The sequence below is a fragment of the Eleutherodactylus coqui genome, chromosome 1 (assembly GCF_035609145.1).
Source record: "Eleutherodactylus coqui strain aEleCoq1 chromosome 1, aEleCoq1.hap1, whole genome shotgun sequence".
Lineage (NCBI taxonomy): Eukaryota > Metazoa > Chordata > Amphibia > Anura > Eleutherodactylidae > Eleutherodactylus > Eleutherodactylus coqui.
Window position 1 is genome coordinate 43,845,688 of NC_089837.1, and position 72,089 is coordinate 43,917,776.

The 72,089-nt window shown below is 43.7% G+C and overlaps 1 protein-coding gene across 1 annotated transcript; it reads left to right on the forward strand.

Moving 5' to 3' along the window:
* Positions 1 to 4,853: 4,853 nt before the first annotated feature.
* Positions 4,854 to 40,580, forward strand: LOC136620292 (tyrosine-protein kinase Blk-like). The gene is made up of 12 exons (XM_066594993.1): positions 4,854 to 4,957; positions 6,727 to 6,772; positions 9,948 to 10,041; positions 11,265 to 11,369; positions 12,975 to 13,078; positions 18,377 to 18,526; positions 19,323 to 19,472; positions 20,976 to 21,155; positions 24,028 to 24,104; positions 34,554 to 34,704; positions 39,419 to 39,550; positions 40,223 to 40,580. Exons 1-12 carry the CDS (start codon positions 4,856 to 4,858, stop codon positions 40,423 to 40,425), a joined length of 1,494 nt encoding a protein of 497 aa, XP_066451090.1. The 5' UTR covers positions 4,854 to 4,855; the 3' UTR covers positions 40,426 to 40,580.
* Positions 40,581 to 72,089: the final 31,509 nt, after the last annotated feature.

Below are 72,089 nucleotides of genomic sequence, written 5' to 3' on the forward strand. Positions count from 1 at the left end.
CAGGGGTTTTCTTCTGGGGGATCTGGTGTGGTCGGCTTCTGTTCTTCTTATCTTCCTTGGTTTATTCAGGGTGACTTCAGTCAAGGAATCTGCTTTGGGGAGAGAGGGCAGGCTAAGTGATTCCTCTGATGATGTCCAGTCTGGGCTGTGGGAATGGTCTAATTTGTTTAAGGGAGGTCCTCCATTTTTTTTGATAATCCAAGTTCTGTTTGCACTCGGGATGGCAAGGCCAAAAGGAAAGAGCCGTTTATAGGGTATTTCTTTTTATCTCAGTGCTCTTGTGAAGGGTTGAAGTTGCCTTCTAAGATCCAATGTAAATTTAGAGAGGTCTTGGAAGATCTGGATTTCTTTGTCTTCATATTCTATTCTTTTGGCTACCCTGGCTTTATGTAAGATTTCTTCTTTGGTTTTGAAGCTTTGGAGGCAACAGTGAACATCACGTAGCCTGTCAGATTTCACAAATCTAGGCCTAGAAACCCTATAAGCGCTTTCCAGGCCAAAATCCGAGCCTTTGTTTCTCTCCAATATGCTTTTCAAAATCTGGGAGAGGCTATTAGAGATTTCTTTGTCAGGTACACTTTCTGGGATCCCCCATATACGTATGTTGTTCCGTCTGGTGCGGTTCTCCAGATCATCCATGTGGATATTTGGAGGTAAAGTTCTTTATGCTTGTCGATCAGGATCTCCGTAACTTTTTCTGCCTGTGTGATTATTGTGGCACTTGAGTCCTCGAGGGTGTTGATTCTAGTATATACTTCTCTTACTTCTTTTTTTTAGATCTAATATCTCTTCCTTAACTGTCTGTGTGAATTCTTTAAATAGATCTTTGATGCAATCTAGGTAGGCCGGGCTTTGATGTATTTTTTTAACTCTGCATCTGAAGCTATCTGCGAGTCGTCTTCACATTCGCTTTCTGAGCCTGGAGGGGAGGCGGTGTAGGTTTTATTATCATCTTTAGGTGGCATCTGTTTTGGCTGGTTTGTATGTGGGGTATCATAAGGGGATTTTCTGGAGTTTTTCACAGGATCCTGGGGTCTTTTTGGTGTCTTAAATTCTCTAGCGTTTTCAGTATTTGCTATTTTTGTAAGCTTTCCCATCTTGCCTGTCTGAATAACATTACGCTGGGAGAAAAGGGAATGGACGGTGTTCACATACTGCGTTTTAATATAGCGGATTCTTCAGATCTAGTGCCTATATAGGTAATTGTGGATTGTTATACTGCTTTTTCACCACTGGATGGCACTGGATGGGTTGTCTGGGAGCATTAGTCCCTCTCTGGGGCTGCTGGTATCCTCTCCAGGATGTGGGGTCTGGGCTGCTGTGTTTTTTTCACAGATGGCTCTGGCACTCTGCAGATGATCTCCTCCTTCCCTGCAGAATGACAAGATGGCTGCTGCTGTCTCACGGTTCTCGTGGTTCTTGCGCTCTCACTCCCATGTGTTCTCAGCATATTCTGGGTTCCAAAACCCTGAAAGGGCAAACTTCTATAAGGAGGGGCTCCACCATGGCCGAGCTACGGCAGGAGCAGCAGCCCATCTCTCCTCAATCTCCATTGCTCGACCACCAACCACACACTCTACACAACCTTCCTCCTTGACACTTCACTCCAGACTCATCAGGTGCACACAGACCAATACACAACTAGACAAACTGATACATTTTCCAGACATTACCAAACCTTAACCCTTTCATGCTTGGAAGTGCTAATACAAATATTACTGACTCATACCACATTCATGACCATGACATAAGGCATGCATGCATTCTACAGTGCTGGAGGGCCCCAAAACTCTTGGCCACTACACATGCACCATGCAGGTAATAGGTTCCTGCTGCCCCCTCTTCTTTGGCAGCAGACATTTTCTAAAGATAGATAGTTACAGTCAGTCTGGAAAGTGTTCAGATCCTTTCACTTGTTTTTACATTTTGTTATGTTGTGGCAAGTTTTCCCATCATTCTGCTCTCAATACCCCATAATGACAAACAGAATGTTAAAAATCTATGCATATTTTTAAAAAATGAAAAACTATGGTAAGTATTGTTTTTTTTTTTAATATAGTGTAGCTAGGGCTTATTTTCAGAGTAGAGCTTATATTTCAAGCCCCCCCCCCCTCCTGGAAATCAGGTTAGGGATTATTTTAGGGATAGGTCTTACTTTTGGTTAAACACAGTAGTTGACGCACCTGTGGCAGTGATTCCAGCCTCCAGTCTTCTTGGGTATGACGCCACAAGGTTTGCACACCTCGATGTAGGGATTTTATGCCGTTCTTCTCTGCAGATCCTCTCAAGCTCTGTTAGGCTGGATAGGAGTTGCCTGTGGACGGCCATTTCCAGGTCTCTCCAGAGATGTTTGATTGGGTTCATGTCAGGGCCCTGGCAGGACACAATTCTAATTGCCAAAGGCAAAAAATACACATAAGTAATATCCCCTAAAATATAATCTAAATACTTTATTATTCAAAAAAGATAAAGACAACATCGAATGATATTTAAAATAAAGGGGCAAATGATGATAGTAGTGAAATGTGACCAAGAGTCATCAGTTAGTATCTAAAACATAGATAAAACATTACACTAAAACATAGGCCTGGATGGCCAACTTCCAAAAGCCTATGTGGAAATTAATAAGTCAGCCCCACGAAAGCCATATTAAAATCCAACCTACAGCCCCCCCCCTCCCCTCCCCCTCCCCCCCCCCCCCCCCCCAGGATGTTTTGCCTTGCAGCATCCTCAGGGGGCACAAAAAAACAGGGCTACTCAAGAAAATTCACAGAGTTGTCCCTAAGTGGCTCTCGTGTAGTCTTACCTGTGACCTTAGGATCATTGCCTTGCTGGAAGGTGAACCTTCTGCCCAGTCTCAGGTCCCTTGTGCTCCGGATCAGATTTTCATTAAGAATATTTTGTACTTTGCTCCATTCAGCTTTCCATCAACCCAGACCGGTCTCCCTATCCCAGCCGCTGAAAGACAAAAACATAGCATGATGCTACCATCACCAGGCTTCACTGTAGGCATGGTATTTGTCAGGTGATGAGCGGCGCCTGGTTTCCTCCAGACATAACGCCTAAAATTGAGGTCAAAATCTTCAATCTTGGTTTCAACAGACCAGAGAATCTTGTTTCTCACAATCTGAGAGCCCTTTAGGTGCTTTTTGATAAACTCCAGGTGGCTTTCATGTGTCTTTTATTGAGAAGGCTTCTTTCTGGCCCCCATGCCATAAAGCCCAGATTGGTGGAAGGCTGCAGTTATGGTTGACCTTCTGGAAGTTTCTCCCATCTGCACGTAGAATCTATGGACCTCAATCAGAGTGGCCATTGGGTTCTTGGTCATGTCTCTAACCAAAGCCCTTCTAATTAGCTTGGTGGGTCGGTCACCTCTAGGAAGGGTCATGATTGTTCCAAACTTCCTCCATTTAAGGTTAATGAAGGCCACTGTGCTCTTGGGAACTTTCAGTGCAGCAGAAACATTTTTGTAGCCTTCTCCAGATCTGTGCCTCCACACAATCCTATCTCTGAGCTCTACAGGCAGTTCTTTCCTCGTCATGGCTTGGTTTTGGCTCTGATATGCATTGTGAGCCTTATAGACAGGGTGAGTGACTGCTGCCTCTGATTGGCTCAGCGGGACCAATCAGATGAGAGGCAGCAGTCACTCACCCATTCATAAATTCACGAATAGTTGTGCGAGTGGAATCTGCCTCTGATTGGTCAGGCTGTGACCAATTAGAGGCAGCTTATTCAGCAGGCGGGGATTTTAAATCCCCGACTGCTGAATACTACTCACAGCTGTTCAGAGCAGTTCAGGAGGACTGCCACTGGCCGCGCTGAACTCCGTCTGCCGGCACCAGGTGAGTATATATATATTTTTTATTTTTACACATTTCTGGATGAATTGCAGGGAAGGGCTTATATATTTAACCCCTTCCCGACAATTCATCCCGCGATCGCCGGCAGCCCATTGCATTCAATGGAGCCAGCTGTATTGCCGGCTCCATTGAATTCAATGGGCTAACATCGTTCTTCTCTGCCACAGCTGTTACAGCTGTGGCAGAGGAGAACGATCTTTATGCTGACAGTGTGTGTGTGTGTGTGTGTGGGGGGGTCTCACTCTTGCCACTATTGTGGCTTAATAGTGGGACCTGGGAACTTGAGATGCAGCCCAACATGTAGCCCCTCGCCTGCCCTATCCGTTTCTGTGTCGTTCCCATCACTTTCTTGAATTTCCCAGGCTTTCACAAATGAAAGCCTTAGCGAGCATCGGCCATATACAAAAATGCTCGAGTCGCCCATTGACTTCAATGGGGTTCGTTACTCGAAACGAACTCTCGAGCATCACTGAAAGTTCGACTCGAGTAACGAGCACCCGAGCAGTTTGGTGCTTGCTCATCTCTAGTGTGAATACTTATGCAAATGCAAAAAGTTAGTTCTTCATTTTTAAAAAATGTGCAAACATTTCAAACATTCTATGGTGTATTGAGTGCGGAATAATGGGGAGGTGGGGTTCATATTTTTTTAATTTACACAAGGCCATGACATTAGAAAGTGTGAAAAAACTGAAAGGGTGTGAAGACTTTCTAAGCCAACTGTAGATAGATAGATACATTAAAAGTAATAACAGTCATAACAGTCATAACTACGCATGAAAACTTTTTGCAAGTTTAGAGGAAATAGTAGAAATAAAGTGATGATGGTAAAAATCCTGTCCTGTAAGAAGAGCGCTGTGGGCAGACCATCGTCAGCCTGAAGTGGCCGATCATATAGATTCAGTAACATCGAACATGCGACCACAATGTAGTATCATCATCATCATGTGACTGGTTTGGGGCACTCACACAACGTTCTCTTTTCTTTTGCATTAAGGATGGGGGTGATTGGCAGTAAGAAGCTCTCATTAAAGAAAGACAACCATTATAATGTGAATTCTCCTGTTGGTCAGTTCTACAAACCCAGTCATCCGCCAATAGTAAGTCATGTATATTGCTTAATCTTGGTATTTATGTGTCATGTTATAGTAATATAGCTAGAATTCCATTACCAGTGCTAGTAGGGCAAAGTTGGTGCCTGGACAAGGGGTAAATATGCCTCTATCAAAGAGCAGGTTCTCAGTGGTATAGTCAATCTCTCCTATGACCCCTTGTGTAGAATCTCCAGTGCCGTGAAGCTGTGTAGCACAATCTTAGGCATTATTGAGCTTGATGAGTAACTGATGTCATCGTGATTAGGTGGCTGACTCTTCTTTGGGGTTTCTTCAGGGGTGTCCCAAGCCTTTATGCTTCCTAAGGGAAAGTGTGAAATGCCCCCCCCCCCACACACACACACACACAAAACACTCTTTTTACAGGCATTGAAAGTGCCTATACACCTGTAACCCGATGCATATTTGAACCACTGAGACTTGCATGAGCTAACAGAGTAATGGTGCCCCTATAGTGGCCCCAATACTAAGTGCACCCCTTTGTGGCCCAATAATAATAATAACCCCTTTTAAGGTCTCAGTAGTTATACTCACCCCAATAATGGCCCAGTAGTAATCATGACCCCATTAGTGGGCCCAGTAGTAATAGTGACCCTTATAGTGGTCCAAAAGTAATAGTGCAACCGTTAGTAGTGACAGTAGGGATAGTAACTCTGTTAATCGTCCCAGTAGTGGTAGTGACCTTGTTAATGGCCCCAATAGTAATTGTGGCACCAGTAGTATTAGCACCTCTGTTAGCATCCCCAGTAGTAATAGTAACCTCCTTAATGGCCTCAGTAGCAATAGTGACCCCCACAGTGGTCCCTGTAGTAATAGTGATCCAGTTAGTGTCTCCAGTAGTAATACTGACTCCCATAATAGCCCAAGTAATAATAGCGCCCCCTCTTAGGGACATTCATAGTGACCCTTATACTGGCCGCAGTAGTAATAGTGTCCCCTATCGTGGGCTCAGCACTAATAGTGACCCTCCCAGTGGCCCCAGTAGTAATAGTAACCCCTATAGTGGCCATGATAGCAATAGTAACCCCTATAGTGACCATGATAGCAATAGTGACCCCCATAGTGACCCCAATAGTAATAGTAAACCCCATAATGGCTCCAAAGGATAGGGGAAAACTTGTTGATTGCGGGGGTCTCACAGCTGAGACCCCTGCCATTCTCGAGAACGGGACTCCAGTCTTCCCCCACAGTGATGTCACTCTGAATAGAGCGCTGGTTGAGCATTCGCAGTCAGCATTCCATTCAATTAAAGGGGACTGACAGAAATAGACAAGATGCACCCGATCAGTTATCTCGGCACACCGTTAAGAGTAAATGGCGCATCATTGTGTTTGCATGATCAGTTCTTTATTCAGTTTCCTCCTTACTTGGGGCCGGGAGGGATTGCAGTAAAGTGGAACCCCTATTCTCAAGATCAGCAGGGATCTTAGCGTTGAGACTCCCATTGATCAACAAGTCTTCCCCTGTGAATAGGGACTAACTTCAAATTTTGGTACAAACCCTTTAAGCTGTCTGGTGCCTGCAAGATGGAGAATGGCAAAGTTGGGAGCCTACCACCATAGGTTTCAGCTGTATTTATGTCCTGAAGATGGGGCATGTGTATGGTTGCCTGGTGCTACTGACTCTGCTGATGGACCTTATTGTAAGTTATGGGGTTCCATTGGTCATCAATTGGATCCATTGTCGTGACTTCTGTTATAAATGGTACAGTTTTACACATGAGGCCAAGATTCTCTTACTCCTCATTCTCATTCCAGATTCCGGCTACACGACCACAGACTTTAGCCAGAATATTAGAAAAAGGTGAGAGATCCTTCATAAACTCACCAATGGTTTCAAAAACTTTCATCTTTAGTTGTATGTCTACAAATCCCTTGTTACATAGTACGTTATATGTGCTAAATGTGTTACGTTTTATGCCTAACTCAACAGTTTTGTAAAGTCTTGATAAAACTCCACTCATCCGTGGTGACCACAAGGGTCTATTCTGGGTCCCACTCTTTGTAATATCTTGTTAAGGGACATAGCAGGCACTTTGAGACCCTGGAGCAGCACATACGCAGATCATTTGGCCCTATTCTGGGCACATTCAACTCACACTTCTGCACATGCTCTGGTCTACAGTCTTGTGGCGCATGCACATCAGGTGGATCATCCCTTGGATGATGTAGGAAATATCATCCGTGTCACTCAGACACAGAAAGTCAGGAAATACTATTTTAGTGAAAGAGTAGTAGATGTTTGGAATAAACTTCCAGCAAACGTGGTTGGAATATCAATAGTAAGTGATTGTAAACCTGGGTTAAAGATATATCTATCCTAAGAGAGAAGTAATATAAGGGTGGACTAGATGGGCCATGTGTTCTTCTCCTGCTGTCAGTCTTCTATGTTACCCTTGTGCTGTGTCTATTATGAATTGTCCGCCTCGCATTGTTGCACACGCCAGACATGTGTCATCTCTATAGTGACCTTTTTTGGACTATTTGAGAGTTTACAGTCCTGTGCAAAAGTTTTAGGCAGGTGTGGTAAAAGCACTGTAAAGTAAAAATGCTTTCAAAAAATAGAAGTGTTAGTAGTTTTTTTGTCAACCACCAAAATGCAAAGTGAAAAAAAGAGAAATGTAAATCCCATCAATATTTGGTGTGACCACCTTCTGCCTTCAAAGCAGCATCAATTCTTCTAGGTACACTTACACTTTGAAAAAACTCAGCAGGAAGGTTGTTCCCAACATCGTGGAGACTGGAGAGCTAACCATAGATCTTCCGTGAAAGTAGGCTTGCTCAAATCCTTCTGTCTGTTCATCATGGCCATATTTGCCCCTATTTACACCTGACAGCATGTGCCTATGGTGGCCATGTTTAGAGGGCTGCAGATAGTTTTTAAGAACCTTGACTATATGTTTGGGGTTGTTGTCCTGGTCCAGAATAAATGTGGAGGCAATCAGACGCCTCCCTGATGGTATTACATTATGGATACATATCTGTCTGTATTTCTTAGCATTGTGAACACCATTAATTCTGACCAAATCCCCAACTCCATTTAGTGAAATAAAGCTCCAAACTTGTATTTTACCACTCTCCACCAAGCTTCACTGCTGTCTGCAGACACTCATTATTGTACCGCTCTCCACTGAGCTTCACTGCTGTCTGCAGACACTCATTATTGTACCGCTCTCCAGTTAGCTTCACTGCTGCCTGCAGACACTCATTATTCTACCGCTCTCCACCAAGCTTCACTGCTGCCTGCAGACACCCATTATTGTACCGCTCTCCACCGAGTTTCACTGCTGCCTGCAGACATTCATTATTGTACTGCTCTACACCATGCTTCACTGCTGCCTACAGACACACATTATTGTACCGCTCTCCAACAAACTACACTGATGCCTGCAGACACACATTATTGTACTACTCTCCACCATGTTTCACTGCTGCCTGCAGACACTCATTATTGTACCGCTCTCCACCATGCTTCACTGCTGCCTACAGACACTCATTATTGTACCGCTCTACACCATGCTTCACTGCTGCCTGCAGACACCTTATAATACCGCTCTCCACCATGCTTCACTTCTTCCTGCAGGTACTCATTATTGTACCGCTCTCCACCATGCTTCACTTCTTCCTGCGATTACTCATTATTGTACCACTCTCCACCATGCATCACTGCTGCCTGCAGACACTCATTATTGTGCCGCTCTCCACCATGCATCACTGCTGCCTGCAGACACATTATTATACCGCTCTCCACCATGCTTCACTTCTTCCTGCAGACACTCATTATTGTACCGCTCTCCACCATGCTTCACTTCTTCCTGCAGACACTCATTATTGTACCGCTCTCCACCATGCTTCACTTCTTCCTGCGATTACTCATTATTGTACCACTCTCCGCCATGCATCACTGCTGCCTGCAGACACTCATTATTGTGCCACTTACCACCATGCTTCACAGCTGCCTGCAGATACTCATTATTGTCCAACTCTCCAGCCCTTTAGTAAACAAATTGCCTTCTATTACAGCCAAATATTTCATATTTTGTCTCATCAGTCCATTTTCTCCACCCCAGTTTGTATGTTTTCATGCATAGTTGAGCCTCTTGAGCTTGTTTCTATGTTGATGGTATGGCTTTTTAGCCACAATTCTTCCATGAAGACAACGTCTGGCCAGATTTCTCTGAACAGTATTTGGGTGCACCTGGGTCCGACTGGTTTCTGCCAGTTCTGAGCTGATGGCACTGCTGGATATCTTCCAATTTCAAAGGGAAGTAAGCATGATCTGTCTTTCATCTACTGCACTAAATTTCCCTGGCTGACCTCTGCGGTCCTCAACACTGGAAGGTTCTTTGGGCTTTTTCAACAGTTTAAACAGCACATTTTGAAACCCCAGTCTGCATCAAAATCTTTGCCTTAGAGAGACCTTGCTGATGCAGCATAACTACCTTGTACCTTGTTGTTGTGCTCAGTCTTGCGATGGTGTATGACCTGTGACATGAAACTGTCTTCCACAACTTCACCTTTGTAGCAGTCTGGCGTTTCTCACCCACTTTTAAGCCTCTTACACAGCTATTTCTGTTTCAGTTAATGACTGTATTAACCTACATATGAAAATGATCACCTGTTTGATATCATTGGTTAACCATACACCTGACCATAATGCTACAAAATCCCTGACTGTGCAAGAACAACTAGAAGAATGGATGTTGTATTGAAGACATTAGGGCGATCACACCAAATACAGATGTGATTTAGGTTGTCCTCTTGTTCAGTCATTTTGTTAATTGACAAAAATAAACTATTAACACTTCTATTTTTGAAAACATTCTTACTTTGCAGCATTTTCCACACCTGCCTAAAACTTTTGCACAGTACTGTATATACTTCACACATCATGAAGACAGAACGCTTCTCCCTTCTCACAAAATACTCGTCTGCTTGGTTGGCTTTATAATCTCTGGACATCTTTCTTTTGTGCACAGAAAAGAAATATGTTGCTGCGTTATATGATTACACTCCTCTAAATAATGGAGATCTGGACCTACAGAAGGGGGAGAAGCTCGAGCTCCTGTCAGAGTAAGTGTGAAACCTTTACTGATAGAATCAGAAGCTGGCGCTCCATATGAACAGTCTGGTCCTCAGGGCTGTCCTGCCATATTGCCTGTTTTTGCAGCACACTAGTCAGTTTGGCGCTGTTCAGTGCGTCATAAGATGGACCATTTCAGCCAGGTGATTCCTCTTTTTCGAACAGAGCAGGAAGACGGAACCCCCGCCGCAGACATGAAAGCAGCCTAACTGTTATGCCTTTACTGTATGGCACTACTGTGTGAGCTCTATATGGCAGTGTAATGGGGGCCATTTATAGTACTGCCTTTAAGCAATTTATGGTGGTATTTCTGAACTATATTGTCTATTGGACAACATGATGGTAGAATTACTCTCCTGCTTCCAGACAATTGACAGTCTAGGCTCTCTCCTCCATCTCGTCGACCTCATAGGTCTTAAATAGGTTGTTCAGGAATTCAACTAAATGGTGGCAGCCTGTGGAAATCCCTACTAGGACAGGAAAATGCATCTGTAGACCGGAAGAAGAAGCAGATGGAGCCACTGGCATGGGTAGAGGCCATACTGTTTCTTCATCTGACTGCTGTTTCCACTGTCTCTCCCATACACAGAAATATTTGGCTTGGCCGAACATTCATCTGTGTAACCGTACAGCTTTGGTGGTGGCTTATCTCTTGGGGAACAAAATGATTGGGTGTTGAAATTCAATGTCCTAAATCCTTCGTTCTCCCAACAAAAGTTGAGCCCCCCTTCCCATACACATTAGATAGTCGTCTAGCTCAGCTGTTATTGGCGGGTAGGGACAACTAAAGTCTATGTGTATGGGGCTTTTGCCATTCAGCTACAGAGGTTCGAACATGAGTCCCAGCACATGAAGCAAATGAATACTTGTTCGTCGTTCAGTCGGGGCCCATATAAAACGACCCTAAGACATAAGATACTTGGCTAGTTAATGATCCATTCTATCGTGGATATTCATTCATCTATTGCCATGAATCCCACAATTAGAAGGCTGACCTTCATTCCCGGATTCTCTATCTTATCTTCTTGGCTGCTTTTCTTGCAGGTATTTGAGGCAGTTAAAAATTATTCACGTTGTTCGAACCAATTAGTTTCTTAAAATTCAGAATTTTTTAAACCTTTTCTCTCCCAGAGGTTTATCACTAATGATTTTTAGGATGTAATTAGATTTTAGTTAGAAACTTATATGTTATCTTTACATGTATTTTCGGCAGATGTTCTAGTGGGGATTGGTGGTTGGCAAAGTCTGAACGTACTGGCAAGGAAGGTTACATCCCCAGTAACTTTGTGACGCCTGTGAATACCCTGGAATTGGAAAAGTGAGTATACAGTAAATGGTGGAAATCTGCAATTAATCTGTTAAAGTAAAATTATAAAATATGTCATTGTTTCTTTTTTTTAATTGTAACTGTTCTGTGTTCCTCTATAAATGCTAATTATATCTGTCTGTGTCTGTGTGTGTCTGTTTGTGTGTGTGTCTCTGTCTGTGTGTCTGTGTGTGTGTCTGTCTGTGTGTCAGTCTGTGTGTGTGTGTGTCTGTCTGTGTGTCTGTGTGTGTATGTCTGTCTGTGTGTCTGTCTGTGTGTGTGTGTGTCTGTCTGTGTCTGTCTATGTGTGTCTGTCTGTGTGTGCGTCTGTCTGTCTATCTATTTATCTATCCAAAAATGGTACCAATAAAAAATAATTTTGCCCCACAAAAAAATAAGCCCTTATACGGCCATGTCGACGGAAAAATCAAAAAGTTATGGCTTTTGAAACCTGGAGATAAAAATCTTCAAAAAATCTTTGCATCCTTATGGCCAAAATAGGCTATATCCTTAAAGGGGTTGTCCCGCGGGAAAAGCAAAAATTTTTTTTCTGCCCAGTCGACCGAGCGAGCAAAGGGCATAAAATATACATTAAAACCTTTTTCAAACGTGCTGCACACTAACCTAGAGCAGCTTTTCTTCAGTTGGAGAATTTTCATTTTAAAGATGGCGCCGCGGGTCTTCTCCCATGGTGCACCGCGGGTGTTCTTCTGCTACGTGCGCTCACTTACCCCCCCCCCCACCCTCACTTATCTGGTGCCTGCTCCGGGTAAGGCACCTGGGTCTGGTGGTCTGGTCGCCCGCTCCCGCTCCTGCTGCTTCTCTTCGCCGTGTCCAGTAGACGAATGGGCACTCGGCGTGCTCACGCGACATATCAGGTCGTCTGCACATGCGCAGATGACCTGAACCGTGTGAGCACGCTACAGAGGCTCGTCCACGAGGAAGAAGACTCCTTCTGCGCAGGTGCGACTGTTGAAGCAGCCAGAAGAGGATCGTTGGTCGGCGCCAGGACAACGGAGTCATCAACACGGGGGGGGGGGGGGGATTACACTTTTTTCTGCATGGGATTTTCTGTTGTTTAAAGCCCAGGACCGGGGCAGGTAAACCGCCTGAGCAAGCAGTGGATCGTGAAACATATATGAAGTGAGCAAGCTGACAGCACAATACACCATATTCAAGGGTTAAGAAGTGTCGTAGCAGAAAGGACCTAAATTATGGGATCAACGATTAGGTCAGACTAATGGCTGTGAAGGTGCGAAGGGGTAAATGCTATATAGCACATACTATTAGTAATCATCTCCCTCCTCTGAGTGGCAAAATTAACTGCCATCGTTCAATAAAGTTCACTTTCTATATGTGCCGCCTCCAACAGCCGCCGCCGTGCAGTACACAACACCCCCACCTGCTTCAGGGGCGCTGCAGAGAAACTGAACCTTTACCACCAAGTTTCCCCACAGATTACAGATAGGGTTTTCTTTAGAGGGAGACACTTTGTGATAAGTTTACTATTACAGGACTCTTCTAACAAGTAGTGTTGTCCAAGTCAGCGGACCCCCTAAATGTCTAGTGGTCTGCGACGTGAATCCCGAGGTGACGAATCCTGTTTTTTTTGCTCAGGTTCTTTTTCACTAACATCAGTCGGAAAGATGCGGAAAGACAACTTCTGGCTCCAGACAACATCCCGGGAACGTACCTCATCCGTGAGAGTGAAACCAGTCTAGGTACGGTCACATGACTTCCGCAAAGTCTGAAAAAACTCTTTCTTTTGGGTGTTTTCAGCAAATGTTTTATCATATTACAGCTCACATTTACTGTCATCTCAGAACAGATATTGTTCAGTCGGCTCGTATTAATTGATTGGTCGGTTCGACACCAACGCTCAGTAAAGCGCACAATCAACCAATTATGTGCAACTTGCAATGTAACATCGCTCTATGATGGCATAGTCGCGGGCAACTTGAGACCAAAAATCCAACAATTTCAGATATTTTGCAACTGTTGTATCATATTCGATTGCGTGTTGCAACGTGACTTCATTGACAGTCATTAGATTGTCAATGGGGTCTCGTCAAGGTCAATGGGGTCACGTTGCGACATGCAATCTCACATAAGAGCAGTGAGACTGTGGAACTTTCTGCCTGAGGACGTGGTGATGGCAAAATCAATAGAGGAAAAAGGGAATACTTATCTTTTTAGAGCGCTATTATATTACAGGATATAGACATTAGGTGACCAGCAGGTTGTTGATCCGGGTCTTGGAGTCAGGTGGAAACTTTTCAAATCTGATCCAGGGATTATTCTGACTGCCATTATGGAGTCAGGAAGGAATTTCCCCCCCAGAATGGGGTAAATTGCCTTCTTCTGGATCAACAACTGAATGGACATTGTCTTTTTTTCTGCCTAGCATACTATGTTGCTATGTACTATGATAAAATATCCAAAATTGTTGGATTTTTGGTCTCTAGTTGCATGTGACTGTGCCATCATAGACTACAATGCAGATTGCAAGCGACTGCGACCTGCCTGCAATTTGGCTGCTTTTCAGCAAGCAACCAATGTAACAGAAGCTCATGTGCTGCTATGCCAAACCAACGTAGTGACTTCTGCTCACGTCCTGCAGTGTCACTCAAGGACCTTTACATGCAAAGGCATGTACTAACCTTCAGCAATGTCCACGTGGCTTCGGCGTAACTTCCCTCGCATTCGCCATTTTTCCATAGCGTATACACGTGATGTATTTATCAAAGTGATGGTGTAATTCTGCATACAGTAATCACGGCTGGAAGTGATGTACAGCATTATTTCCTGAGGAAAGGCATGTTCCAAGCTCTTATCATTATTAGCAATCTGTGGCTGATACCACACCGGGTGCAGAGCTACAGAAGAGAAGGTGGTTACCCACCCTTGCCCCACACACCCCACCCCTATGTGCTGCTCCATTTCCGTTTAGAAATGTCTTAAGCAAAAGACAAAACCTCATGAGTTTAAAGTGATTGCCTTGTTTTGAAACCCTCAATTTCAAATACCCCGTTAGGACATTCTGAAGGGATTTTCCAGGCAGCGCCCGCTGTTGGTGGCCGGCGCTTGTAATTGCAGGCGCAGCTCCATTTGATTTTATCGAGAGCTGCACCTGCAATTACGAGTGACGGCCCCTAAACAGGGGTCGGACCAGCGGTTTCCGCTCCGACCCCTGTGCGCCCCGACTCTAACAGAGAATGCTGCCTGGAAAACCCCTTAAATAAAGGGGAGAACCCTATTTGAAACCCCATCTGTTAGTTAGAGCAGATAGAGGCTGTATACATTTTTTTCTCGCTCTGAAGGACCTGTCATGTCCCTAAATTCAATGAGTCACCCCATGAGTTTAATTGGGAAATGTGCAATGCTTCAATGATCCTGTGGAGGCAGCGCAGGCAAATGTTCAAACTTCATTTTCAAACAAAGTTTGGTGAAGATCTACCCAATGGGTGGACAATGGGTAATAGATACTTCAGTCTTAAGAAAAAGGTTGCATCTGTAAGTGAAAATCATCCGTCCGTCTACCGGTAAGCGTGGAAACAGCAGAGTGTGTCCGTGCAAGTTTCACACAAAGTCCTTAGAAATCCACTTTCAGAGCAAGTAGAGAACGGGACATCCCGCATCCGACTGTATGGAAGATTCTACACAAATGTTTGTAATGTTATCCCTGCGCATAAAATTGGACGGCAAATTCTCTCGTGAAAATATGCAAACTGATGGAAAGGGAAAGTTTCATGGAGTCCTTAGTGTTTAGGGATGAAGCCGCCCTCCACCCTTCCGGCAACAAACATAATGTTAGTATCAGCGGGGAGTGGGGGGAGGCGCATCTCCCTACATGAATGTGTTTTGCGCTATAACCTATAGGAAGGTGTGCGGACCCTTCCTTTTCGATGAGGAAACAATCCTGGTGATTCCGTACCTGCACAGTACAGATATGGCTTCTGCCGCAGCTGAAATAGGAAATCCTCGGTTTCATCTTCCAACACGATGAGGTCCCCACCGCCACCCCCTCAACCCTCATTACTACAATGAAGTCGGCAGTGAGTGGCGACTACCAACCAATGGATTAGCCATGCAGGTGGTGATGATAGTGAACTTCTTCTTTGACCTCCACATTTCCCGGACCTTACGCCTTGTTATTTCTTCCTTTTTCTGGGGGAGTGTTAAAGTCTACATGCCCCCCTTGCCAACCACCATGATCTGCAGCATCACAGAAGCCATTGTATCAGTCAGTCTTGATACGTACATCAGGAAAGGTCAATCCCAGCAGCCATTAACTATAATATATAGGCCGTTGGGTTTCCACTCAGCTCCCCAGCTATTTTGAGCTGGATCTCTGGCTGAACCTCCGATTGGGGGTTCCAGCGCAAATGTGAAACCAGCCTCTCTGTTCCCCCCGTGAAAAACTTGTGTGGTAGAGTCCATGTTATATCATCACACAGAAATTATGCTGACTTTTTGAGAGAACATAAAGCCAAGTAAATCTTTGGTGGTCAGAATATGATCACATGACCACCTGAAGAGAAGGACTCAAGGAAATTTCAGATAGAAATTAATAACCTACCAAGGTAATACTAGTAGATTGATATATACCCTGGGAAAGAGTTACATGATGAATGAAAAATAAAATCACCGGAGTGGTCCTTTAAAGGAGTTTTCGAGATTAAAAAAAATTGTAGAGACAGATAAAAGTGATAAATAAAGAAAAAAAGAGCCATACTCATCTTCTTGATGGCCTCCTGGTCCGGTCCCTATGTGTCCAATCTCGGAAGCAACTACAACGGTCATGTGCTTTTCATCATTCACCAATTATTGGCCTCAGTGGACATCTGTGCACGAATGGCACGTGTCCTTGCAGTTGCCTCCAGGATTGGATTGATGAGTACAGGAGTGATGGTGGTGGACCACAAGCAGGCATGGGTAAGGGGAGTATGGCGTTTTTATTTACTTTACACCTTTATTTGTCCACTATCATTTTTTTTACATCTCAGAAATCCCTTTTAGAAAAGTTAAGAGTAGTTCAAGTGGATTGTCTAACAGACATGTGATGGTGAGGGCTAAACTACATGGAAAATAGCTTGTGACGACGCCAGTGGAAATAGTTGCTGTTCCACTGAAGAAACTGAACTTTTCAATGACTTTGAGAAGAAATTTCAGGTCTGCTGAGCGGCTTGCATTGACTTGTGCCCTCTACGACTCAAAATGGGATGCGTTGTCATCCAGGTTTTAATCCATCCAACTCATTTCAGAGAGGGAAAAGAAACATTTGTTCTGGCTACTCATAGTCACAGACTTTTACCTCTAGATTGTATGAATGGAGGTCAGGGATTTAGAGCTCTATGTACATGTCATCAGTAATAGATCAGCAGAAGATCTGTCATCCGGGACCCCACAAATAAATTGCTCAGTGGGCCAATGCACTTGTGCAGTCAGCTGATTTTTACAGGGAGCAGACAGCTCAGTTCCCACTGCAGTGTCCAGACTTGGTATTAAAGGCAAAGTTGGCATTGAAGTGAATTGGAAGTCGACCTGCAATACCAAGTTTGGCCATTGCAGTAAGAACAGCGGTGTCTGCTTCCTGCAGAAATCAGCAGAGTGCACTGGTGCACCAGCTCAGTGAACAACTGATCAGCAAGGTCTGCTGATCTATCAGTCTTCTGCTAATCTACTATTCATGACTTGTCCTGAGGATAGGCCATCAATAGTTTATAATGAGACAACCCCTTTAAATGCTCACTAAACTTTTAACAAACTTGTGCTTATGTAATAGCTATTGTGATAACTACCAAAAGTGCAAATTACTTTATTTACCTAAAATCATGCTTTTGTGTTGCTAAATTCCTCTAAAATACTGGCCATTATGGGTTTCCCTTCCTTCTAATTTGTTGTCCTTGCCTATTGTCATGTCAAATCTATCTCTAGTAGCAAAGACACCAAGACAGATAACAGAAAGTGTGTGTCTGTGGGGTTAAGGGGGAGGGAGGGGTAGCTTGCTGCTGTCTCATGCTGCCCATATATATCTATGTAGAGAACAGAGAGAGGAAGAGTAAGCTGCAGAGGAAGAGAGAAGCAGAGAGACTAAGACCCCATTTACACTAACAGATAATTGCTCAAAAGTCGCTCAAACGACAATTTGAGTGATGTTTTGAGCGATTATCTTTACATAGTCTATAGTAGCTAACTAGTTACTAAAGAGCTATGCAGGCGGAGCGGGACACTGCCGCTTTTGCTCGGCAAACAATACAGCTGTTCTGCATAAACAAACAGCTGTGTAGTTCTCTGTGATTACAGCCGGCGTCCCGCTGTGAACTACCAGTGAGACACAGGCTGTAAGAATCTTATAAGTGCTGCCGACTGTGATAACAGCCCGCACCACTGATAAGAGTTCATTGCTCAATTCAGAAAAACTAGAATTGAACGATGAACGACACGTGCACAAAAAATGCAAGATGTCTGTGCATTTAGAACCAACGATTCTCGCTCAAAAGACGGCTTTGAGCAATTTTTGAGCGAGAATCATTGGGTCTAAATGGGCCTTAAAACAGAGACTTGGCTGCTGCTAATAATAAGTGTTTTACTGTCTACAGCTACTGGAATCACAGTATTCAGTACTGCTGTATAATGTCGTTCATGGTATTCTTACTTATGGGGATGTACCATAGAGACACAGGATCTCTGTGTGTGCAGTGCATATTTAATTCCATTCCTCTCTATTTGGGTGCATTTCTTTCTTGTGGCTCAGCAAGAGAAATCAAGTAATCTTGAAGATATGATAGCTTTTAATGGCTAACAAAAATACATGATGTTAGCGCGAGTTTTCCAACCTACAAGATTCAACTTACGAATCTACAAGATTGCTGAGAACAGTCACATTTTGCTCTACTGGCGACACCGTACCAAACTTCTTTCTCTTTTCTTGTGGCTCAACCATTGGGGCGTGTATATTTTATCAATAAAGGTGTATAATAAAATAATGCGCTAATATTGCATTATTCCTCCTCTAGGTACATATTCACTTTCTGTTCGTGACAAAGATGAGTCAAGAGGAGATATAATCAAACATTATAAGATCCGGATGCTGGACAATGGCGGATATTACATCTCCCCAACCTACACATTCCCCTCACTACAGGAATTGGTCAACCATTACTCCAGTAAGTATATAGAATATTTATATTACATGGCATGCATTATGTAGGACAATTATAAGACACTTTAGTGACAAGTTATAAAAATACAAGCAAAACCTTTAAGGATAGCAAAGCAGACATCCTTCTAACCTTGTGGGGTTTTCTCGGCAGCCGTGTGGAGAGTATACTGAGAATGGTGTGTTTAAGGAAAAACATCCAATGAAAGGGGTCAAAGGAGGATGTCAAGAATCACTCTGACAAACAGGTGCTGCACAGTCAAGCAAATTGCAACCAAATATAATGTTGGTGCTCCAACTAATGTGTTCAAATGGAAAACTCACTGTTCCTTGGGATAGATGGGCTATAACAGCAGACAACCGGTTCCAGCACCAGAAAGGCGAGACTCTAGTGAGCAAAAGAGCTCAAACATTGCAGAAAACTATCTCCTGGTCTGATGAATCCAGATTACTGTTGCACCACACAGGGGCCAATATTCCTGCAGAATAATATCACCTGGTGGAATCTGTGCCATGACGAATTGCTGCAGTTCTGGAGGCCGAAGGAGGTCCAGCGCACTATTAGATGGGGGGTTGTAATAAACTGGCCATGCCGTGCAGATAAAGAAAAGCCTTAGAAACCATCAAGGGAACATCTTAAATGTGGAAAGCAGATTTGATAGGAGGCACATAGGAGACTTAGGAAGTTGCCTTTGGTCAACCTACTGTATGATCTAAGTGATCCTACTTTTAATGGAAAACAAACCAATAAGTAAAAAAACATCAGGAATTGGCTTTCATGAATTCTTATGTTACTTTTTCAGCCAAGGCAGATGGCTTGTGCCGCAAACTGGAGAAGCCATGCCCAGCATTGATCAGAAGCCAGTGGGAGACTGATGTCTGGGAGATCCCACGGGAGTCTGTTAGGCTTGTGAAGAAACTTGGAGCAGGGCAATTTGGAGAAGTCTGGATGGGTATGTATATGTTTGAGAACATAAATGGAAGAACACTATTACTCAAAAGTATGTATTTCATTTAAAACCATGCGCATTAAAGGGATATTCTGGACTTTTTAAACTGATAACCAATCCCCTGATCCGCCACTTGGAATCCCCATCCATCAGCTGATCGTCTGGCCCGCTGTCATTGATCAGAGAAGGAAGTCAGAGCACCGGCTTCACACCCATTCAAATCAATGGGAGTGACACGCTTCTCCTACGCGTCCTGCTCAGGACCATGGTCAGGACATCATCTCCTGTCCTTAGCAGGGTGTGTAGGAGCAGCGTGGCATTCCCATTGAAGGTGGTGCTCCGACTTCCTCCTCAGACCCCTGATGACAATGTCTGGCCTGTTGACAGTGCAGCGGGCCAGACGATCAGCTGATGAATGGGTGTTCTGAGCAGTGGACGCCTGTTCATCAACTACTGATAACCTATCCAGGGGTTAGGCCATCAGTTTATAAAGCCTGAAATAACTCTTTAAAGCATGCTAGGCCTAGAAATCACCGATAACAAATAACACATGAACAGAAGGCAGATAATTATGTTCCTTCTGATCCTTTCCATTTTTTGCTGGTAGGTAGCTCGGGGGTGGTGCTTAGCTAAGTAGGTGGAGCTCAATCTTCTATTGCAGATGCTATTGTGGGGTCAATTAATGGATGCACATGTCTTGAGGGAATAGTTGTAGAGGGAATCATGGAGTATGTATTGTGAATATGGGCATTATAATATTACTTGTAGTAGTCACTAATTACTTCAGAAGGGTCAGTGATCCAGGGATTTTTTCTGATTGACAGACTTGGAGTTCCTTAAATGAGGAATTAGGTTTCTTTTTCATTGAGGTTTTTTACCTTTCTCTGGTTCGAAATTGGGGGGTAATAGGTTGAACTGGATGGACATAGATCTATTTTCAGCTTAATATACTATGTTAACAATAGGGTCTTGGCAATCTATAAGATGCCAAAAGATTAATGTCGCTCCTTGGAATACAACGATGACTTGAGTCTGTCAGAATGTGAACCACTCACACAGAACGGCTCTCCATTCTGGTTTATGGAGAGGTCCTTAACACTGTACCCCCTCTATGATGTTCATATACTCTAATATGCATATGGGCAGAGGTTGTCTTCATGAAACAACCCCTCTAAGGATTGCCTATCCATCATGCTGATCTTTAGTGAAACCCTAGACTTGAGCACCAAGATAGCTTGTCCTGACGCTGGTGGATCTCGGCGTTTTCCACTTTTGTACTGACTTAGAGAAGTTGATTCATTTAATTACCCTGTAGAGCGATGGTCTCCAATCTGAGGCTCCTCAACTGGTGCAAAATGACAACTTGGTTGTCAGGGCAGCCTGGGTGTTGTAGTTTTGCTGAGAAGCAAAGATTTGGACTACTGGTATAGAAGGTGATGGATTAGCAGATCATTTGTGCTTTATATCTATCATTACTACATTTTCTTTGCTTTAATGTTTTCTTAGGTTTTTATAATAACAATGTAAAAGTGGCCATAAAGACATTGAAAGAGGGCACCATGTCACCCATGGCATTCCTACAAGAAGCAAACATGATGAAAACGCTCCGACATAGCAAGCTAGTGCAGTTATTTGCAGTGGTCACCAAAGAGCCCATATACATTGTAACAGAGTACATGAGTAACGGTAAGTGCACTGCAGTGATATACAGTATCTAAGGGTTCTTGTACACGGTACGACTTGTGGGGTGCAGATGCCCGCCTGGCTGTCCCAGCGAAGATCACTTCTGTGCTTTTACAGAATGACTCAATGAATGGAGTCGGGGATCGTTCCAGCCTCTTGCCTCCATTCACAATAAACAGGCAATCGTCCAGGAATGAACGTCGGCCTGTTTACACTGGCCAATCCATCGTTCAGCTTCCTGCATGCATAAACTGAACGCTGAATGATAATCGAACACATTTCTGTTCATTGTTCAGTCGGGGAACTTACACTGAACTGCAAGGATGCAGGAATCTGAACAATGTATCGGCCAATAGAAAATGTCCCTAAGCCCTACATAATGCTCCATAGATATGGATCAAATGGGATTGATGTCACTTGCTTATTATCTTACTTTCCCAAGACTTAAAATTTCTTGACAACCACTCTGTCCTTCCTGGTTGCTGTTGACCGAGACATGTGACTGTTGTAGCCAATCATTGGTCACAGCAGTAACCTTCTATATCCAGTGATTACCGCTGACGAGGACAGGTGACTACTGGAGCCAATCAGGAAGGACAGAGTTGTTGTGAAGCAGTTTTAAGTCAAGGGGAAAACCCCTTTAAATGGGTCCACATTATGGCATATCACTATGGATGAATGAGTGTCCAACCGCTAGGACGCTTGCTGACCTGGTGAACAGGAATGCTATATCCCTTTTAGTATTTCCTATATACGGCTACTTAGACATTTATGCCCTATCCTTTGTATACCAGATAATTGTCCTTGGTGGTGAAACCCCTTTGAGGGAAGGTTCCCACTTTTTTACAATGTTATATGCATAATAGAGGCTGACCACGTGGCTGATATCAGGCCCACAACTGGTTGGTTCCATTTTCTTTGCTCTTGGGTAGTAAGAACCTGTGCAGTACTTCTCTCCCTAGAGGAACTGCATTGTAGCAAATAAGGGTGTATGGAATTGGAATAAGGGTTTCGGAAAAGGGATGTAGGGGTCATGGAAGAGGGATGTAGGGGGAAGCAAACACCAGGCCTTCCGTATTAAGTGGCAACATCTGGAACTATAATGATCGGATCATTTTGATTCTTGTATTGAGGTCCTTCTTTATCCATTACAGTTTGCGTATAGTATACACTACCATTGAAAAGTTTTAGAAGACCTCAAATTTTTCTGTTATTTTTGACATTATTTGTTGGACTTGAACTGCGTTAAAGTGAACTGGTTCAAAGGTTTAAAAAAAAGTTTAAAAATATTATGAAGTTTATACCTGAAATGTAACAATAGTCTGAATTTATGATTTCAGTGAAAGGGTTTTTCAGAGAACACATTAGCACAGAAGCCAAATGATGGTTTGAAACTGGATGCAAACTATTCCTACAGGTGTCTCAGTTTTGTAGATTACTTTCAAGCCCTCTGATTCTATATAAACAGTGTTAGAACAGACTGCATTACAACTTACTGTAAAGGCCCTTTTATACACAACAATAATCGTTGCCTGTAAACGTGTGCCCGTCTTGCACTTACCGTGTACTTTTCATCCATCGCTGAGTTCAGCTCCGCTTAAAATCCGTTGTCCCTGATAAGAGGAACTGCACACACTAAGTTGTCTGTGGACAGCACTGCTAACATTCTTTCAGCTGCTGTCCCACTGGACAACAATAGTGATGTATTTAGAGAACAGACCACCTGCTGTTCTCTAAATACATGCAAATGAAGCTAGTTAGCTACTAATGGGCTGATTAGCCCATTAGTAGCTAAAGCAAAATGATCGCTGAAAACTGTCAGTTTCTGATGAATTTTGAGTGATCATCTGTGTGTGTAAGTATACCTTAAGGCAGGATTGGGACTATTTTGCTCTTCAGGACAGAGCACATTGCTATCATAATGGCAAGAAAAAGGCAATTAACCAAAAAAGACCAACAATTATAACCCTTAGAAGTGTAGGTCTGTCCTACAGAGAAATTCTCAGTAAGAAAACCACTGCTAAAACTGCAAAATAAAAAACTCCCCTGAGCCAAGCAGCACCTCCAGTGAACTACTGAACAGTGGACGAAGGTCTTATGGACTTATGACTCAAAACGTTACATATTTTGCTAGATCACGCAGGATTTTGTACACCGTTGAGTAGGTAAAAGAATGGTTCCTGAACATGTGATACCAACTGTCAAATATGAAAGAGGAAGCATGATGATCAGGAGCTCTTATGCTGGGTCCAGAGTTGTTAACTTGCAGAGGGTGACTGGCACACTGGACAAAAAGGGCTATCACAGCATTTTGATATGCCCTGTAATACCCTCTGGTGTGCTCCTAGTTGGTCAGGGGGTCATATTACATTAAGACAATGATCCAAAGCATACTTCTAGGTTATATTAGAACTACTTAAGAAAACAAGAAGCAGCTGGTAGACTTCAAAGAATGGCATGACCTGCACAAGTCTCCAGACTTAAACCTCATTGAGCTTATTTGGGATAAACTGGACAGAAGGGTGAAAGTGAAGCAGCCTACAAGTGCAGCACATTTGTGGGAACTTCTGCAACAATGTTCGAAATACATTTCTGAACAATATCTGAATTCAATTGTAGAAAGAATGCCTTGACTGTGAAGTCAAAAATCTAGATTTAATTTGGTGAAACAAAGTTAATATATTATTTTTTATTCATCCTAAAGTGTTTATTTGTCCTATGCTTTCCTTTCAAAGTACATTTGAGACCTTGAACTCTGTAAATGTCAAAAAAACAGGAAACATTGACGTATTCTAAAACTTTTGACCGATAGTGTATTTTTATCAATAAATAAATATAACATATTCTGTTCATTTCCATTAACTTTATCCTTTAGGAAGTTTACTGGATTTTTTGATGACGGATGAAGGAGCAAAGCTGCGCTTCCCGAAACTAGTAGACATGGCGGCACAGGTACATGACAAGACATCATCTATGACTGTATTATTTATGTGTCTGTAAGGTGTCAGAAATCACCATCCATCTGATGTCTATATCTGCCATACACTATAGAATTGTGCTGAAATGGACAATTGTGACTGGCTTAGACAACTATGAAAATATTATGCGGTACCTGAGGTATGGACAGGAACATAGTTCTAGAATAGAGCTGGAGTCAGAGAAGGTGGAACACTTTCACAACATAGATCAGGCCAAGGATCAGGACAGGCAACAGTCAAATAATAAGCCAAGGTCAGGAATGGAGAGGACAGGAAAACTGAGCGGTTCAGGCACAGATCAATTAGCAGGAGATCAGACAGAAGCATTCTTGCACCTTCACATAGTATGGAGACTGATCGCTGAGTCACCTGCAGATGGGTGGAGCAGCCCTAAATAGCCCAGGACCTATCAGAATTGGTTGTAGACTGGAAGGCTGGGTGCTTGCTCTGGCCCTTTTGAGCTGAACTGGGCACATGCACCCTGGGGGATCCAAGAAACTGACAGGAGATGTGATGTTATCTACAAAGAACAACAGCAGGAGGAGGCAGGGGATGCCTCTGGCCATGACCAGTGGCCATAAAAGTGTATAAATCAGTAGTACATGCGAATACATAAAACCTTGCACTGCATCTTATCAGTGGAAAATAGCATCTTCTTTAGCGTTTTCCATCCTGTAGTTTTTCTTTACCTGCCTGCGGGCTGTCTAGAGATGATCAGAAACATCCTCAGACACCAGAAAAATCCAGTGATAGTCATACAATACATAGTACACAGGGTGGAGGGGAGAGGAGGGGGATGCGGCTGCAGTTTCTCTCACTGAGAATTCATACTGTGAGAGGGGAGGAGGAGCAGCAGAAGTGAAGAGTTTTTTATTGGCTCAGGGCGAGCACCCACTGGCGTTTTTTTACCTGCGTTTTGCGTTTTTCCTGCACAGGCATAGAGATAACATGTGTTCCTGTCCACTGGCGTTTTTTTTGCGTTGCGTTTGCGTTTTTAACATAGGAACTGTCAGTTGCATATGTGTCCTTATTTTTCTCCTAATGCACCCATGAAAAAGCCGCGAAAAACGCCGCGAAAAACGCGCGGAAAAAACGCGGGAAACGCGGCGAAAACGCTGCGTTTTTTCCCCGCGGAAAACGCAAACGCCAGTGGGTGCTCGCCCTCAGAGCGCTCTAATATATGTATCGATATTAAAAAAAAGGCAGAGTTCAGACCCCACTGTTGATAGAACACATTGTTCAAGGAGCTAACAAGTGTCATGCCACCTGTCAACTGAGAAATTTTTGTGCGGGAGGATGACGCTCAAGTGCAGCCTAACTGATTTTTTGGGATGCACAGCTTTATTTCATATGGAAATCTTCAAGTGGAAACAACTTAAGACATAAGATACAATGGCCCCAATGCATCTCCTTCAAGATTAGTGTGGGTCTAAACATCAATAGTAGTGTCATAGCACCAGCAATGTCTCATCTGCCTATACCCTTTTCCTATGATGCTGCCTTAAAGAGGTTTTTCCATTAAATACATTTATACCCTATCCACAGGATGGTTGGGGGCCCGCCAGATACGAGCGCACCCAAATACCCCAGGCTTGAATGGCGCTTCATTCACTTTTATGGGACAAGCAGAGGTACATGCGCACCACCTCTCCATTCACATAGCGCACTCGGGCATGTTGTTCTCGGGATCACCGGGAAACCCAGAGGTCGGATCCCAAGCAATCCGATATTTATCTCCTATCTTGTGGATAGGGGATAAGTGTCTTTAATGGGAAAAACCCTTTAAAGACGTGGCCTAGTTTGGTACTTAAGGACACAACAATTGGGGATTTTCAACTCCACTTTTCAGAAGCCATAACTTTTCTTTTTCATGAGGGCTTGTTTGTTGTGTGAGGAGCTTTAGTCTTTATTGGTACTATTTTGGCCTACATATGACTAGTTTGATCAGTTTTATTGCATTTTTGGAAAGGAGAAATGAACAAACGAAAAACAGTTTTGCTCTTTTTTATTGCTTTTGTGATAGCGTTTGCCATACAGGATAAAAAAGTGCCCTATTTATTGTACAGGATGTTATGGACGTGGCAATATTAAATGTATGTTTTTTTAGTATCTCACAGTGGGAGAGAGAATTTAGATTCTGGTGAAGTTCACTCTGAAGTTCAGTTCAGTACATTATATGGAACATTACATAGCACCACTGAAAAACGCAACTCGCCCCGCAAAAAACAAGCCCTCATACAGCGACGACGATGGATAAATAAGAGTTATAATTTCTTTTAACCCCTTCCCGCCCCAAGACGTAAGGGTACGTCATGGCAGGCTGGTACTTCCCGCAAAATGACGTACCCTTACGTCACCGGGATAGCGCGAGATCATGACTGATCTCGCGCTATCCCACAGTGGGAGCCGGCTGTCAGTGATAGCCGGGCTCCCGCTGCAACAGCAAGGGGGCATCGGAGATGCGCCCCCGCTGTTAACCCCTTTCCTGCCGTGATCTAAGTAGATCGCAACAGGGAAAGAGTTCACAGAGGGAGCACCCTCCCTCTGTGTCTCCAGCTGGCTCTTGCGATGTTATCGCGAGAGCCCGGCCTGTCGCCATGGCAACAGGACGCCAGACACTGGCGTCCTGTAGTGCCAATGCCTATGATCGCTGTAACATCCGTTAAACTTATCTCAGCGATCATAAGTTCTGTGCTGCAAGTCCCTCAGAGGGACTCAAATAGTGTAAAAAAAAGAAAAATGTTAAAAAAAACCTTTTTGTGCTTTTTCTAATATTAGCATAAAAAAAGGTAAAAAAAAATTAAAATGGCACATATTTGGTATTGACGCGTCCGTAACGACGTGTACAAAAAGTTGAACATGCTTTTTATTTTGTACGGTAAAAAGCTTTTAAAAAAAGCTAAAAAACAGAGGCAAAATGCTAATTTTTAGCATTTTGCCTCCCAAAAAATGCAATAAAAGTGATCAAAAAAGCCGTACATTCCCCAACATGGTACCAATAAAAACTACAGCTCGTCTCGCAAAAAATTAGCCCTTTTAGAATGCCGTACATAGAAGAATAAAAAAGTTACAGGACTTTGAATGCAGCTATAGAAAAAAAAAAGATTTTGAAAAAAAAGGGTTTTTATTGCAAAAAAGTGGAAAAACCTAAAGAATATATAAGAATTTTGGTATCGTTGTAACCGTACCGACCCGCAGAAAAAATGTATTGTGTCATTTATGCTGCATGATTAACGCTCTAATAAAAAACACAAAAAATCTATAGCAGAATTGATGCGTTTTCTCTCCCTGTTATCATAAAAAAAATAATAAAAGTTTTACGATATAGTCTATGTACCCAAAAGTGGCACTGATAAAAACTACAGCTCGCCACGCAAAAAAAAAAGCCCTTATACAGCCGTGTCGACGGAAAAATAAAAAAGTTAGGGCTTTTGAAAAATGGAGATGAAAATCCGCCAAAAATCGTTGCGTCCTTAGGCCCAAAATGTCATTAAGGGGTTAAACGGGAGAGGAAAAACCAAAAATGGTTAAAAAAAAAAGGGCCGCGTTCTTAAGGGGTTAAACAGCAGTTTTTCTTTGCTTCCGATCATATTTTGACAGATTTTATCATCTTCTCAAAAACACAACTGGCTTCTGACGAAACTTTGGCAGTAGAAACGCCTTGAGACATTTTTTTTCTTTGGGCTGAAAAGTCCAAATGTCATAATTGAAATCAGCATAGAGAGACTTGCTGAAAGCCTGTCCTGCTAGAAGTGCAGCTAACGTCCAGAGCCGAGCGCGAATGTGGGTTACTCCTGCCATCGTTCAGGGCTGCCATATTGTGGGGAACTACCAAAGCAACCCGTGTCATACTGAGTGTAGTGGGATATCAGTATTGCTGGTCTTTAGTCTGAGGGACATTTTTGTGTGAGCTATTTGAGCTCTCAGCAAATGTAATATAATTATTGAAGGATCGCCACCATCTATGTCTATCACTTTCTGTATGTAGAGGAGGAAAAGGAAAAAACGCCCAATCTCAGTTTGGGGGAGGGGGGGGGGGGGGGAATCAGTGTTAAGGCAGCAGAAATGCAGTCCTAATCGCTCGTTCAACACCTGAAGGTTGTGGGTTCAATCCCTGCCTGGTTCAGGTAGCCGACTCAAGGTTGACTCAGCCTTCCATCCTTCTGAGGTCGGTGCAATAAGTCCCAACTTGGTGTGTGTGTGTGGGGGGGGGGGGGCGGTAATAAATGAATTACCTGAAAGAACTGTGGAATAAGTTGGCGCTATACAAATAACAAGATTTATTTATTTATTTAACTAGACCTTCTATATCTGCTAAGTCAAACAAAATCTGCTGCCCATTTTCTCAACTTGACATTTTCTGAAGGTCGACTCTCCTGCTGAGGTTTTTGTGTTATTTTTGGGTCTGTCGCCCTAAAGACACTAAACTCTACATGGTCAGCGCCGACCTATTTGCTGATGAACAGCTTTTCCCTTGGCATTATTAGCCCATTATTTTATAGGTTTGTGAGATAAAAGTTACGTTTGAAATTTATGTTATTTAATTCATTTTTTTGCCCAAAAAATAATATTTTTGACTGTTAGGTTTTTTTTTTGCCTTTTTTCATGTCCCTGTAGACCTCTTGAACCTGCGACCTTATGGTTGCTCAGATAATATATTACAATAGATGCAATGCCAGACCCAAAGGACAGTGGCTTCCAGTTGCCAAGGCAAACCATCGCAGCTCCCTGATTGGATGTCGGGCTGATGAAATCACAGATGGATCTCACACACTCTTAGTCCCTTACATGCTGCGATCAACACTGTAAGGCGTTAACAGCGAGGATCGGCGTTCTCTCTAATCCCCGCTGTTAGTTACAGCCTGCTCTTGCTCCGGATGCCCATCCACATGCAGTACATATACAGCATTTCACTGGAATCCCTTAGAAAAGAATTGGGGATCGCACGTGTATTTCACCCGTTCCTGCTGATGTGTTTGTGTGCAAATATACTGCGCAGAGTACACAGTGTACACAGGTTTCCCGCATCTTCACTGCGTATTTGCGCCGGCCCATTCACTTCAATGGCGAGTAATATGCACCAGATTAGCACACGCCTCGTATTTTCTCACGCGATCGATTTTCTCTGACTCCGGATTTGATACATTCTATGGTATAATGAACTAATATAACGTTATAATAAAAGCAGTAGTGTTTCCTCCGGTTATAATTAGACGGTCCGGGTATAATTTTAGCTCGCGGTCACATCTCGATCAGCAGCAGGAAGACGACACTCGGGTTATTTTCCATCGCAGAATGTGAAAATTAAAATCTAAGCTTTTTACAGAAACTTCTCAAAGATACCAAAAACCACAAGTGGGTGTGAAGCCAGATGGAGATCTGCTGTTCCCTGAAGCCTCTGATGGAGATAGCGGCTCGTTAGCAGATGTCATTAGTATGAGGTGCAGGGTAGTTGTTGCTCGTGGACCCCGTGGGACCTCCTGTCCATCTCGGGCCAGCGAGCACACGACTACAGAAGTCACAAACATGTCAAAAAGTCTCGTCTAAAACTGTTTTTGTTATGCAGGAAAACCTCCTGCGTGATAACTGTGAATAACGGTCGTCCGATGCCGCCGCTATAACCGAACGTCTCACCAGACTCACCTGATCCTGCATTGCCTTCTTTTTAGGAAACCTACAATCCAGCGTCTTTAGAGTACGCTTTCATACATATTCATATATTTCAATACGGTTTTAGGCTTCTTGTTGATGATTGTTTAACCCCTTAAGGACCAAGCCCGTTTTTTTTTCCATTTTCGTTTTTTCTTCCCCCTTTCAAAAAAAATCGTAACTCCTTTATTGATCCATCGACGTCACTGCATGACGTTGTATTTTTCAATGGTGCTATTTATTATACCATATAATGTACTAAAAGACTTTAAAAAGATTCTAAGTGGAGTGAAATGGAAAAAAAAAAACGACATTCCGCCATCTTGCAGTGCGTCTTGTTTCTACGGCGCACATACTGCAACAAAAACAACATGATAACTTTTTTCTATGGGTCAGTGCGATTACTACGATACCAAACTTGTACAGTTTTTTTTTTTACTGTACTTCTCTTTTTTTTTTTTCAAAGACATTACATATTTTTCAATTATTTTCTGCTGCATCTTCTGCGCGCAATAACTTTTTTATTTTTCCGGCACTGTACTTGAGCAAGGGCTCATTTTTTGCGGGATGTCCTGTAGTTTACGTTAATACCAATTCAGAATAGATCTAACTTTTTGATTGCTTTTTATTGCGTTTTTTTCTGGGAGACAGGGTGACTGAACAAGTGCATTTTTGGCGTTCTTTATTTTTTTTGCGGACGACGTTCACCATGCGGGGTAAATAATGTGCTACTTTGACAGATCAAACTTTTGCGGACACGGCGATACCAAATATGTATTTGTATTTTATTATTTAGATTTAAACTTTTATGACTTTTTTTTTTACAATAAATAAAACTTTATTGATCTGATTTACACTTTTTTCTTAAGCCTCCACGGCGGACGCATATTTACATCTTCAGCCACACTTATGCCAGAAACACCAATCAGGTTGCTGGAATTGTGAATCAGCCAACCGAAACAACCAATCAGGTTGCTGGAATTGTGAAAACAACCAATCAGGTTGCTGGAAGCCAACCCAAACAACCAATCAGATTGTGTTTGTGGCATAAGTGTGGCTGAAGATGTTAATATGCCTAGGGGACTACAACATGCGATGCTTTGATCTCTCTTGCAGTATGATGTAATGCTATAGCATTACGTCATACTGCTTTTCACAGGCAGTCTATCAAGCCACCCCACGAGGATGGCTTGATAGACAGTCTGCTAAGGCAGCCCTGGGGGCTTTCAGAAGGCCCCCGGCTGCCATGACACCTGCACGGCTCCCCAGATCTCACCGCGGGGGCCGTACGGGACCCCCAAACATCGTTCGGGGGCTTTAAATGCTGCTGACAGAATTGGCAGCAACATTTAAAGGGTTAATAGCCGCGATCGGCTGCACTGCACTGTATGAAGAGAGGTCGCCCTGCGACCTCTCTTTATACATACCCCAACGCTCCAGGACATACCCTTACATCCTTGGTCATAAAGGGGTTAAAGGGACTATAGCACCAATTCTTTTTAATGACTACCAGATAGAGAAACATAGTAACATCGCATGCTAGGCCAAAAAAAAGACATCTGTCCATCCAGTTCAGCCTATTAACCCCCAATGTTGATCCAGAGGAAGGCAAAAAAAAAAACAATGAGGCAGAAACCAATTTTCTCTATTTAAGGGGAAAAAATTCCCGACTCCAATCTGGCAATCAGATTAATCCAGAAGTTATTAATGATCATAACATAATATTGTTTTGCTCAAGAAAGACATCCAGGCCCCTCTTGTACGATTTAAGTGAGTTCTCCATCACCACGTCCTCTGGCAGAGAGTTCCACAGTCTCACTACACTGTGTATACATGACTATGGGAGGCAGACCTCTTTTCTGAGCTACATTTAAAAGCATTTAGAGTATTGACAGCAGCTTCATGGGCCATTTACACAATGGACAGGAGGGGACCACTGACTTATATGAGAGACTGTTCTAGACATGCTCTGTGACCTGTGTGGGGGTCATTGCGCATGAAATGGGGTAGATAATCACAGCGTATACGTATTGTGAATGGTGGACTCTGCGTTATTTACATATGGGGCGTAACTATAGGGGATGCGGTTGCACCCGGGCTCAGGAGCCTTAAGGCCTCTCTTCTCCTTATAGGGAGCCTAGTAGTATAAAGCATTATAGTTGGGGCCCTGTTACAGAATTTGCATTGGGTCCCCGAATCTTCAAGTTTCACCTCTGGTGTTACCTCTCAGTGTAATCCTGCCTGTGATGTTAGTGAAATGATGGCTGCGGAGCTTCCTACAGATCAGGAACTCTCAGTCTGTTAGTCTCTGTAGGCAATACAAAAAATGAAGGATTTCAGGATTTTTTTTAAATAGCTCTCAGCTGTCATTTAATAGCTGAGAGCTGCCTCTGATTGGTCCCTGCGCTCAGCCAATCAGAGGCAGCACTCACTCACCCATTCATGAATGGGTGAGTGAGAGCTGCCTCTGATTGGCTGAGGGCTGTGACCAATCAGAGGCAGCCCATTCAGCAGGCGGAGATTCTAAATCCCCGCCTGCTGAATAATACAGAGAGCAGTTCAGGAGAACTGCCATCCGGACGCGGCTGAACTCCGGCTGCAGCAAAAAGGTGAGTATACATTTTTTTTTTATTTTTACACATTTGCAGGATGTTTTTCAGGGAAGGGCTTATATTTTAAGCCCTTCCCTGAAAATTCATACAGCACTTGCCGGCAGCCCGTTGCTTTCAATGGAGCCGACTGTATTGCCGGCTCCATTGAATTTAATGGGCGAACATCGTTCTTCTCTGTCACAGCTGTTACAGCTGTAGCAGAGGAGAATGATCTTTAGTATATGTTCTCAACGGGGTCGGCGCTGCTGCTGCCGGCCCCATTGAGCGCATATATAGAACACCGATTTGCGCAGAACACAGATAGGCATGTTCTGCGAATCATTGTGTCCTATAATTTATCGCACATCCGCATAAAAAACGGACATGTGACCGATCCCACTGCGATGCATTGGGTCTATATATCTGCAGATCGCAAGCGCGTCTTCAAATCGGACCAAAAAACGTCCGTGTGACCGAGGCCTAACTCTAATGAGTTCCAGAAATGTTTATTTTCCTGTTCAATTACGCAGTATTTCATGAATCTCCAAGCGTATTTTGAGCGCATTTGCACATCCCCATTGACTTGTATGGGCACTTTTAGTGCGCAAATGTGTAGCAAAATAGAGCGCGCTGTAGATTTTTTTGCGCAACCAAAATGCACAGGAAAATACACGCATGTCAACAAACGCATTGGAATCATATGAACAGCTGGTGGTAGATTTTACTGCAACGGTTTATGGGAAACATATGCAAAAATTTCTCCCGAAAGGAAGGAAACTGCCCAACCAGTGTCACCATTAGATGGCCACCCTGTAAGTCATTTTCCAATCCACCCCATTGAATTACAAGGTAATTTTTACTTAACGGTAATAATACTTCCGCTCCATAAGAGGGCGCTATAATTTAAACGTTGCATATTAAATCAGTGCTAATTCTCTCAAAGTGACAGTAACCCATTAGTCTAAAGCTACCCAAAATCCCTCACTCAGTGTCTCTCCCCATCATACACATTACTGTAACAGGGGTTCACCTTAGCTGGCGACTGAGGTTCCCCTTTCATACCAGATCACAGGACTTTTTCTCATTGTTTTATTCACTTCTAGATTTTAGCTAAAGCCAGGCTGAACTCTGTTACCTATAATCCCTAATACTTCAAGTTTCTTTATATGCTGGATAAAGGGCATTTGAACCCGAAACATTGCATTATGTGAACATCTGGGCTATCAAAATAAATGCATTCAAAAAACTACAGTGTGTGCTGTCCAAACCGTTTGTTTTTGATACCGAAAGTCTGGGGCTCTGGGACATTGCTCCACATTCGATCTGTATGAGGGAGAGTTACCAAATGAAGGTTTATACCTCGGTGGGACAAGGCACTTCGAAGTACTCATTACTTCACATCTGCATCATAGTAAGCTGTATGTATACTCGAACTCTGCACTACTGAAGGTCCCCTGCGGGAAGGGATACTCCCTCTCCCTCATGCAGTCTGCAATCTTTGGCCCCTGGACCATCGGGCCCTCTCCATGCTCTTTCATGTACGGCTCCCCACCATAGGACAGCGCACTCATGCCGCTTGTGGCGCACAACATCATCCGCTACGTTTCTGTCTCCTGGTACATTAGGCCTCCCTGCTGGGTCTCACAGTCCTCTCTGCTGTTCCTCTGCAGCTGTGGCGCAGCGACTAAAGCTTTTATACTGCGCCAAAATATTATCCTATGCTTAGGGTGGTAGAGGCTCACCCTTTACTATTCCATGTCTTCCCAGCCCTCAACACGTCGGCACTGGCATCACCAGTGGGAAGAACCCCTGAACAGCCTCTCCTGAGGCTACAGAAAAATGGCGCCAAGCACCTCTACCGCTTCCCTCCCCAACCATGGCTCTGGCCGGTGGAGAGGGAGCTTTTGGCATAGCACTACAGCACTGTCTAATGCAAGACTGCTTCCCCCAGCAGGGGTCCATGCACCTGGAAGCCAAGCTTAACTTGCAGCTTTCCTCCCACTGAGCTGGGAGCCACTCTTGTATAGGGAGGAGCACCGTTCAGCGCTACCCTGTGTATGAATAGAAGTTCTGAAAACTAGACATTCACGATCACTGAGCAAAAGATCTTTCATGAACCAGGATACATTGCCAACATTCAGCATGAAATGTTAAAATTAACCAATCAACCTTGACCATTCCAGGTGGCAGAGGGCATGGCATACATTGAGAAGAAGAATTACATCCACCGGGACCTGAGAGCTGCCAACGTTTTGGTGTCTGAAATACTGGGCTGCAAAATCGGAGATTTTGGACTGGCGAGAATCATTGATAGTGAATACATAGCCAAAGAAGGTGAGTTACCGATCATGTAAGAGAATAATATTGTTACGTGTGCTGCTGGAATCTGTAGTTCTAAGCTTCCTAGCAGCACAGCCCTCACAAGATTAATTGATTGAGCTGGCTGGGTGTGGTCCTTCCTGCTAGCCAATCCCCTGGGTCTGTGCTCACATATAAACGCAGCTCCTGGTCAGTCTGAAGCTGGTCGTGTACTGTTTGGATGTATCAGAAACATGTGTCCTGTTACCTGTTCCGTTGCAGTTCGCTGTGTGATCTGTGTCTTGCTGGTTCATGTCGCTTTGTTCGTTTAAATTCTGTCAGTTTTGTGTTAGCTTGCTGTATGACCTGCGATCTGTGTCCTATCCTGTTGCAGCGTTCTGTGTGAACTCTGTCTGGTTCTGTTGGACTCCTGATTAGTGTAGGGACTAGCGGTATAACCAGGAGCCGTGAAGTGGCCTGCTAGCTTTCACGTTTTGTACAAAATGTCAACTAATGCCTGGTATTTATATTCAGCTTCCTATCTGTTACTAGTGGTTACATTTTGGCTGCTGTATGCTGTGTATTCTGGCTCTGTGTATCCCGTTGTCCTGTCCCTCTCATGTGGCATGTGAATGTGTCCTGTTCTTGTGCGTGGCTTCTAGGATCAGCTAGGGCCCATATCCGAAGACCACTGGGCTGCCCTTATTGGGGCAATGTCCCCACTTAGGTAGGGCCAGGTCAACCTCCCAGTAGCACAGGGTCAGTTACCTGAAACCCGTGTGCATACCCAGTCCGCTTTGGTCACGATTGTGTGGGCCCCGTGCTCAGTTTGCCCACACGATTGTAACAAATATGGCCATTAAAATATTAGATTCTTTCGGTTCCTGTCAGTCTTTAATACTGGATAAAAAAGTGTCGTTCTCTGCGCTTTTCTATACAACTCTTTGGGTGTGTTCATGCGTCGCTGATTTGGTACAGATCTTGGGGAAGATCTTTCACCCTTTATTGAATTCAGATTGAAGGGGTGAAATCAGCTGTGGATCCACAGCAAATCAGCAGCATCTGAACACACCCTAAGGACTGACGAGAGGTGAAACTATGTAACACAGACCAAAGGTCTCCGTCTCACATTTTCTCGCCTTAGGTGCTGGCCAGGTTCCATTGTCCCCAAGCTGTTTTCAGTAGGGAGGATGGAAACCAGGAGAGAACCAGCAGTGGATTCACTAAACATCATGTGAAACCAGCCTTACAATTCTTGGGCATGAATATTGTCTCTCCTTTCTTACAGTTTATCCGGTATTTGGAAGGTGTGCACAACAGTTACAGAAAACATAGTTCGGATTAGGCAACTTGCTGCAACATGATCCTTCCCCCTGTACCCCCCATTACTGCTTTGAAGACCAAGCTTGACCCCGTCAGTCTTGCCTGGAATATGCTATAAAAAAACATAATCCAATCCACTGAGGTTTTTTTTTGAGATGTTCAACTGAGGGGTAGTTTATGAACTCTATGGACATCTCAATGCCAATAACCTACGGCCAGGGGCGTAACTATAGGGGAAGCAGGGGATGCGGTTGCACCCGGGCCCAGGAGCCCATAAGACCTCTCTTCTCCATATATGGAGCCCAGTACTTTGAATAAAGCATTATAGTTGGGGGCCCTGTTACAGGTTTTGCATTGGGGCCCAGGAGCTTCAAGTTACGCATCTGTCTACGGCCTTTGTCTTCCCTTCCCATTCCCATCTAGATTTCTCTTGCAATACTTTGCCAGGGACCAACAAACCTGTTATAATGACAGGTTTAAGTATGTAAAGTGATATCACATGGAACATGGCGTCAGATCTGAGGGCAGCATGTTATAGAGTAGGAGGAGCTGAGCTGATCGATATATGGTTTTGTGGGAAACTCTTCAGTAAAACTGGTAACTTATTGATCGAAATCTCATTTTGGGCTTAGGGGTCCAGTGGGCGGTCCTGATCAGTGATTGACAGTTCTCTCTCCCTATAAATACAGGGAACGTTCTCAATCACTGAGCAGTCCCGCCCACTGGACTCCTAAGTCCAAAATGAGTAGAGATTTAGATCAATTAATGATAAGTTATACTGAAGCTTTTCAAACAAATCTATCAATGTGTACAGCTCCTCCCGCTCTATAACATGCTGCTGACAGATCGGACATAATGTTCAATGTGATGGGTTCACTTTAAGCATTGAAAGCTTATCCCAGTGGGATAAAGCAACACTCTGCCCATGTTATTGCCACTTTAACCCCTTTGCGGCCCAGGATATAAATGCGTGTCCTGGCTGGGTAGCAGTTCCTGTGAATGGACATACATTTACGTTCAATGGATGGTGTGGGCTCATCTGCAGCAGGAGTCGGCTGTGGCTGACATCTGGCCTCCCGCTGCAGAAAAAAAAACACATAACAATAATAAAAAATAATTTTTAATTAAAAAGTAAAAAGAAATAAACCTTTTTTTGCGCAGTTTCCTGTTTAAATGAAGAGAAAAAAAAAACATGTTTGGTGTCGTCACATATATAACGACCTGTACAATAAATTGACCGCACTCTTGATCCTGCACAGCAAACTATAAGAAAAAAAAAGCAAAAATACAGTAAAATACAGCGATGCACGCACAAAAACAGCATTAATCATTCCTCAAAAAAACCCTACTTTCAGGCATGCACAAATACGCCTACGTTCTTGTGAAGCCAGACTAAAAGTGATAGAAAAAAAACATATGTACTCCAGGATGGCTGCAAAAAAAAACACTACAGCTCGTCACGCTAAAAAAAAAAAAACAAGCTCTCACAGGGCTCCGTCAGTGGGAAAATTCAAAAAGTTACGGGATATTAAATGCAGTGATGCAAAAAAATATATAATTTTCCAAAAAAAAAGGATTTTTATAGTGCAAAAGTGGAAAAACCTAAAAAAAAACCCATTATTTTGATATTGTCGTAATCGAACCAACTCACAAAAAAAATGTATAAATGTCATTTATGCTGCATGATTAACGCTGTAAAAAAGTCAGAATTGATGTGTTTTCTCTCACTGCCCTCCAAAAAAAATTAATAAAAGTGTTAAAATTAGAGATGAGCGAGCACGCTCGGATAAGGCAGTTACTCTAACTAGCATTGCTCTTCTAGAGTTACTGCATTCTCGTCCGAGCAGGCTTGGAGGCGCAACGGGGGTTATCAGAGAGAGAGATCTCTCTCACTCTCCCACCTGCTCCCGGCCGCACGCCCGAGCCTGCTCGTACGAAAATGCAGTAACTCTAAGGGAGCGATACTAGTTAGAGTAACTGCCTTATCCGAGCCTGCTCGCTCATCTCTAGTTAAAATACATTTTATGTACCCAAAAAATAACAATAAAAACTACAGCTCGCTATGTAAAAAACATCCCTCATACGGCCATATAAGCTGAAAAACAAAAGTTATGGCTTAGGAAATTCCCTCAAAAATTGTTGCATCCCTATGGCCAAAGTAGGACGTGTCCTTAAGAGGTTAATCCTCTCCTTTCACGCTCGCATCTCATGCAGTGTCACAGCCTGATAGCTACACTGGCAATTTAGGTGACGGACCTTCTTCTTTCAGCCTCAAGCGCCCCGGGACGTAGAAAGAGGCTCCATGATGTTTGTTTGGTTTGTCTTCGCGTCGCTAAAAGCAGAAGTAGACATTGAGCTCGTCATAGTGATACTGACAGTCTGATGGCCGCTTCTACTTTCACGTGTGCTGAGCAGTCGACACGCCAATATCATGAAGCGGAGCTCAGCATTTGGTTATCTGGAGGAGAAAAAAAATTAGTAAATCGTTTCACAAGAGGTTTATTACCGTTAGGGGAAATTTTTGAAAGTTTTTCGACATGACCGGATTTCCAAAAAGTTTACATTTTTTTCCCCCTCGCTGCCCCTCAATTCCCGATCTGCTTTTAATTGCTCAATATGATGCAGTAATTGATGCGGGGTGCACTCTAGTGGGCGCTCTAACATATACAGAGCATTGTCAGGCTTTGAAAGGGGTTTTCCAAGATTTGCACATTGACCAATATTTAGGCCTCCTTCACCCGCGCATGGACATAGCGTTTTTGCTCAATGACCAAGGTTTGGTTTGCGCACTCATCGGTGTGTTTTACTGTATTTTTTAACCCCTCGCAAGGCGTGTTGGTTTGGGTGGTAAACAAAGACGCAGCGACTAATTAGTTCCAGATGTGTTCTTTTTACTGCGCATCTCCTAGCGTATTGCGCATGCATTAGCGCACCCCCCATTGATTTTTATGGGGATATTTGGTGCTCAAATGCGCCGAAAATTAGAACATGCCTTTTTTGGGGGCGCAACCAAAATGCATATGCGAAATACTGAAATGCGAACAAACCTAAAGGGTTCTGTTCTCTGTGTATTGCTTGTGTGACTCTGGCCTTAGGTTCACGTCACAAGGGCGAATGCGTATTTGCGCATGCCTCTGCACAACTTGTTACTCACTAAACTAGGCTTTTTTGCATATATGTTGGCGTATTTTACTGTTCTTCCAAACCCTTGTATATTGGGGAGGGGCTTAGCCAAGAGGGTGTGGTTTAACAATCTTTTAGTCATAGGGTCTTTTACCTACAACCTGACAGTTGTCCCAGCAATAGGCTCCCTAATATTAAGGGTATGAGCCTTGCACCCCACCAATGCTGCAGTCCATAAGAGGCGCCATATGCATGATGAATTAATAAGATCTTATTGTAAAACCAATTTCATTTCCAACCACAGGTACAAAATTTCCCATTAAATGGACCGCCCCTGAGGCCATCAACTTTGGAGTCTTCACCATTAAGTCGGACGTGTGGTCCTTTGGAATTCTTCTGACCGAAATTTTGACCTACGGTCGAATCCCGTACGCAGGTAATCCACCATGTCTTTTGTAAACTCGTTAACTCCTCTGCAACCGCCAATGGTAAATTTACATCACTGCTGCCTTGGCTGTGTGCAGCAGTGACAAAAATTTATGTCAGCTGCTCCCCTGGAAATTGTGGGGTCCTCCTCCAGTGGTGAAATGCCTGAAGCAGGCTGTAACTAACATCTTGCTTAAGCGCCCTCATCGGGACCTGTTTGGTTTATGTCCAGGTGAAGTCCAATCACAACGCTGGCTGGGGAAGTTTGTATACAACAAACTTTCCTGGCATGTCAGCGCTGTACCAGCGTCTCTCCCCTTCGCTCTCCTCTGTTCTCCTGTCAGGGCTTATTGACACAAGAGATATTCTCACCTTATCAGTTATCCTTATAACTGTATCAGCAACACTGTAGTACACCAGGAGAGACTCCTGCTTCAACCTCTGTCCCGCACTAAGCACCTCTTTCAACTACTTCCTGTCTCTTCTTCCTGCGCAGCTCTGTTCCTCCATTCCTGCCCTGTCTTAAAGAGACAGTGCCATTACAAAGAAAACAACATCATACTGTCATTAAACAGCACTAAACTGTATCCACCTTACACTAATATAAAAAAACCTGTGAGGCAAAGGTCTCTTTGTAAAATTTAGTTCGAAAATTTGGATTGTTTTTTGTTTTCTCCTTCAGGTAGGACCAACCCTGAGGTCATACAGCTCCTAGATGAAGGCTATCGTATGCCCTGCCCAGAACAATGCCCAGCAGAACTGTATGATATCATGCTGAAATGCTGGAGAGAAAAGCCAGAAGACAGACCAACGTTTGATTATCTACAGTCAGTTTTAGAAGATTTTAGCACAGCGACTGAGAAACAGTACGAAGATGAACTTTGAGATTTCATGGCCAGCCTCAGATGAAGGCAGCAATGGACAAGGACTAATCATGGCCAATGACTTATTGTATATTACTTTCAATGGAGCCCAGGTCATGTGATACAGGATAAAATAGTGACTTCCCCGACTCTAATCGGAGTATTCCCTGCTTTTAATGCTATATCCCTCTACCCAATTGCCACCAATTTAGTATCTTGGATTTTTCTTCAGTTGAGCCATATGATTGGTAGCAGGTATGGCGAACACCAGCTTACCTGTAGAAAGGTTGTCAAGAATACTCATTAAAGTGAAGTAAAACTGGGCACTGCTAAGGGTCTAACAACCATGGGTGCCTATAGACATCCATGAAGAACATCAAGTGTTGGACCTTCACCTGAAGATGTTACTTGAGCATGGCACTTTCCACTCTCCTGTCAACATTTCCCATTCAGTTGGCAAGTAGTCAGTTGAAACCGTGTTCTCGGTAGTCTACATCCAGGGAACCAGAGACGTGCTGGAAGTCCATTTGTAACCATATGCATAAGAAACTGACTCTTGGTGCACAAAAAGAGCAACTCCTTGCACTCAGTTGCGTCCATGGAGGACAGCTTACTCCTTAGCTAATGCATGTAAGTGTCTGCATACACAGGGTCATGCAGAGAATACACACTGAGTAGCCATCTTATTAGAGACACTAGCCCTTTCATGATTGGAGATTCCATGTAAGGAAGCCCGACCGCTGACTCCGGAGTGCAGGATACAATTATTGTATTTTTGTTGGTCACTTTCAGTGTAAATCCAAATGATATGGCAACATCCAGCCATCTGAGTGACTTCCAATGAGGCCAAGTCATCAGCGCTAGACTACTAGGGCCAGGATTTCACTGCCTACCTTGTACTGCGAACCTTGTGGGGTTTTCTCATGCGGCGGTGTGGAAGGTATACCAAGAATAAACATCCAGCGAAAGAGGATCGTGTGGATGTAAAAAAGTCATTGATGAAAGGGGTCAGAGGAGGGTGTCAAGAATCATCCTAATGACTAGATGCTGCGCAGTCAAGATCAGCCGAATACAACACTGGTGTCCCACTAGCGCACTTCTAGATGGGGGTCTCTAATAATGGCCATTCAGGGTAGTTTTCATTTGCACAGGGTTGCAGTGCACTGTGACTTTAAGTTCCTGTTACTTCTCATTTATCTGTGGTGCGCTCTGACTCTGCAGTCTTTGTGGTGGTTTCTCCTCTTTGATCACATTGTCACACATGGCGTCACCTGTATTTTATAGTTCAAGCAACTTTTTTTTTTAACATTTTTTAATTATTATTTTTGATGTGTCAATAACAAACCAGAAAGACATTTACATAGTAAGCAGTAAAAGACTCTTGTCTTGTGGGACTTTTGCACAGAGCTTGTTTGAGTGATTTGTTTGAGTGATTTGCAATCTGGGAATGGTCAGCATTACAGCAGGCACTATACAATGTAATCTGATATAGGAACAAATTACCTCTGTTTTGTAGGAGTTCAACTAGGCTTTTAAGGGTGTATCAATCAACAAGCTTTCAGTTTCCAGTAGCAACAATCAGAATATTGAGTGCAGCTCTGGAGTATAATACAGGATGTAACTCAGGATCAGTACAGGATAAGTAATGTATGTGTAAGCCGCCGACCGGGGTGGGCTTTCCAGAATACAGCGAAGTCCTGAACAAAAGACGCGACTCGAAACCAAGACTGTTTCACCATCTTACATATGTACACAGTGACTCCACCAGCAGAATAGTGAGTGTAGCTCTGGAGTATAATACAGGATGTAACTCAGGATCTGTACAGGATAAGTAATATATGTACACAGTGACTCCACCAGCAGAATAGTGAGTGTAGCTCTGGAGTATAATACAGGATGTAACTCAGGATCAGTACAGGGTCAGTAATGTATGTACACAGTGACTCCACCAGCAGAATACTGAGTGCAGCTCTGGAGTATAATACAGGATGGAACTCAGGATCAGTACAGGATAAGTAATGTATGTACACAGTGACCCCACCAGCAGAATAGTGAGTGCAGCTCTGGAGTATAATACAGGACGTAACTCAGGAGCAGTACAGGATAAGTAATGTATGTACACAGTGACTCCACCAGCAGAATAGTGAGTGTAGCTCTGGAGTATAATACAGGATGTAACTCAGGATCAGTACAGGATAAAGAATGTATGTACACAGTGACACCAACAGCAGAATAGTGAGTGCAGCTCTGGAGTATAATACAGGATGTAACTCAGGATCAGTACAGGATAAGTAATGTATGTACACAGTGACTCCACCAGCAGAATTGTGAGTGCAGCTCTGGAGTATAGTACAGGATGGAAATCAGGATCAGTAAAGGATAAGTAATGTATGTACACAGTGACTCCACCAGCAGAATATTGAGTGCAGCTCTGGAGTATAATACAGGATGTAACTCGGGATCAGTACAGGATCAGTAATGTATGTACACAGTGACTCCACCAGCAGAATAGTGAGTGTAGCTCTGGAGTATAATACAGGATGTAACTCAGGATCAGTACAGGATAAAGAATGTATGTACACAGTGACACCAACAGCAGAATAGTGAGTGCAGCTCTGGAGTATAATACAGGATGTAACTCAGGATCAGTACAGGATAAGTAATGTATGTACACAGTGACTCCACCAGCAGAATTGTGAGTGCAGCTCTGGAGTATAATACAGCATGGAAATCAGGATCATGTCAATGAATATATAAAAAAGTTTTGGATTTTAAAAATTAAAAATTGTTACATTCTTAAGTCCAAAATTGATCATGTCTAGAGATGAGCGAGCATACTCATCCGAGTATTAGGGTGCTCGAGATGCTCGTTACTCGAGACGAGCACCACGCGGTACTCGTCTCGATTAAAACGAGCACTGACCATTGAATTCAATGGAGCCGGCAATACAGCCGGCTCCATTGAAAGCAATGGGCTGCCGGCGAGCGCGGGATGAATTTTCGGGAACGGCTTAAAAATATAAGCCCTTACCTGAAAATCATCTTAAAATGTGTAGCAATAAAAAAAAATGTATACTCACCTTTCCGCTGCAGCCGGAGTTCAGCCGCGTCTGGCCGGCAGTTCTCCTGAACTGCTTTCTGTAGTATTCAGCAGGTGGGGATTTAAAATCCCCGCCTGCTGAATGAGCTGCTTCTGATTGGTCACAGGCTCACCAATCAGAGGCAGCTCTCACTCACCCATTCATGAATTCATGAATAGGTGAGTGAGTGCTGCCTCTGATTGGCTCAGTGCAGGGACCAATCAGGGGCAGCTCTCAGCTGTCATTCATCCCGTGCCCACCGGCAGCCCATTGCTTTCAATGGAGCTGGCTGTATTGCCGGCTCCATTGAAATCAATGGGCTAACATAGTTCTTCTCTGCCACAGCTGTTACAGCTGTGGCAGAGGAGAACGATCTTTATGCTGACAGTGCGCAGGGGGGGGGGGTCTCACTCTTGCCACTATTGTGGCTTAATAGTGAGACCTCGGAGCCCGAAATGCAGCCCTGCATGTTGCTCCTCGCCTGCCCTATCCATTTCTGTGTTTTTTACATGACTTTGGTGATTTGCTAAGATTTTCACAAATGAAAACCTTAGCGGAGCACCAGTCATATACCAAAATGCTCGAGTCGCCCATTGACTTCAATGGGGTTCGTTACTTGAAACAAACTCTCGAGCATCACTGAAAGTTCGACTCGAGTAACGAGCACCCGAGCATTTTGGTGCTCGCTCATTTCTAGTCATGTCACTTAGGAGTTAAAGAGGTTGAACAGGATTAGAAAAACATGGCTTCTTTCTTCTACAAAAAGCACCATGCTTGTCCATAGGTTGTGTATAGTGTTGCAGCTCAGCTCCATTGATCTGCATGTAGCTACACTGTAATACTATTACACACCTGTACCAGGTGGGGTGCTGTTGTGACTAGAAAGGTGTTGTCGATTAAGAATATCCCTCTCTACATGCAGTTTTTTCTACGAGTGGATGAAGCACCAACCTGACTGGCACAGCATACTACTGAGATACCATATCTACTACTCAGTGGGCCAACTTTTGTCCACTGAAGTCTCACCTTTGTGTTTCTCTTAGACACAATGGTGCTGGACCTGCTCATCTGTTATAGCCCATTTGTGCTAGGAATAATGAGGTGTACATCTGGACACGTTAGTTGGAGCACCAGCATTGCTTCTGGCTGCTTTTCACTGTACACTGTCTGTTCATCAGAACAATTCCTGACATCCTCTTTTGACCCCTTTCAGTAATAGGTTGTTTTCATCTACAGGATCTGCTTTAGCTGAATGTTTTTCTCTAATCACACCATTCTTGGTATACTCTATGTATGAGAAAACCCCACAAGGTTGACAGTTAACCCTTTCCAGTCCAATTTGTATCCTGGTTTTCCTAGGGGGCTTACTCTTTTTCTGCCATTATACAATGGCGCTATCTGCTGGCTAAAGCCAGTACTGCATGAGGTGACACGTTAAATAGGCTCTGGCAGCAGAGAGCCTGGCATATACAGTAAGAGAACCCCTAACGGTAGTCTAGTAACATCGGAGCTGTACAGCCTTAAATCATAATGTCTTCACAGGTCAGACAGTGGATTGGAAAGGGTTAAATCCTGGCCCCAACTAGTCTAGCCCCGATGACCAGGCTCAGTGGAAGGCGCTTAGATCGATGCCTGGTTGATTTTTCCATGGAAAACTTGTCATGTGATTTTATGCTGCATGGGTCCATAGAAGTGAGATATAATCTTCTGTAGCCTGAGAGATAACCATCTGGTAAAATTCTGTCTGCAGCTCTGGATGTGACTAGAGTATACTTTTGCCCATGTGATTTGTTTGACTGCATTATTAAAGCTCAGAAATGCTCAAAAATCAGAATTGCATGGCATTGTGTGAAGATATGCATTGTGCGACATGGCCTACTATATGGGATGTGAGACACAAAGGGGATGTGAAATGAGGAAGATAGAGGTGGAACAACAGGTACTGCGATATGGGAAGTTGTCCACTTTATGAAGTGACTCTCTACATTCTGTCATCATGCTGTTTTTACGTCCAGATATCTGGACTCATTCATTTCTTAATAAACAGTTGGACAAAAAAGTATGTGAACCCTTAGGAATGATCTGGATTTCTGCATTGATCCCTCATACAATGTGGTCCGATTGTTCTCTAGGTCACTATTAGGCTGCTTTTACATGGGCAACAAAATTGTGCAATTTTCTTGTGATGCGACAGCGATACAAGTGTGATTGCTCTCAGTAAGAGAAACCAAGTAATCTTCTAGACATGATACCTTTTTAATGGCTAACAAAAATACATGATGTTACAGCGAGCTTTCAGGATCTCGCCCCCTTCGTCAGGCTAATGAATGAAACTAGCTTGGATGGCACATAATTCTAACATACAGATGCAGAGGGGAGGGGGACACCGTCCTCTAGATCTAAATAAATGTTCACAGAAATTTGAGACTTGAAAAAAACATAAGACAGTCTGAGAGGAGAGACAAACACTAAATCAGTCCACTGAGCTGAGGATTGTGACAGTTTTATGATGTCTCTTATCACTAATGCAGACATAAGATGATAGAAGAAGATAGAAATACTACCTCAACAGCACAACTTATTGGATGGAAACATTAATTTTAGAGATGAGCGAACGTACTCGTCCGAGCTTGATACTCGTTCGAGTATTAGGGTGTTCGAGATGCTCGTTACTCGTGACGAGTACCACGCGATGTTCGAGTTACTTTCATTTTCTTCCCTGAGAAATTTGCGCGCTTTTCTGGCCAATAGAAAGACAGGGAAGGCATTACAACTCCCCCCTGCGACGTTCAAGCCCTATACCACCCCCCTGCAGTGAGTGGCTGGCGAGATTAGGTGTCACCCGAGTATTAAAATCTGCCCCTCCCGCGGCTCGCCACAGATGCATTCTGACAGTTCAGGGAAAGTGTTGTTGATGCTGAAGCTGCTATAGGGAGAGTGTTAGGAGTGATTTTAGGTTTCAAGAACCCCAACGGTCCTTCTTAGGCCATAGAAATCGCAGATCGCACCTATGTGCGATCTGCGATTTCTGTTCTCTTCTCTATATGTGCTCAATGGGGCCAGCGGCAGCAGCGCCGACCCCATTGAGAACATATAGAAGACAAATCATTCTTCTCTGCCACAGCTGTAACAGCTGTGGCAGAGAAGAACGATGTTTGCCCATTGAATTCAATGGAGCCAGCAATACAGCAGGTTCCACTGAAAGCAATGGGCTGCCGGCGATCGCGGGATGAATTGTCGGGAAGGGCTTAAATATATAAGCCCTTCCCTGCAATTCATCCAGAAATGTGTTACAATAAAAATATATACCGGCGTATAAGGCGACGGGGCGTATAAGACGACCCCCCAACTGTCACCTTATACGCCGGGAATACAGCGGGGCAAAGAATAAAAATCATTACTCACTTCTCCTGGCGTTCTGCGCCGCTGCTGCAGGCTGTCGCTCCCTCCTGGTCCCGGCAGAGCATTGCTTTCTCTACGAAGGGCTTTAAATCCCCGCCTCCAGAAACACACGTGCCTTCAGCCAATCACAGCCAATGACAATGATGTCATTGAATGGCTGTGATTGGCTGAAGGCACGTGTGTTTCTGGAGGCGGGGATTTCAACCACTCCGTCCAGAAAGCAATGCTCTGCCTGGGACCAGGAGGGAGCGACAGCCTGCAGGAGCACCGCAGAATGCCCGGTGAAGTGAGTAATGATTTTTATTCTTTGCTCCGCTGTATTACCGGCGTATAAGGTGACAGTTGGGGGGTCGTCTTATACGCCCCGTCGCCTTATACACCGGTATATATTTTTATTGTAACACATTTCTGGATGAATTGCAGGGAAGGGCTTATATATTTAAGCCCTTCCCGACAATTCATCCCACGATCGCCGGCAGCCCATTGCTTTCAGTGGAACCTGCTGTATTGCCGGCTCCATTGAATTCAATGGGCTAACATCGTTCTTCTCTGCCACAGCTGTTACAGCTGTGGCAGAGGAGAACGATCTTTATGCTGACAGTGCGGGGGGGGGCCCACTCTTGCCGCTATTGTGGCTTAATAGTGGGACCTGGGAACTTGAGATGCAGCCCAACATGTAGCCCCTCGCCTGCCCTATCCGTTGCTGTGTCGTTCCCATCACTTTCTTGAATTGCCCCGATTTTCACAAACGAAAACCTTAGCGAGCATCGGCGAAATACAAAAATGCTCGGGTCGCCCATTGACTTCAATGGGGTTCGTTACTCGAAACGAACCCTCGAGCATCGCGAAAAGTTCATCCCGAGTAACGAGCACCCGAGCATTTCGGTGCTCGCTCATCTCTAATTAATTTATGAATTTTTATGAGAAAAACGAAAACTGATTGGGAAGTGGACACCCATCTTGACCTCCTTCAGACCTTTCATATTCTCCACTTATGCAAGAATCCGGGGCTGAGGTTCAATCCATTCTTGAGGGTGTCAAACATGGTCATAAATATGTACTCCCAAATTCTTCTGTGATGCTGTGACTTGAAGTTGCCCTTCAGTATCATAACCCTCATGTGCTCTATGCCATGTCCGCATCTGTATGTTATAATTATGTGATATCCAAACTAGTTTCATTCATTAGCCTGACGAAGGGGGAGAGATATCCCCAAAAGCTTGCTGTAACATTATGTATTTTTGTCAGCTATTAAAAGGTCTCCTATCTACAAGATTGCTTGGTTTCTCTCACTGAGAACAATCACACTTTACTCTACTGGCTAACACCATACCAAACCTTTTTTTCGTATAGCACTAAAAGTCGCACGTATGTGAAGCTCATTCTTTCCAATGGGTTCCTTCACATTAGTGATGTTTTGTAGGCTGCTACATTGCGAGAAAAAAAATTGCCGCAATTTGTGATGTTTTGTAGCCTATGTTTCCCTATGGAGCGTTCCCTTGTGTTGCATCGCAATCGCGTTTTTCGTGCGGTGCGATGCAACTTTTACAGTAGGAAGTCTTAATTTTTTTCGTAAAACAAGCCCCAGCTGCATAAAACAAACAAACAAACAATACATTACCTAACAGGCGCTGTCCGCTCCGTCGCACTTCTCTGATGCATGTGATTGGTTCATCAAGCAATGCAGTGATTGGCTGAACCAAGGCGTTCAAGAGCCAATCAAAGCCAGCGCAGCCTGGAGGCTGGATTTTGGATTCCTCTGACCAGAAATTGCTGGCTGAAAATGATAAACAAGTGCCGGAGCTGTGGAGGAGAAATGCCGTGAGGTGGACAATGCCTGTTAGGTAATGTAGTTTTATTTATTTTTTTCGGGGTAGGGCTTCCATTTCAAGCACCTCTGAAAATCCCAGCAAAAGAGTGCTATAAAATCATGCGACTTTGTAGCAACACAAAATTGCAATATCTTCTATGGGAGCTGCCAGCTGGGAAGGAGGGGGAGGAGTTAAAGGGGTTGTCCCGTGGCAGCAAGTGCGTCTATACACTTCTATCTGGCCATATTAATGCACTTTGTAATGTACATTGTGCATTAATTATGAGCCATACAGAAGTTATCAAAAGTTTTATACTTACCTGCTCCGTTGCTGGCGTCCTCGTCTCCATGGTGCCGACTAATTTTCGGCCTCCGATGGCCAAATTAGCCGCGCTTGCGCAGTCCGGGTCTTCTCCTGTCTTCAATGGGGCCGCTCGTGCAGAATGCCGGCTCCGTGTAGCTCCGCCCCGTCACGTGCCGATTCCAGCCAATCAGGAGGCTGGAATCGGCAATGGACCGCACAGAAGAGCTGCGGTCCACGGAGGAAGAGGATCCCAGCGGCCATCTTCACCGGTAAGTATAGAAGTCACCGGAGCGCGGGGATTAAGGTAAGCGCTGAGCGGTTTTTTTTTTACGTCCCTGTATCGGGGTTGTCTCGCGCCGAACGGGGGGGGGGGGTGTTTGAAAAAAAAAAACCCGTTTCGGCGCGGGACAACCCCTTTAAGCACAACTAGCGCTGCTAAAGTCCCTCCCCTCAGCTGTCAAAATTCCAGGCTGCGGCGTATATAGGTTGCCCACATCTGTCTAAATGGGCGAGAAAATGTGAGATTTAACCGCGACTTGTCGCTGCTTTTTCTCGTTAATACGATTTTCGGCCGCAATGTGGGTGCCCAAAAATGAACCCTTAAAAGCAAACGTTTTCTGTGCCTGCAAATAACATGTGCACAATCTTGAAGAATTCCTCCCTGCAAATGTGTTTAACCCCTCAAGGACTCGGCCCTTGTTTTTTTTCATTTATTGGGTTTTCTTTTCACTTTCAAATAAATCGTACATTTTTTATTCTACCATTTCAATAGCTGTATGAGGGCTTGCTTTTTGCAGGATGAGTTGTATTTTTTAATGGTACTATTTAATATACCATATAATCTACTGGAAAACTGTTAAAAGTTCCCAAGTGAAGTCAAATAGAAAAAAAGCACAATTTCGCCATCTTTGTGGGGTTGTGTTTTTACAGTTTATACACTGCGGCAATTGTGACCTAATATCTTTATTCCTTATTTTTATAAATGATCTGGAGGAGGGGATTGATGGGAAACGGATCAAATTTGCCGACGACACAAAGCTAGGAGGGATAGCCAACACTAGGGAAGAAAGAGTATTCAAGAAGATCTAGAAAAGCTTGAACAGTGGGTGACGACTAACAGAATGGTATTTAACAAGGAGTAATGCAGAGTCCAACATCTGGGCAAGAGAAATGAAAAAAGCACATACAGAATGGGAGGAATTGGGCTAAGCAGCAGCACATGTGAAAAAGACTTGGGTATACTAATAGATCATAGACTGAATATGAGTCAACAATGTGATGCAGAAGCCAAAAGGCAAACACAATTCTGGGATGTATTAGAAGAAGCATAGAGTCCAGATCACGTGAGGTCATTATCCCCCTCTACTCTTCCTTAATCAGACCTCATCTGGAATACTGTGCCCAGTCCTGGGCACCCCACTTAAAAAAAGACATAGACAAACTGGAGCAAGTTCAGAGGAGAGTTACCAGCATGGTAAGCAGCCTGCAAATCATGTCCTATGAAGAACAGTTAAAGGATCTGGGGATGTTTAGCTTGCAAAAAAGAAGGCTGAGAGGAGACTTAATAGCGGTCTACAAATATCTGAAGGGCTGTCACACTGCAGAGGGATCAGCCCTATTCTCATCTGCACAAGGAAACACTAGACGCAATGGGATGAAACTAAAAGGGAGGAGACACATTAGATATTAGAAAAAACTTTATGACAGTGAGGGGGATCAATGAGTGGAACAGGTTGCCACGGCAAGTGGGGAGTTCTCCTTCAATGGAAATGTTCAAACAAAGGCTGGACAAATACCTGTCTGGGATGATTTAGTGAATCCTGGAGGTTCCTTCCAACTCTACCAGTCTATGATTCTATGGGCGACAGAACAGGGTCCTTACAACAAGTCCCCGTCACTGATATACTTGCTGGCAAAGGCTGTGGCATGGCATTGGGGCAGTCACCGACATCCGAGGCTGAAACTCTGTCAATTCCGACGGTTTGATGATACTCCGGAACTTGTAAATCTTCTTCTGGTGCCCGTTACAGCATCCAGCTGGCAGCCGCATCCTTACTGCAACAACTTCTGTGGTGCCCCAGACTTCCTAGTAAGCTCTGTGACCAGCGATGATGGCTCACCTTGTAACCCACCATAGCTAATAACAGCCCAGTCCTTTATACTCTATGGCTCATGTGCCAACTTCAAGGCCCACGGACAGATTCTGGCCCGCCACGTCATTTTATGTGGCCTACGATTAGGTCCGGATGCAGAAGGGATGGATCTTTTCTTTTCCCGGAGGATGCAGCCAGCACTTGGCACAAGGAGCAGGTGTTATCTTGGATTCTGTCCGTAATACGGAGCGCGAATACACCCGTGTGAATGAGCCCTTAGAAACATCCCTTTGAAGGCAACCATAATGCTGATGTCGCCCTCAGTGAAAATGAGAATGCTACCCCTCCTGTATGGGGAGATGTAGAACAGTTACACCACAAGGCCACTAGAGGCCGCTCTTACACAACAAATACCCGAAATACAATTGTTATACGTGGCGTACAGAGCGCATCCTGAGGGCCAAAGTGGCGGCATGTCTAACAGGTTAGCGCTTATTCACTTGGACACATTTGCGCAGCTTATCCCGTACGCAAAAATTTGCACTTACAATATCCAGTGAATAGAGCCTATTGATTTGAATGGATTCGTTCACATGAGTGTATTTTGTGCGCACGTTCTATTTTGTGTGTATTGCGTACAAACTTAGCGCATATTACACTAGTTTACCTTAATTGCTGAGTGAAATAAATGGGAGCGTGCTTGCGTGGTTTTTTTTTTTTGCGCATGCAGATATGCACGACGTGCGTGCATAAAAAATACAGTACAACACGCACAGGCGCTCGCAAAAAAAAAAGGGAACACTCGCTGCACAAATATGCAGTGCAAATGCATGCCTAAATACTCTTACGCCCATGCAAAGCTGCATTAAGGCCCCCTTAACACAAGCGTATGAGTATTGGCGTGCGACTGAGCGCTGCACATTTGTGGAATGAGCTATGCTCTTGTGTGTATTTGGCGTATTTTATTGTACTTTTTGTGCCCACAAGGCATGTTCATTTGCACGCGGTCAATGGGGATATGCAAATCGCGGGAGAAAACTCAGTGATGTCACACAAAACACCGATGTGATGTCACTGCGATTTTCTTGTGGCGATATTGTTGATGCGCTTGTGAAAGAGGCCTAGAACTCGCACGAATATGAAATCCATTCTTTGGAATGGTTTCATACACATGAGGGATGTTTTCCCTCTCTCCGGTGCGGCGAGGTAAAAAATTGTTGCCTGTCCTGTATTTTCGCGTCCCTCAGAACGCCTCACCTATTATTCACATATGCCACATTCCGTGTGAGGAGCGCCCGAGTGCGATGGGATGTTTCCCATTGACACGCCAGAGGATCGGAATTTCGCAGGAATGATGCCAGGCGTTTTTGCATGAAAAACGACTCCAATCCGCGGGCAAAATGCGCGATGACAAGCGTGAGATTGGGGTTCAGTGGAGTAGCAGGTCCTGTCTGTTCTCGCATGCAGGATTTGCACGTGAGAAACACGCTCATGAGAACAAACCCATTGAAAGCAATAGGTTCGCTTCGTCACGTTTAAGCCCTTAATCACACTTGTCATTCCTCTCTGTGCCAGGTGGAGGCAGTAAAGCTCCAGCTATAATTAGGTAGTACCTGACAGAGTGCGCACTCTGACCCAGAGAGCCGCAGACTCAATTACAGCTACTAAAAGGGTTTTCCCACTGAAGCGATTATTCCCATTGACAGAATTAGCGCTTCAACAGACGAACAGACCCGCGAATGCGTTCACCGCAACAGAGCGTATTTCCGCATAAACAAGTCATAAGTCTTCGTATTATTTACTGTTCAAATCCAGCAGCATTCCAAAAAAAAAAACAGAAATACCCCTGTGATAACGTAAACATTAAAATGAATGGCTTCGCTTCGCCAGGTTTTATGGCTCCTCCCCACGGCGTATTTTTCATCAGTATTTTGGCGGGCCAATTTTCCCATCTTACTTTCTGCACGCTTCACTACAGGTTTTGGCTCATAAATGCTAATTAAAAATACGTCGCGTGGAGGAACCGTACAGGTGTGATTTTCACACCCCAAGAACCTCTGCCTGTTTAAGCCCTTAGACCAGTCTCAGACAGGCGTATTGTCCCGCGCACAACCTGCGATGTCACGGCCCATTAATTTGTATTACTGGTGCAAATAAAATTGCAGCATGTTGTATTTTGGCACTTATTACGCAGGCATATACACAAAGATAGTGCATGGGGATGGGTGGCACGCATGTCATTGCGTACTTGCCGCGTGTTTGGCCACAAGAGATTTGCTCACTGGCACACACGGTCTGATTGCACCTATCTCTGCCTGTCTGCTGGAGATGGAGCGGTGGTCGCTCGAGGTGCGCCATTCTTGGGATCAGTGAGAATCGCAGCAACAGAACTTCAGCAATCATACACTTATACTCGAATGAAAGACGAAGGATAAATGTCCTTCACACGGGGGATTTTGCCCGCAAAATCGCTGGCGCAAACCGTATTCAAAAGAACCCATTGGTTCCAATGAATTCCCTCGCATGGAGCGTTTTTGTGCCCACATTTCTGTTGGAAGAAGAAATACGCAATATGCTCTATCTTTGTGCGCATTGCGTACTCGTAGCTCAATAGGATTCTGTGGGGGTGCGCAAATGCGTGTATAAATACGCACTGTATTTACACGCACAAAACCCTGCAGGAACGGCGACATACGCAGGCGTACGCCCATGGGAATAAGTCCTCGGGCCAGATTTAAGAGGGCGTATTTACGCGGAGAATAGAACCTGTTGATTTCAATGGGTTCATTTACAGGCGCAGATTGCGCTGACATTGCTGTCGGCTACAGGCTCCACTGTAGGGATGGGCTGCATCTTAATGGGGAGAAGATGGCTAGAAGCCTGGAGGAGTGTTTAAACTAGGGACTAGGGGGAGCGCAAAAAAAGAAACAGGGGTAGACAGTGTAGGTAGTGACCTAACCAAGTAATAGGAATGGGGGTCGAACAGGGGGTAGGATTAGTACAGTTACCGGAAGAACTGAAAGAACAGCCAATAGTACCATTAGTAGCAAAATGAATATAAAGAACAACAACATCCGTATACATTGTATGGCAATGAATGCAAGAAGTCTGATCAGTAAAGTGGGTGAGCTTGAAGCAAGAATGACTGATGAAAACTATGATATAGTTGGAATAACAGAAACATGGCTTGATAATAAGTGCGATTGGGCGGTGAATTTACAAGGTTACAATCTCTTTAGAAGAGACTGTGGGTGGAGACTACGGGAGGATATAGGGGCAGGAGATGAACATGTGAAATCTCTGTAGGTAGAAATGCAGGGAGAAATAAATAACGAAATCCTGATAGGGGTTTTCTATAGGCCACCAAAAGCAACAGAAAAAAATGAAATCCAATTATTAAGGCAAATAGAGAAGTTGTCAATCTGCAACGAAGTAATTAGTATGGGGGACTTTAATTACCCGGATATAATATGGGAAGACAAAACCTGCTAATCTCACAAGGGTGATAAGTTCTTGAGAACAATTAAAGATAACTACCTTAGGCCCGATTTAGACACATAGATTATCGCTCAAAATTCATTATAACTAGAGTTGAGCGAACGTACTCTTTCGAGCTTGATGCTCGTTCAAGTATTAGCAAACTCAACGGTGCTCGCTACTCGAGCGAGCACCACGCCGTGTTCGATCCCACCCCAGTTTCGCCCCCATGGGCGGAGGAAAGAGAGAGAGAGAAAAAAAAGCTCGGCACTCGGTGGGTCCCATACGAAAATGCTCAAGTCTCCCATTGAAGTCAATGGGGTTCATTACTCGAATAGAGCTCTCGAAAAATGAGGACCCGAGCATTTGGGTACTCGCTCATCTCTAGTTATAATGATAAAAATGAGCAATGGTTTTGCTTTTAAAGATGGACATTTTTAATCTAATGAAAATTGTCGGGCTTTTCAGTCGTTATGTTATCATTGTGTAGTGTTTGCATTGAAAGCTCCCCTAAAATTGCTGAACGACTGAATGATGTCATTTTGACCAAAAAAAAAGAAAACCGCCGAACGATCGATTTTAAGCAGACTGAAAGGCAACAATGAGCGAATCTTTAATGAAAACTGCATGATGGGTGTAAGATAGACACATAGATTATCACTTAAATGATGGCTTTTGAGCGAATTTCGAGCAGTAATCATTGTGTCTGAATCAGCCTTTACCCAACTTGTGTGGGAACCAACTAGGGGGAGGGCCACTCTGGACTCACTATTAACTAACAAACCGGACAGAATAACGGGGGTGTAGATTGAGGGACACTTGGGGAACAGTGACCACAATATAATAAATTTCCAGCTGTCATTAAAAAAGAAACCTTATCAGAGAGCGGCAAAAAAAACTAAATTTTAGTAAAGCATAATTTGATCAGCTTAGAACTACTATCGGTAACATTAATTAGGACAACATCCTCAAAAATAACAGTACAGAGGACAAATGGGAAAAGTTTAAAAACATCCTAATTACTTCATGTGAGCAACTCATACCCTTTAAAAATAAAAGAACTGCAAGTAGAAGGAAACCAATGTGGCTCTACAAGACTGTAAGGGGGGCTATTGGCAAAAAAAATAAAGCGTTTAAATTACTAAAACAAGAAGACAGCAAAGAAGCACTAAAATTATACAGGGAAAAAAACAAAACATGTAAAGAAAAGATCAAAATTGCAAAGGAGGAGGCAGAAAGACTGATCACCAAAGAGAGCAAAAACAATCTGAAACTATTCTTCAATTATATTAACAGTAAAAGGATTTGCACTGAGAGCACTGGCTCTTTAACAAATAATGCAGGATAAACCATAGAAGACGATGGGGGAAGGCAAATCTATTAAATAGCTTTTTCTCAAGTGTATTCACGAATGAAAAAGAAATGTCACACGAGATGCAGGGGGATAAAAGGAACCCCCACTAAATATTGTCTGCCTAAAACAGCAGGAAGTGCAGAGAGTCGGTTAAAGAGGATTAAAATCGATAAATCGCCAGGCCCAGATGGAATACACCCAAGGGTTCTAAGGGATCTAAGTGGCATGATAACTAAACCCCTATTTCTTATATTTATGGACACTATTGAGACTGGGGTTGTACCACTGGATTGGCACATTGCCAATGTGGTTCCAATATACAAAGAGGCGTCCAAAAGAGAGCCTGGTAACTACAGGTTGGTAAGTCTCACTTCAATAATTGGAAAAATCTTCGAGGGGTTTCTGAGAGACGCCATCCTAGGATACCTCAAGGAAAACAACAGCATAACTTCTTATCAGCATGGGTTCATGAGGGGTCAATCATGTCAGACCAATCTGATCAGCTTCTACAATGAAGTAAGCTCTAGGCTGGACTTGGGAGAGTCTATTGATCTCATATATCTGAATATCTCTAAAGCATTTGACACCGTGCTGTATGATAGGCTGATATATAAAATGAGACAGCTCGGACTGGGCGAAAACGTGTGTATCTGGGTGAAAAACTGGCTTAGAGCTCTTTCACACGAGCATATATCAGCCGCCGTTTTCACGGCTGTCCGATTTACGCTGCGATCTAATGCATTGGATTCCAATGCGTCAGATCACATGGCCATATTCTCGCCACATAAAAGCACCTGTCCGGAACAATATAGCACCAGGCGTTTTCACGCTGGACCGAAAAGATAGCCCTGTAACTATCTTTCAAGCCGGAATACGTCGGCCGCTCCTATGGAAGCCAAAGACAGCGGCTGGAGAAGGGAGGTGGGAGGGAGTTTAGCAGCGTGACTGCTATACTCCCTCCTTCTTCTCTCCTCCTCCCTCCTTATATCTGGCTGTTTGCAATTGGAGGGGGCAGGATGGGGACGGTGCTAAGCTCCGCCCGGCTCTGCTTCCTCCTATTGCTGGCTGCGGACAAGGGGCGGGTGCTTAGCTCCGTTCCTGTCCCGCCCACTCCCATTGCAAACAGACAGAGGGAAGAAGAGAGGTGGTGAGCCGTCGAGGGGGAGGGAGGAGAAGGCAGTCAGCTGCTGCAAAAGCAAATAAAGCCTTGAGGTGCATTAGAAGAGGTATAGGTGTGAGAAAATTATTTTTCCACTATATAAGGCACTTGTCCGGCACCACATAGAATACTGTAGTGGCCCAGAACACCATCCTGGTCTTCTCCATAAATATCATATATGTTTTGTCCTATGTAGATGTACTGTGCAAAGTTGTCTTATCATTTTCCAGTGTATGTCGCACAGCTGCGGTGCATGAGAGGTTAACTTTAATAAAATCACTGCATGCCTGTAAGTGTATCAGTTTGTCTTGTCATGTGGTACAAGGGAGGTTATAAGTGTGATTGAGAGCGGTAAGAGGTCTTCCATCTTGTCTACCTAAGAAAGTGCTAACACAGAGTCAGATGGAAGCATCTTCAGCTTCCATGTAGGTAAAGATGGAGGAAGAAGAGTGATATCCCGTAGCCTCTAGAGTGTGGATGTAAAGGAGTGAGTCCCATCAACAAAGAGAGAGAGCAACCCCAGTTTCTAAAACAGGTACCCGTTCTCACCACAGGCTTTTTCTGTGCATCTGTCCGTCATTAGGATCACTGCACAGAGGTACTTGATTGAGGCACCCACGCATCTGCCGTGCGGGGTGTGTATTGGCTAAGCCTTCATGAGTAATTGTTTTGTCAGAGTCTGTGTAGTGGCCCCTACCCTCCTTCCTCCTCGAGAGTGCTCCCAATCCATGACCGGTGACATACAGATAACTTGGACTGCAGGGCCGTATTTATCCTGTGTATCCTCCCTACCTCTGAGCTATAGCCTGTAACTACTTGAAGTGAATTGTACCTGCATGACCTGTTATACAAAGTTATTACCAAGTAAAAAGTTATACCGGGCCTTAACCTTTCCTAGGGACCTGAGGTACTATACACAAGTCTCCGTGTTTTTTATTCCACCAAATAGAATAATGGTGTGTGGGAATGGTGGCGTTACAAGTGATATATACTACAAACCCCCCCCCCTCCCCCTCATCCCCTTTATTGGTACTCCCTGCCAAAGGAGTGTCGAAGTCGGCCTGCAGTCCTGCTCTGGCCTTGTCTGCGTGTCATCCCTTAGGAACCAGAGCATGGTAAGTGTCATTGTGACAAGACAGCACTTATCCCTCCCAGCTCTTCACGTTAGCCAGGTGCCCAGGGTCACCCCTTTGGGGTGTTGCAATACTGTGTACAGTTCTGGACACCGTTGCTCAGGAAAGATGTTGCAGTGCTTGAAGGGGTTCAAAGAAGGGCAACTAAATTAATAAATGGAACGAGGGAACTGGAATACCCAGAGAGGCTATCCAAATTAGAATTATTCACCCTGGAAAAAAGACTGCTGAGGGGTGATCAAATAACTATGTATAAATACATGAGCGGACAATACAGGGATCTCTCCCATGATCTGTTTATACTCAGGACTGCGTCGGTAACAAGAGGGCGCTACGTCTAGAAGAAAGAAGGTTTCATCACCAACATAGAAGAGGATTCTTTACTGTAAGAGCAGTGAGACTGTGGAACTCTCTGCCTGAGGACATGGTGATGGCAAAATCCATAGAGGAGTTTAAGAGGCGTCTAGATGTCTTTCTAGAGCACTATGATATTACAGGATATAGACATTAGGTGTCCAGCAGGGTTGTTGATCTCGATTGTTGATCCAGGGATTACTCTGCCTGCTATGATGGAGTCAGGAAGGAATTTTTTTCCTCCAAATGAGCTAAATTGGCTCATTTGTTTTTTTTTTGCCTTCCTCTGGACCAACAAGGGGGGTGTTGAAACAGGCTAAACTAGATGGACAATGTCTTCAATCAGCCTAACATACTATGTTACTATGATGTCCACTAGGTGGCGCTGCAATCCTTCTTACGGGGTGGAGCGCTAACTGTAAAAAAAAGGATTAAAAACCCTATACTTTAGAGCTTCAGATAGGAGGCGCTCTGTGCACCTAAGTTCCTTTGCCTCACCCCATCTTTACGGAGCTTGCTGCGTGCACAGGGGTGCCGTCATGCAGAGGACTGTCCCCAACCTGTTAGCAAATACTTGATGTGACAATTGTATAATATGTCTGCATGTTGTAGCCTGGGCCGGACTGACATGTAACATCAGTCCTGGTATTTTTAAAGACTCGGCACCTCTCCATGCATGCTGTCCATAGCGGGATTAGGGTGGCTGACGCAGCAACGGTCACAGCAACAGGAAGATAACAAAAAGGACTAAATATGTCTATAATGTTCCCCTGTTCTACGACCTCTCATTCTTTCCATGCCCAGATAGTTCCACCATACAGTGTAGATGACAATTAAGTCCAACGGCTCACAGTTGGCATATTCTCTGAAGTCCTCCGCATTCTCATTGTCCATGTAAGAGTTTCTCCCTTTTCCCTTCCCTCTCCCACCCCTCCCATACTTGCAAATGCTTTCTAGACCTTCCTATTCCTCCCACCTCGGTAGCTGCGTTCTGCACCTTCATTCCTTGGGCAGCTTGTCCCCCATGCAACCAAAGCCTGAATGACTGCCTGTTTACTGTGAATGAAGACGGGTGGGCTGGAATGATCCACCTCCATTCACTGAGCAACAATCATTCCTGTGTAAAACCATAGAAATGATCATTGCTGGGACGACTGTTGGGCGCTCTGTGACTGACCGGTCATACCGTATAAATGGACCCTCAATGGCAGCAGCATCCCCATCCCAAAACTGAGGCTGCGGTAGGAAAAAGAATTATAGTCAGAGGAAAGAGTCGGAAGATCTCTCCAGGTTTCTCTCTTTCCTTCTCTGCATTGCCTTCTAAGTCTTCAGACCATTACTGTAGGAGATCCACCCTATGTGCAGGACCTGTTGATTCAGTCATGTGACCCTGCAGGTCCTTCACCTTGGTGACTATAGTAGCCTTTGTAGAAAGAGGACAGCAGCGCACCACAGATACTGGTCCATCTGGCATATCTATGAGAGCAGGCCGGTCCCGGCTGTAGTGTTAACATTATCCATCATTGCAAAAAAGCTACAGCAGATGATCAGCTTTATGTGGACGAACACACTTTAATACGATTAGTTATTCTCATAGGGCTGTAATTACTCGGGTGCACATCTCCCCGTTCACACAGAGATACACAGCCAACCGGTAGGATGACATCTAAACATGGTCTTCAGACGGAATTTGCTCTGCAAGGTCTGAGGGTCCTGGTAGTATCCGTCCGCTCTCAGCACCATGAAAAGCATTGATTTTCTCCTCTCTATCTGGAAGGCCGGTGTTATTTCTTTTTGTTAATGGACTGACTGTAGACAGGTTATCTTAATTGCTAAAAAATGGCTTTTACTGCAGATTTCATGTCACTTTATAAGCAATCGCTGAAGGTTGTATGGACTGTAATAGGTGTTGTTGAAGCTACACTTAATGATGTGCGATTCTACAAGAAAAACATTATCATCATGTAACATCTTAGAACTGGAGTGGATATAACTTCAGCCAGCCAATGTATAAGCGTAACAACTATAGTCATAGGTGAAGTGCGGTAGTTTACAGCGTGTATTACAGTAAATCACTCAATTACATGTACCCTATTAATAGTAATCCACATATTAGCCCATAGGGGGCAGAATCTTCACAGTTGTACTCTCGTCCATAGAAATATTATTATAGTAGTTATATTCTTGTACATAGGGAGCAGTATTATAGTAGTTATATTCTTGTACATAGGAGCAGTATTATAGTAGTTATATTCTTGTACATACGGGAGCAGTATTATAGTAGTTATATTCTTGTACATAGGAGCAGTATTATAGTAGTTATATTCTTGTACATAGGGGACAGTATTAGAGTAGTTATATTCTTGTACATAGGGGCAGTATTATAGTAGTTATATTCTTGTACATAGGGGGCAGTATTATAGTAGTTATATTCTTGTACATAGGGGGCAGTATTATAGTAATTATATTCTTGTACATAGGGGACAGTATTATAGTAGTTCTATTCTTGTACATAGGATGCAGTATTATAGTAGTTATATTCTTGTACATAGGGGGCAGTATTATAATAGTTATATTCTTGTACATAGGGGACAGTATTATAGTAGTTATATTCTTGTACATAGGATGCAGTATTATAGTAGTTATATTCTTGTACATAGGGGGCAGTATTATAGTAGTTATATTCTTGTACATAGGGAGCAGTATTATAGTACTTATATTCTTGTACATAGGGGGCAGTATTATAGTAGTTATATTCTTGTACATAGGGGACAGTATTATAGTAGTTATATTCTTGTAGATAGGAGGCAGTATTATAGTAGTTAAATTCTTGTACATAGGGAGCAGTATTATAGTAGTTATATTCTTGTACATAGGGGGCAGTATTATAGTAGTTATATTCTTGCACATAGGGGGCAGTATTATAGTAGGTAAATTCTTGTACACAGAGGCAGTATTATAGTAGTTATATTCTTGTACATAGGGGGCAGTATTATAGTAGTTATATTCTTGTACATAGGGGGCAGTATTATAGTAGTTATATTCTTGTACAAAGGGGGCAGTATTATAGTAGTTATATTCTTGTACATAGGGAGCAGTATTATAGTAGTTATATTCTTGTTCATAGGGGGCAGTATTATAGTAGTTATATTCTTGTACAAAGGGGGCAGTATTATAGTAGTTATATTCTTGTACATAGGGAGCAGTATTAAAGTAGTTATATTCTTGTACATAGGGGGCAGTATTATAGTAGTTATATTCTTGTACATAGGGAGCAGTATTATAGCAGTTATATTCTTGTACATAGGATGCAGTATTATAGTAGTTATATTCTTGTACATAGGGGACAGTTTTATAGTAGTTATATTCTTGCACATAGGAGCAGTATTATAGTAGTTATATTCTTGTACATAGGGGCAGTATTATAGTAGTTATATTCTTGTACATAGGAGCAGTATTATAGTAGTTATATTCTTGTACATAGGGGGCAGTATTATAGTAGTTATATTCTTGCACATAGGAGCAGTATTATAGTAGTTATATTCTTGTACATAGGGGCAGTATTATAGTAGTTATATTCTTGTACATAGGGGGCAGTATTATAGTAGTTATATTCTTGTACATAGGAGGCAGTATTATAGTAGTTATATTCTTGTACATAGGATGCAGTATTATAGTAGTTATATTCTTGTACATAGGGAGCAGTATTATAGTAGTTATATTCTTGTACATAGGGGGCAGTATTATAGCAGTTATATTCTTGTACATAGGATGCATTATTATAGTAGTTATATTCTTGTACATAGGGGACAGTTTTATAGTAGTTATATTCTTGTACATAGGGGGCAGTATTATAGTAGTTATATTCTTGCACATAGGAGCAGTATTATAGTAGTTATATTCTTGTACATAGGGGCAGTATTATAGTAGTTATATTCTTGTACATAGGGGCAGTATTATAGTAGTTATATTCTTGTACATAGGAGGCAGTATTATAGTAGTTATATTCTTGTACATAGGATGCAGTATTATAGTAGTTATATTCTTGTACATAAAGGGCAGTATTATCGTAGTTATATTCTTGTACATAGGAGGCAGTATTATAGTAGTTATATTCTTGTACATAGGGGGCAGTATTATAGCAGTTATATTCTTGTACATAGGATGCAGTATTATAGTAGTTATATTCTTGTACATAGGGGGCAGCATTATAGTAGTTATTTTCTTGTACATAGGGGGCAGTATTATAGTAGTTATATTCTTGTACATAGGGAGCAGTATTATAGTAGCTATATCCTTGCACATATCGGACAGTATTATAGTAGTTATATTCTTGTACATAGGAGGCAGTATTATAGTAGTTATATTCTTGTACATAGGGGGCAGTATTATAGTAGTTATATTCTTGTACATAGAAACAGAATTATAGTAGTTATATTCTTGTACATAAGGAGCAGCATTATAGTAATTATATTCTTGTACATAGGGGGCAGTATTATAGTAATTATATTCTTGTACATAGGGGGCAGTATTATAGTAGTTATATTCTTGTACATGGGGGCAGTATTATAGTAGTTATATTCTTGTACATGGGGGGCAGTATTATAGTAGTTCTATTCTTGTACATAGGATCAGTATTATAGTACTTATATTCTTGTACAGAGGGAGCAGTATTATAGTAGTTATATTCTTGTACAGGGGGGGCAGTATTATAGTAGTTATATTCTTGTACATAGGAGCAGTATTATAGTAGTTATATTATTGTACATGGGGGGCAGTATTATAGTAGTTCTATTCTTGTACATAGGATCAGTATTATAGTACTTATATTCTTGTACAGAGGGAGCAGTATTAAAGTAGTTATATTCTTGTACATAGATGGCAGTATTATAGTAGTTATATTCTTGTACATTGGGGGCAGTATTATAGTAGTTATATTCTTGTACATAGGGGGCAGTATTATAGTAGTTATATTCTTGTACATAGGAGGTAGTATTATAGTAGTTATATTATTGTACATGGGGGCAGTATTATAGTAGTTATATTCTTGTACATAGGAACAGAATTATAGTAGTTATATTCTTGTACATAAGGAGCAGCATTATAGTAATTATATTCTTGTACATAGGGGGCAGTATTATAGTAATTATATTCTTGTACATAGGGGGCAGTATTTTAGTAGTTATATTCTTGTACATGGGGGCAGTATTATAGTAGTTCTATTCTTGTACATAGGATCAGTATTATAGTACTTATATTCTTGTACAGAGGGAGCAGTATTATAGTAGTTATATTCTTGTACAGGGGGGGCAGTATTATAGTAGTTATATTCTTGTACATAGGATCAGTATTATAGTACTTATATTCTTGTACAGAGGGAGCAGTATTATAGTAGTTATATTCTTGTACATAGATGGCAGTATTATAGTAGTTATATTCTTGTACATTGGGGGCAGTATTATGGTAGTTATATTCTTGTACATAAGAGGCAGTATTATAGTAGCTATATTCTTGTACATAGGGGTCAGTATTATAGTAGTTATATTCTTGTACATGGGGGGCAGTATTATAGTAGTTATATTCTTGTACATAGAGGGCAGTATTATAGTAGTTATAGTCTTGTACATAGGAAATAGTATTATAGTAGTTATATTCTTATACGCAAGGACGCTATTATAGTAGCTATATTCTAGTATGTAGTAACAGAAGAATACATCAGTGACACATAATTGCAAGTGAACCTTTTGGACCCTCTTATATAAATTGTTTTACATATGATGCAGTTGTGGTGTTGATTTCTTTGTTATATCATGGTATTCAGCCCTGTAAAATGTCATCACATCTGTTATAGATATAAATATAACACAGACAGGCAGCCATGCGCTGGGATGGATCAGAATGAGCTGCCGCTATTGTTATTCATATCATTCTTTGGAGACAATATATACATGTATAAGTATTGAGAATCTAAATCTTATGTCAAATTCAAGCGAGTCACTTTTTCCAGTGAGCAGTAACACCACTCCGGTTGTTGCCATTCTCGGGTGACTTGGCGCTGGAGGCCCAAACAGTTGTATCAATGTGTTTCAGAGGGAACTTTAAAGATCATTGCATTTTTAATAAATCATCTTGCTTAGACAACCCGTGGAGGAACATGATGATGAGGACGACTTCCCATTGCCTGGGAGATCGTGACAAAGCCCAGTTCAGCCGAACGCTCTCACCATAGCAGATTACTTTGTGAATACATTTCAATTTAGCAAATCGGATTTGTATGGGAAATGTAGAAACAATGTTACGAGTGCATCCACCAGAGACTTCACGAGACTGTCAAAGTGTTGGGTCATTAATCACTCCTTCCTTCTCCCAGCTGAACGTGCTATAATGTTCACAAGACAAGAAGGGAGAGGAGAATTTATATTACGATCATATGACACTATTGTTTAAAAAAGGGAACTTTCGTTCAAAAACTTCCTATGGAGCTCGGGATGGATGCAGGATAAATGGAGCCGGTCATTCAGCGGGTCATTAGGTGACAAGTTCAGCAGAAAGTGAGCCAACAGGATCAGCGGGCCTGGAACAGGACGCAACGGACAAGTCATCGAGATATGGCACCAGTTCCACCCGTGAAAAAGAAAGGATCCTATTCATTAAAAAATCTGATATGGAAGGAACTCTACTGGGAAAAAAAAGACAAAAATATAAAAACTATTGAAGGGTTTTTCGGAGATTGAAAAAAATTCTAACTGCATTGTTACCCTGAGCTGTGAGTCTTTGGCTTCTTCTTCATGCTCCCCTTCTTAGATGCAACTTTTTGTGCAAAATTAGACTCTGTAATGTTAAATTGCACTAGATTTATCACAGTGACTCATGGTGAATTATAAATCTGGTGCATCTTTATACATCTAAAGGGCCAGCACCCAGAATTTCTTTTTGGTGTTGCTATATTCACCTTTGGTTATACACGTACACTCCTTGTCAAAACCAATCTTTCTCCTAGAAGTTGTTGGATTGAATGAAACTTTCTCTGTGATTGTAACACTGTTATACGTAAGTGATTACAATATCAGAGCAAAAGGAGAATTTATGGTGGAAAACTGACCCCTTGTAGACATGCTCTAGTACCCTGTTGTACCGCCTCTAGCTTGTATACAAGATGTGATACGGGTGGGCATGAAGGCTCTAGTACCCGGTTGTACCGCCTCTAGCTTGGATACAAGATGTGATTCAGGCTGGCATGGAGGCTCTAGTATCCTGTTGTACCGCCTCTAGCTTGTATACAAGATGTGATACGGGCGAGCATGTAGGCTCGTGTACCCTATTGGGCCAAATGTAGCTTGTAGACAAGATGTGATACGGGTGGGCATGGAGGCTTTAGTACCCTGTCGTACCGCCTCTAGCTTGGATACAAGATGTAATACAGGTGGGCATGGAGGCTCTAGTACCCTGTCGTACCGCCTGTAGCTTGGATACAAGATGTGATACGGGCGGCCAAGGAGGCTCTAATACCCTGTTGTACTGCCTCCAGCTTGGATACTGGATTTGATATGGGCAGGCATGGAGGCTCTAGTATCCTGTTACACCGCCTCTAGCTTGGATACAAGATGTGATACGGGCAGGCATGGAGGCTCGAGCACCCTGTTGTATTACCTCTAGCTTGGATACAAGATGTGATACCGGCGGACATGGAGGGACGCAGGTTCTGTATGGTATCCTGCGGCATATCGCTCCATATTTGCTGTAATTGAGCCTATAGATTGTGCAAATCATAGACTATCAAAGTTGGCTCCCAGATGGTCTCATGCAAGTTCTGTTTGGGATAAATCTGGTGACCGGGCAGTCACTGAAGTGTGATAATGTTGTGGAGACATTCCTGTGAGCCTCCTGTATGTGCGGCCGAGCATTATCGTGTTGGAAAAAGCCATGAGAGGAACACATGTGGCTGCAGGATGTCCTGAACATATCGCTGAGCTACTAGGGGTGACCGACTGTAGGATGCGATGGACCCCCAGACCATCACACCAGCAGGGGGCAGTGTGCCACTCCACAGGAAAGGCAGGATTGAGGCACTTACCCCAAGGTCTCCAGACACAAACACGGCCATCAGCGCCCAAACTAAACCTGGACTTATCACTAAAGAGAACCCAGTTTCCACTGCATAACAATCCAGTTTGGGCATTTTCGACACCACAGCAAACAGAGGTGATGGTGGGTGTCAGAGGACGTAGACGTAATGGGTGCTATGAGACCAAATGTTCTTCAAGCACCTGGAAATGGTTCAGAAGACACAGGGGTGTAATGATGGCACCCCCTGTCTCTGGATGGCTGACAATGAAGCAGTTGGGATAGCTTGTGCTTGTTAGATGAGCAGACGACCCTTTTTTACTGGTGGTCTGTCGGGGATCCCTAAGCCCGGTCCCCTTGTGTGTGGGTGCTCATGAATCCACTGGTGCCAACACCTTCTAACAGTCTGGTCAGAACGGCTCAGGTGGTGTCAATTCATTCATATGAGCATCCAAGTTCTTGCCCTCCAATAAAGTGACGCCCTCACAAACTCTGTTAACTGGGTGAAATCTCTTTGATTGCTCTATATAAACAGAAAAAGATGCCACTACATATAAGGAGCCTTTGAGAGCCTTCTATAGGCCAAGGGGGGAACCACTTTTAGGGCCTCCAATGACAAGACCGTTCATCTAATCACACCACAACTCTCATCATTTGTATATCTGCCTGAGATGGAACTGCATGCTGGGTTTTGCAACAACAACTTTCTAGGGGCTAGACAAAGAGTGTATATACAGTGAGATTGAAAAAGAATGGTGTAAAACTGACATACAACAGACAAAATGACATGGACACTATTAGTCACATGCCAGATGTCAGGTCGGTAGTCCAGCTCTGCCCCGACACATACCAGCATATCCACCATTACCAATTCCACCGCAGCAGAGATGTGTTGTACTCGTCTAGTGCCTCAATGTCACAGGTAGTGGTATCACAATGCTGATTCAGAATACGATACAGCAGAAGGAGTTACAAAATGATGCAATGTATATTTAAGAAGAAAAAAATGAAAATGAGTAATTTTATAACAATAAGCAAGCTGTTAACCTTGACTGTAGATACACCTGACGTTAATGGTGGTTAACTATATACTAAAATAATACTCATGGCTGGCCGATATACGCTTCCATCTAAGCAGTTCCCGCCTTCCCTCCCGCTCACCGGCACTCAGCTTCTCTCCTCCACTCCCGCTTTTGCAATGGGTGGAGGGGGGACGGGGGCAGCGCTAAGCTCTGCTCGGTCCTGCCCACTCCCATTGCTGGCTACGTACAAAGGGAGGGGCATAGCAGGGCTTAGCTCCGCCCCCATCCCACCCACTCCCATTGCAAACCGATCGGAGGGGAGGAGAGAAGCAGAGAGCAGGTGAGGGGGAGGGAAGGGGGGAACTGTTCAGATGGAAGCGATGAAAATGCCAGCCGATATAAGCTTGTGTAAATAAGCCCTAAGGTGCATTAAAGACTTGAAGAGTTCCTCTCTCTTTTCATGTCATTTTGACTGTTTCACGTACGGCTTGTTCTTTGCATGATGAGCTGTAATTTTTATTGGTACCATTTATGGGTACATGCAGCTTTTTTGATCACTCTTTTTGCATTTTTTGGGGGGAATGGGTGGAGAGACCAAACAAAATAATATTTTTGTCCCCATTTCTTAGTTCTTTTTTAACTTTTTTCGCCGTGCTGGATAAATAGTGTGTTTACATTTATTGTACAGGTTAATGAATACAATGATACCCAATTTGTTATATTTTCACGTGTCTCTTTTGTTTACACTTTCTTTAAACATTTTTTATGTCCTTGTAGGGGACTTGAACAAGAAAAGCTCTGATACCTATGATAATGCATTGCATTACATAGTTTAGGTCCGATGTCATCACAGAGGGAGGGCACTCCATTGATCACAGGATGAAGGGGTTAACAGTGAGGATTAGTATTAGAGATGAGCGAACGTGTTCGGCTCCGCCCCTTTTCGCCCGAGCACCGAACTTTGCGAGCAATTCCGTGCTCGGGCGAAAAAAGTTCGGGGGTCGCCGTGGCAGCGCGGGGGGGTGCGGCGGGGAGTGGGGGGGAGAGGGAGAGAGAGAGGGCTCCCCCCTGTTCCCCGCTGCTGCCGCCCGCGCCGCCGCGCCTCTCCCCGCCCCCCGGCGCCGGCCGAATCTTTACGCGCGGACACTGAAGTCCTCGCTAAAGCCGGTGTCTGGGTGCGTAAGTGTTCGTTAAGAACACGTTCGCTCATCTCTAATTAGTATTCCTACCAATCCCCGCTGTCACAGATGGTTCCCACTGCGGGATGCTATCAGCTCAGTTTTGAGCCTATGCCATCCACAGGGTCTAAGATTTCGTTGTGCTGCATTAACTACCACACTACTAGAATGTAACCTTATGTCCTGTGGCATTCAGGGGTTAAAGGGGCCATTCAGTTTTAAACTATTGATGGCATATCCTTAGGATAGACCATCAATAGCAGAGGTCTGCCACCCAGGGCCCCCACTGATCAGCTGTTCACTAGGCATTTGCACTTATGCACTGAGCTGATTTATTCAGGAAGCAGACAGATCCATTCTCGCTACAGTGGCCAGACTCAGTATTACAGGAGAAGGTTCCATGGAGGGAATGGGAACTTTGCTTATAATAACAAGCCTGGCAATTATAGTGGGAACAGAGCTGTCTGTTTTCTGCAGAAATCAGCTTAGTGCATAAGCGCACCTGCCCAGCGAACAGGAGCTGATCAGCAGAGCTCCTGGATGGCAGACCGCCGCTGAGCTACAATTGACAGCCTACCACAAGGATATGCTATCAATAGTTCCTACATACCTCCTGATGGGTGTGTCTGCCAGGAGTCTTATAAGGATCACTTGAGTCTGGTGGCTCCATTGCTCTCCAGCCTACCATCTGGGCTGTAGACTCTGCCTTATCCCTGTTTTTTGTTCTTGGTGCTCTTACTGGGAGGGTGGGGGTTGGGCCAGAACTAGCCAGGCTTGTAATTGTGGGATTTGCCACTACTAAGCATAGCTGTATCTTAACCTGTACCTGCCAGGCACCCAATGTTTTTGCCTTATCCTCAATATAGCATTAAGGACTTATTGCAGCAACATTCTGTGATCCCATTTCGGTTGCACTACTGCAGCAGGCTTCCATTTGTTCCTCTTTCTATTCTCTATCTAGAGAGGTGGTGTAAGCTTATCATGTCAGCAGCGTGATGACTATTATTTCACGTAACCTGCTAGCAATCTATGGGCTCAGTCAGACGGGCGTTTTTTTGCGCGATTTGCGGATCGCATGACGGATGCGCATCCGCAAATCGCGTGACCGGTGCGCGCAAGTCGCCCGCAAATCGCCCGAAAATCTGCTCCTAGCCGCGTTTCATTAGAAACGGGCCGGAGCTGTCCAGCGCAGTGCATTCAATGGAGACGGCAATACAGCCGTCTCCATTGAAAGCAATGCGCTGCGGGCGAGCCCGGGATGAATTGTCGGTAAGGGCTTAAATATATAAGCCCTTCCCTGCAATTCATCCTAAAATGTGTTAAAATAAAAAAACATTGTATACTCACCTTCTGCCGGCAGCCGAAGCTCCGCGCGGCCGTCCTGCAGTGGGTGTGAAGGGGGTGTGAGTCAGACCTGCCCCCTGATTGGCTCAGCGCTGAGCCAATCAGAGGCATGCCTCACTCACACCCATTCATGAATTCATGAATGGATGTGAGTCAGACCTGCCCCTGATTGGCTCAGCGCTGAGAGGCAGCAGTCACTCACCCATTCATGAATTCATGAATGGGTGTGTGAGTGTTTTCAGCCTCTGATTGGTCAGGGCTGTGACCAATCAGAGGCAGATCATTCAGCAGGCGGGGATTTTAAAGCCCCGCCGGCTGAATAGTGCCGAGAAGCAGTTCAGGAGAACTGACAGCGGCCGCGGCTGGATTCCGGCTGCAGCGGAAAGGTGAGTATACAATTTTTTTTTATTTTAACACATTTTAGGATGAATTGCCGGGAAGGGCTTATATATTTAACCCCTTCCCGACAATTCACCCCGCGCACGCCGGCAGCCCATTGCTTTCAATGGAGCGGCTGTATTGCCGCTCCATTGAATTCAATGGGCAAACATCGTTCTTCTCTGCCACAGCTGTTACAGCTGTGGCAGAGAAGAATGATTTGTCTTCTATATGTTCTCAATGGGGTCGGCGCTGCTGCCGCCGGCCCCATTGAGCGCATATACAGAAGAGAACAGGAATCGCAGATCGCTCATGTGTCCGATACCATTGCAAAGCAATGGTTTTAAAAAATCGCCGGACGCATGCGCGTGCGCAAATCGCGCGAAAAACGCCCGTCTGACTGAGCCCTATACCAGCAGTAAAGGAACATGGACTAGGGGTAGTTGACGACCTATTGGGGTGTCACTACCTGTGGTCGGACAAGTAATATCACTTGTCCGCACAGTTTTGATTTTGTTTTGAGAACATGTTGGTACTAATTTTTGGCTCTCCTCACTTATACGTCTTAGAGGGATCCTGGACCCCGTTCTGGGATTGGTTCTATTAGAGCCAGGGTTCCTGATGAGTCACTAATATGACAGAAATGCGTCAAACTAAAACAAACCCATATCTATTGGTATTACGTTAGTCTAGCTTTCTCAATGAGACAGTACTAACATCCCACTGATACTCCAAGCGGTTTGGAGTGCTACATTAGTAACTGTATAACCACCTACTGATGAAAATGAGTTTGGGTACTTTTTGAGTCCCCCCCCAACATCTCTCATCTGTGGACGTCTTTTTGTTCTTTGAGGCTCCTAGCTTTTAAACACCATAATACAAGTTAATTTTAAGGGTCAACCCAGTGAAATAGTTTTGCAATTGTTGATTCCTCTGCCTCAGAGAGCCTCTTAATTATCATGCCCTGTTCTGTAGTCCTCCTTAGATATCATGCCCCCCTCTGTGGCCCCTGTTAGATCTAGTTTCCCCTCTGTGGCCCCCTGTTGATCAACTCCCTACATAACACTGCTGCAACCAGAGGTCATTCTGATCAGTGCTATATAAATAACCTCCTCCTCCCGTCTCCTGCACAGAATGAACTCTGGGGGGAGAAGACCCCCGAACTCCAACTACAGCAATGTTATATGCAACTGTGAATAAATGTACTGCTGAAGGAGATTTGCAAGCAGAGGGGGTAGCTATATCTAATAGGGGTCACAGAAGGGGGGGATGATATCAAAAGGAGATTACAGAAGGGAACATGAAGGAGGTATGATGAATGTATGTTGATGTGGGACCACAGAAAGTGGCACCATCACTTTGTGGGGCCACATAGAATAAACTATTACTAAAAGGGGGTCACATAGGGGATACTATTACTCAGAGGGTACACTATAACTGTACTTTATGGGACCACAAAATAGGACGCTAGTACTATGGGGAATACAGATAGGTAGCATCAGGATGGGAGAGTATGGAGGGTTGTAGCTGGAAA

What these genes read in the sequence shown, in the direction of transcription:
- LOC136620292 (XM_066594993.1), top strand. Translation starts at nt 4,856, where the DNA reads ATGGGGGTGATTGGCAGTAAGAAGCTCTCATTAAAGAAAGACAACCAT. An exon ending in AACCCAGTCATCCGCCAATA is followed by an intron (nt 4,958 to 6,726) that starts GTAAGTCATGTA and finishes TTCTCATTCCAG; the next exon opens with ATTCCGGCTACACGACCACA. An exon ending in ATTGGTCAACCATTACTCCA is followed by an intron (nt 18,527 to 19,322) that starts GTAAGTATATAG and finishes TTACTTTTTCAG; the next exon opens with CCAAGGCAGATGGCTTGTGC.